This window comes from Pteronotus mesoamericanus, unplaced genomic scaffold (genome assembly GCF_021234165.1).
Source record: "Pteronotus mesoamericanus isolate MK-2021 breed Mesoamerican mustached bat unplaced genomic scaffold, CSHL_Meso_final contig_42, whole genome shotgun sequence".
In the NCBI taxonomy this organism is placed as follows: domain Eukaryota; kingdom Metazoa; phylum Chordata; class Mammalia; order Chiroptera; family Mormoopidae; genus Pteronotus; species Pteronotus mesoamericanus.
In genome coordinates this window covers 1,912,691-1,984,779 of record NW_026555157.1, presented here as the reverse complement: position 1 = coordinate 1,984,779, position 72,089 = coordinate 1,912,691, and the positions used below count along the sequence as shown (strand labels likewise).

The 72,089-nt window shown below is 38.9% G+C and overlaps 2 protein-coding genes and 1 pseudogene across 2 annotated transcripts; 2 read left to right on the top strand and 1 right to left on the bottom strand.

The window, feature by feature from the left end:
• Positions 1-14,413: 14,413 nt before the first annotated feature.
• Positions 14,414-14,686, top strand: LOC129073562 (non-histone chromosomal protein HMG-17-like; annotated as a pseudogene).
• Positions 14,687-25,068: 10,382 nt separating this feature from the next.
• On the top strand, positions 25,069-36,678 carry GTPBP8 (GTP binding protein 8 (putative)). Its single transcript, XM_054577306.1, has 6 exons — positions 25,069-25,415; positions 28,092-28,190; positions 29,767-29,897; positions 30,800-30,899; positions 32,456-32,574; positions 35,689-36,678. The coding sequence occupies exons 1-6, from the start codon at positions 25,080-25,082 to the stop codon at positions 35,759-35,761; spliced, it is 858 nt and encodes a 285-aa protein (XP_054433281.1). The 5' UTR covers positions 25,069-25,079; the 3' UTR covers positions 35,762-36,678.
• Positions 36,679-39,219: 2,541 nt separating this feature from the next.
• NEPRO (nucleolus and neural progenitor protein) lies at positions 39,220-54,350 on the bottom strand. The gene is made up of 9 exons (XM_054577305.1): positions 54,177-54,350; positions 50,390-50,544; positions 47,963-48,042; positions 47,471-47,602; positions 46,552-46,629; positions 44,891-45,252; positions 44,516-44,577; positions 42,182-42,441; positions 39,220-40,058 (listed from the first exon to the last, which is right to left on the bottom strand). Exons 1-9 carry the CDS (start codon positions 54,277-54,279, stop codon positions 39,602-39,604), a joined length of 1,689 nt encoding a protein of 562 aa, XP_054433280.1. The 5' UTR covers positions 54,280-54,350; the 3' UTR covers positions 39,220-39,601.
• Between the last annotated feature and the right edge of the window lie 17,739 nt (positions 54,351-72,089).

The following is a 72,089-nucleotide window of genomic DNA, read 5'->3' as shown; positions in this document are numbered from 1 at the left end:
TGGTTTGCTTGAGATAAGAGGATCAGAAAAACAGGGAAATTATTACTACTGTTAAAAGAATTAAATTCAGGAATAGGTCATCAGGTATTTAATTTAATATTTGTCTTAGGTCCATTTGGAAACAAATAACAACTCCTTGGCCCCTGAGTTATCAGTATTAATGAATAAGACTCAATGTGCAGATTGGAACTATTTTTTTTTTGTAAGTGACATAATGAAATACTTCCCAAGCATTTTTTTTGCTTTATTTACAGTCTTTTATTCCACTGTTATACTTCCAAAAGATTTCCCTTTATTCAAGTACAAACAATTATGCTTTATATACACCAATTTTTATCTCTATTAAATGGGATTATTCAAACAAATGACCTGAAAATCCCATCAGAATAACGCTTCTACAAGGAAAAGAGATGCATCATATACAATTTGCTTTCTATAAAACGAAATAAAAAATGACTGAGGACCCTGGCCAGGTAAGTAATTCAGTTGGTTAGGATATGCCAAGGTTGTGGGTTCCATCCCTGGTCAGGGCACATGCAAGAATCAACTGATGAATGCATAAGTAAGTGGAACAACAAACCAATATTTCTCTCTCCCCCTCTTTCTCTCCCCCCAACCCCTACTGCCCACCCCCTCCCTCTCCCTTCCTCTCACTCTCTCTAAAATCAATAAAAAATTTTTTAAATAACTGAGGGATCAAAATGTATTTGCAAACAATTATTATAAAAGTAATACCTTCTTGGCAAAAACAATTTAAGTGGTAGCACAAAATTATATTTTTAAATAGTGAAAATATTCTCTCAAGGGCTCTAATTTCCACCTGCCTTCCCATTCCTACACTCTGTTGTGTAGCCAGAATAATGTCCCTGCCAAAGATACACATCCTAGTCCTTAGAACAGTGAATACGATACTTTATATGGCAAAAGGGACTTGACAAATGTGATTAAGTCGATGAGTTTGAAATTGGATTATCTGAGTGGGCCCAATAAAATCATAAGTGTCCTTGTAAAGGAAGAAGGAAAGAGAAGTCAGAGTCAGAGTTGGAGAGAGAGAGCTGAAAGATGCTACACCTCTGGCTTTGACGATAAAAGAAGGAGCCAGGAACCAAGGAATTCAGGCTGCTCCTAGAAGCTGGAAAAGACCAAGAAGAAGTTTCTCCTCTAGAGCTCCCAGAAGGAACACAACCTTGCCAACACCTTAATTTTAGCCCAGTTAATGCTATTTTGAACTTATGACCTCCAGAACTGTAAGACACTAAATGTGTGTTGCTATAAAGCCACTAAGTTTGTGTTCTTTGTTACAACAGCAATGGGAAATTAATACACGATTTTATCATTGCTGTACTTGTAGATGTACATAGAAGACTTTGTAAATACTGTCTTCCACAATATGTACAAAGGCCTGCATGATATTCTTTTATGATTCTTCCACCTTTATCCCAATATTTGTGTGGCCCAGGTGGGAGTGCAGATGGAATATGTCTAAATATTTTAAAGTTAACAAAATAACCAACTGTAAAGTAAAATGTTCTATCCTCCTAACTTAACAAATATAACTTCAAAACAAAAAAATTAATGTAAATCTATGGTTTGTATAAGACCAAATGTTGGCAAAATATCAGATAGCCAAATTCAATTACTATTACATAAGTGTGGGTGTTCTCTGGATGGTCCATCTGTGTTTGGAAGAGTCATATATATAATTCATAAACCATTATATAATTATGGCATAAATCCTTTTCTTTTTTTCTACAGAATTCCATTTCCCCCTCAGTGAATTGACTACTCATATATTTTAACTAGCCTTTTTTCTTTAGAGTTTGCTATATTTTTTGGCAATATACTAAAGTTCCTTATATTCTGGATATTTTCCTCCTCATCTGCCTCTTGATTCCAATAAATAATTTATAAGAAGTTAAAAAGCTACATACTTTTATTTTAAACTTTGTCAGAAAGACAACAGAAAGAACTTTCTGATGGATTTGAACCTTTCCCCTTTGTTGTCTTACTTGGTTTTGTGGGGGTTTTTTTTACCAATATAAGAATCTTGTCATTTTATTCAATATGTGTTAGTTTAAACTATTTACACTTATTATACTGTTGTAATAGTAGGCCTTATTTCAGCTATCTTGTTTCTAGATACCTATTTTACCATACTTTTTAAGTTTTTTTACTTCTCCTTGTCTAATATTCCCATTAGAAGAATTCAGGAACTTCTGGCCAAGATGGAGGCATAGGTAGATGCAGTACTCACCACCTTCCACAACCATATCAAAATTACAACTAAACTACAGAACAATCATCATTCAGAACCACCTGAAACCTGGTTTAATGGAAGTCCTACAACTATGGAATTAAAGAAGAAGTCTTATGGAGACTGGCAGGAGGAGCAGAGATGCAGAACCAGCTGGTCCCACACCCACATGTGGTGGATAAAAATTGGGAGGAATATCTTGGCAGAAAAGTTCCCCCCTAAGGAGTGAGGGGTCTCAGTCTCAAACCAGGCACCCCAGCACAGGGTTCCAGTGCCAGAAAGAGAAGTCCACATAAATTCTGGCTGTGAAAACTAGTGGGGATTGAGGCTGAAGGAAACAGAGAGCTTCTGAAGTACCAGGCAGTTCCTCTTAAAAGGCCTGTGCACAAACTTACTCAAGTTCATACCCTCTGAGCACCAGGACTAAGGCAGCAGCTCAAAAGGTACCAGGGGCATATGGAGAGGAACTGAACTCTCTTGCATCCAGGTAAAAGTTTGAAGGTCAGCTTTATCCCAGGCAGAAGTGCTGGCAAAGGCCATTGTTCCTTTGATGATCTCCCCTCCCTTAACAGAGCCAGTGGGTGGGTAATAGATCTGAGACTCCATCAAGTTAGCTCACACTGTTTGCCCTGCTCTGGTGATTCCCTGAATCCCCCACCCCCCAACATAAGGCACCCTCCCCTCCACCCCCTGAGCTGTTTCTAGTGGTTTTTCTATACAAATGGCCTGTCTTGGCTCATACTTCAGATTCTCTTTAAATCTCTGAAACAAGCAGCATCTGATCTCAGTGTGCCCCATACCTCTCACTAAATGGCCCCAGGCCCAGAATTAACAACAGCTTGCCGTGGATCATAGCTTGGCCTTGTCTGGGCACCTCCAAGCTCAGCACAAGTAACAGCCACCTGCAGATTGCTTTGTAGCTCATGATGGGTGACCCCAGGCAGAACACAGGTGGTGGCTGACCTTAGCCTGCATCTCCCAGGAGGCCCCAGAGCCAGCACACCCAGTGGACAGCTTCAGACCATGTCAAAGCACTACCGCCCAACACCTTCACAAACGGCACACTCAAGGGACAGACTCAGCAGGCGCCAGAGCCTCTGCACAGCTGATCCTCCATAGTGATCAGAGGTTGGTGGTATCAGCCAATATTTGCAGCTAATCCCTCCCATTGACATGCCAACAGCAATCAAGACTAAACTACAAGAAGAGGCTGCCCATACAGGGGACGCATCTCAAGTGCCCAGCTTGGATGATCCAGGAGGCTGTGCCACTGGACCTTACAGAATACCTACTACATTAGGCCATGCCACCAAGGCTGGGAGATATAGCAGCTCTACCTAATACACAGAAACAAACACAGGGAGGCTGCCAAAATGAGGAGACAAAGAAACGTATCCCAAATAAAAGAACAGAACAAAACTCCAGAAAGAGAACTAAGCAAAATGGAGATGAGCAATCTACTAGATGTGGAGTTCAAAACACTGTTTATAAAGATACTTTATGAACTTAGTGAACTTCAACTGCATAAAAAAGGACCAGTCAGAAGTGAATAATACACTAACTGAAATGAAGAATAATTTACAAGGAATCAACAGTAGAGTAGATGAAGTTGAGAATCAAATCAGCAATTTGGAATATAAGGAAGCAAAAAACACCCAATCAGAACAGCAAAAAGAAAAACATCTAAAAAAATGAGGATAATGTAGGGAGCCTGTGAGACAATTTCAAGCATACCAACATACACATCATGAGTGTGCCGGAAGGAGAAGAGAAAAAGCAAGAAACTGAAAACATATTTTTTAAAAAATGATGGAAAATTTCCCTAACCTGGTGAAGAAAGTAGACATACATGTCCAGAAAGTGAAGAGAGTCCCAAACAAGATGAACCCAGCGAGGTCACACCAAGACACATCATAATCAAAATGCCAAAGGTTAAAGACGGAGACAATCTTAAAAACAGCAAGAGAAAAGTAATTAGGTAGGCAATTACCTGCAGGGGAGCTCCCATTAGACTGTCAGCTGATTTCTCAATAGAAACTTTGCAGACCAGAAGGAATTGGCAAGAAATATTCAAAGTGATGAAAAGCAAGAACCTACAACCAAGATTATTCTAGCAAGCAAAGCTATCATTTAGAATTAGAGGACAGATAAAGAGCTTCCCAGGCAAGAAAAAGCCAAAGGAGTTTATCACCACCAAACCAGAATTATGTGAAATGTTAAAGGGTTGGTCTTCTTTAAGAAGAAGAAAAAAAGATCAAAAATACAAACAATAAAATGGCAATAAATGCTTATCTTTCAACAGTTGAATCTAAAAAATACTCAAAGTAAATGAACAAGTAAAACAGAAAGAGACTCATAGACACAGAGAACATTTTGATGGTTGCCAGATTGGAGGAGGCTTTGGGGGATGGGTGAAAAATGTGAAGGGATTAAGAAATACAAATTGGTAGTTACAGAATAGTCATGAGGATATTAGGTATAGCATAGGGAATATAGTCAATAATACTCTAATAACTATCTATTTCATTGGTTTCAGAGAGGTAATAATGTCTAATCACTGTGGGGTAGACCTGAAATTAATATAATAATGTATGTCAACTGTAATGGAAAAATTAAAAAATGATTTAAAAATAAAAAATAAAAAAATTCTAGTTTTTTTCCTTTTGTACAATTTTTAAACAAGTAAAATGTCCAAATCTGAATAATTTTCTGCTTTCTGCCTATGTAATTGTCCTATATTTCAGCTGTAGAATTAAAATACAGCAAGAAGACTTTCCTTGAAAAATATTGGCAATGAGGTAATATAATTAAAGCTTAAAAAATATATTGGCAAATTCTCAGCTTATAATCAATGGATATTTTGATTGTATTTATCTCTATAAATACTGTACAAAAGTTTCTAGCAAATATTATAACCTTTTTTCTTCTCTTGGAAACTAGCTCTAAATATTATCAGTAAAGGCTTTTGCAAACTTTCTGCAAACTCTATCACTAGAACTTTTCAAAAATTTCATATAGTTTTCTTTCCTCCAGATCTATACAAGGTCCATTCCCTTGCCCTCCCCACCTCACCTACCCCATTCCTGGGTTTCTCTGTACAGAAATAATCCCTCCAAAAGAAGTCCAGGATCTGTCATAAAGTTTCCTTTTGGACATCTCAGCTTCTGTGTGAGTGTTTTGGAGGCAAGAATGGCACTAGGTGTTAAACTGGTGGGGTGAGACCAGACCTTAGTTCAGCAACATCTGGCTAAGAAAGAATTTAGAGCCAAGACTCAAACTAAAAGACAAAATTTATTTAGAAAGTTGCAGAGGTAGAAGAAGTGAATTGATAGAAGTGGGCTCAGGAAACAAGCTATAGGGGCAAAAGAAGAGCCCTTGGAGTTTAGGAGAGAGAAAGGTAAAGGAACCACTCCTGTGGGGGGAGAGAAGGGGAATGGGAGAGGTGAGGGCATGTTCCCAAAGGGAGACAGGGATGGGTCCTCCTTCCTAAGGGCTTTTAAGGGTGGGGATTTTAGGGGAGGTCTCAGGGAAGGATCTCAAAAGAATATTCATCAGCTTTCCAGGTCTATTCCCTCAGGGTTGTTGTTTCCACTGATTGATCACCCCAGTGCAGCTAGTCCTGAGGCAGCACTGGCATTCCCCTGTCTGGATTTGCTGCTTTTCTGAGCCTGGAACTAAAACACAACTGAGGTCTAGATATATTTGATTCAGGGCAGAACTTCATTTTCCTGGGGGCATAATGATTAACTGCTATTCTCCATCTCTTTGTTTGTTCCATCTAAAGGGGTCTAATCCTCATGACTAACAACATATCAGGGAAGTAAAGGTCAGGGGAGGGTTCCAACCACAAGACCAGTGATATGAAAGGTCAGGGGGTCTAAACCACATGACCAGCAACATGCTCGTGGAGAAAAGGTCACCCTGGGGGCTAAGTCCTTGTTTGCCCAATGTTGCCAATTGATACGAACCTGGGTTTTCTACCTTCTCTACCTGGCCTATTGTTCTTGCTCTGCTCATGTCTATTTAACTGTTTTCATTTGCAGACAGATGTCATTTGTTCTGGGTGATGAATTTATTGTTTGTTTTGGGTGTACCTGATTTTGCTCCATGCTGTTTCTTATTCTCCTCTCACTTCCTTCTGCTGTTCTTTGAAAATCTTCCCCTCCAGCTCACTTCCTGGCCCTCACATGTGCCAGAGGGACAATGTGCCATTAATGGCCTTTCAGGGCATCAGCTGCTCTAGTAGTGCTGGGACATGTGAAGTTGGCTGGGGGCTGCCAGTTCATGCACCTCCACCCTGGGGAAGTACATAACGATTCCACAGGAGGTCCCCAGCCTGGCAGTGCACCCTGGAGTGGGAGGAAGAGGTAACCACAGAGGAGCTGGAGCTGACCTCAGACTTGACCACCTAGCCCACAGAGCCAAGCGCCATGCCCAGGGTTCCCTGCTGCAAGTAGGATATATTCTACGTGGGTCAGCCTTTCATGTGGGTCTGTGAGCAGGTCATAGAGTTCTACTGCAGAGTTTTCAGGTGGTAGTGTAATGGGATAAAGAGCATGAGTCCCCTCAAAATAAGGAAACAACCCCCACAATCCTGCCTATTGGGAGAAGGGAAAAGGGAAGGTGGGACATTTAAGACATATTTTATAACAAAGGCAAATTAATAGCTATGCCTTCCTGAAGGGAAGAAGGCTGCTGCCCAGGGTGAATTGTGATTGTGACTGTAAGAACATGCAGTGACTTGTGACATAGGCAGTGGAGCAGATGCCCTCCCCAGATTCCCATGTGTTGCTGGGAACTCTTGCCCTAACTAAAGATGGCAGCCGAAAGAGAGTCAAAGACACTGGAGAACTAACAAAAATGATGGATACTAATGCACCATAGGAAGAGCTGGATATTAGATCACAGGAAGTCCTGAGCCAAGCATTTAAATTATAGCAGGCTGCCACGAGGTCAGAGAAGGTCAGGTGGGAGGTCTGCCTGTAGATCTGTTTGTGGGTCTGCATGTGAGTGAGTCAGCCACGAGGTCTGCAGAGAAGGCTGCCACAAGGTCAGGAGATCTACCTGAAGTCTGCCTGAGAAGATGGCGGCACAGCTGGAGGTGCTGCAGAGGACCGGCCTCAACACCCAGACTTGTGAGAGATGCTTGGAGCTGAACTGTGACCAGGAATGCTGAGTTGCAGACTTCTGCTTTTCTGAAAGACACTACCTTTGGGTGGCTATTCTGAAACTGGCCTGGTTTGGCAAAGGAAGGTAGGACTATTTGTTTTGGAGTGTTTTTAAAGGGAGCAGGACTTAAGAGCAGAAATCTGTTATTATTCCAAATCTGTAAAATCTTTAAATAAACAATCCCTTTCCTTTTTCACCAAACTCTTACCGTGGGAGTCACACTTCTTGGCCGTGTGGAGTCAAACCCCATGGCTGTTCCAGAACACAATTGGCTGGTTCTGCAACAGTAGAGGTGCGTGGGCTGACCAGCCTGAGCTGTGCACCTTGAGGCCCTAGTGCTGGATAGCTCCGCTGGTCCTGCACCCCGCTGTAGCTGCCATTGCTCCAGTCGTTGTTGTGTGCGGTTCCATGCGTTACTGCACCAGAGCCAAGGTCAGTGCCCAGCCCCACCCCGCTCACCCTGTTGTTGCCTGGGGGTTGGGGGAAGGGGCAGACAGCTCCCCTGGGCAGCGGGCACTCATTCTTCTTCATGAGGATCTTGGATTTCTGAGGGCGCTGGCATTTATAACCCGGGTGCCGCTTCGATACTGCACTCGCAGCCCCTTGAACAGCAGCGACTTGGTCTCTGGCAGAACTTTCCACCTGGAGCACAGGCGATTGCTGATCGCCCAGTTTTGTATCTCTTGAGATTTTCTTGGGGCATTTTGTGCTGCTGCCCTCAGAACCACATCGTGGAGGTGTTCATGGCCGCTGCCACCAAGGAGTTTGCTGCAGACCCTGGCAGGCACTGTGCGAAGCCTAGCCGTTCAAGGCGCCACCGACCTTGAGCACAAGGGTGTTCATCGGAAGGTGGGAGGCGGACTGGGGTGGGCGCTGTCACGAGCACAGAGCTCCGCAAGGAAAATCAGGCAGTAAATAATTTGAAGGAAGAAAAGAGAGACGTAATGAAATAAACAAAAAAAAAAAAAAAGAAAAGAAAAAGAAAGCACAACCCTCCACTTCTGGCCGATCCTTGACTGTGTACTATTTTTTTTTTTTTTTTTTGGAAAGGCTAAAGCATGGGGTTCAAACTTCTCCCCCTTTCTTCTCTCCTCTTCTCTCAGTCCTAGTCTTAAGAGGCAGCAAGCTACTGTCTCCCTTTGCAAGCACCCTCTTCTCTGCTTGAAAACTCCTGATACTTTTTTGAACAAGTTAATAGATAACCATTTCACTGTTATTCTTATACTTCAATGATTATTTGACCAGCTTTTGAATTCCAGGTTGGAATAATGTTCCCTGAACTTTCTGAAGAGATCACTCCATTACCTTCCTGTTTGCTGTTCTTCTTGAAAAGTTCAAGACCATTCTTTTTTTTTTTTTTTTTTTAATTAACAAGAGCAGACTTTATTTTACATGGGTTGTATTTTTTTTTTGTGTGTGTGAGACAGCAGCAAGTGTTCAGATGTAGGGAAAACATGCATACATAGTAACAATATTCATTGCCATTGAAAATGCTGTTTTGGAAGAAATCAAGATGGTGGAGTGTTGGGAAATGCCCCGCCTGGTTTCAGGAGCTGTAACCCTGCCGACAGGGTGGAGGGCTCCAAGGCTGGAAATAATCAGGAGGCCTTGGAGAGGTAGGCTCCAGAGGAGACTTGGCCTATCCCTCCTGCCTCTCTGCTTTGCCATGGAAGACTGGTGATCAATGATGGGTAAGTTACCTCGAGCTGAGGTAAATAACCTAGGACAGGTCCCAGTCAGTATTGGCAGCAGACAAGAAATGGAGGGACACAGAGAAGGGGCAAAAAGGCCCCTGAACCTCTCGGCTTGGCTTGGACATGACCAGAGTCCTCATTACAGCCAAGAATCAGTCTCCTTATCTCTTTGTGGTTCCCTCCCTCGGCCTGGCTCAGGCTTGAAGCGTACAGGAAACAGCCCTAAATCAGGTCTGGCAGATGCTGGGGAAATCAGGCCTAAAAGTAAGTTCTTTAAAGTACGCTTTGTTCTTTCCTCAAATCTCTGGTCAGCTCATGCTGCAAAGGACCTTTACTTTATTTACACCCCTTACCCTATATCTTTAAGGTGCCTTTAAGTCTACTTTCCCCTTATCTATAGTCTCTATTGTTGATTCTAGTCTCCTCTCGGACCCATGTAAATCAGTGTACGCCTGTCACTTGTCTTCTTAAAAGTACCATATATTCTCTGTGAAACTTATCATACTGATGTAATGAGATGACATATGCATTCCTGTTACATGGCCCACTGACAAGATTTTCAATAAAAGCCTTGGGACAAAGGGCAATGGGGCATTCTCCACTAGAGGGATGTGCCACAGCCTTCTCCAGTAAGAAGGAAGTGCCCCCGTCTGCTCTCTTGGCAAACAGAGAAGTGTTTGTGACATTTTGTGTTTATCCCCCTCATCCTTGACAACCCCGGAACGGGATCTGTGGGATTCATAGCCCTGCTCCCACCTCAGCTAGCCCTTGCTGGTTTCCCCCAGATTCAGCGAGCGCCACACTCTCTGTGGTGCTCCCCCACGGTGGCGCGCCCTGCCTAGCTGACGTGCAGTGCAACACTGGAGGAGTGAATGGAAGTCACAATGACCTCCTCCCAGGATCAAGCTGGAATTACAACTAAATTTTGGAGAAATAATCTGGAATAAACAACTGAAGAATAGTGAGAGAAGAGCCTTATAACCACAGACAGACAGAAGAATCAGCTTTAGCACAACCTAACTGGCAAGGAATATGACAGAGATTCGAGAAGGCGAGTGGGGCACCAACAGGCAGCAGCACCAGAAGGATATTGAGACAGCCAGTTGGATCTCTCTGAGAAGAGCAGGGTCTAAACTATAAGTGGGGATCCCCAGCCTACACCACCAGAGCCCAAAAAGTACACTGATAACAACCAGCTGCAAAAAGCGGTAGGGTAGCTGCCTGCCAGAGACAGGCGATTGGAGACACAACAGCCTTTTAAAGGACCAACACATAAATTTTTATTTGCAGCCACTTACCCTGGTCTCCTGCAAAGGCGGGGGTAGAGTAGCCTGGAGACACCTGAGGAGAGTTTGGGGAAGGAGGCTTTGGTGAGAAAACTGAGAGTACCAGCAGAATCCTGGTGCTGACTCATCCCCCATGTGGCAGCAGCCGTCTTGCTCAGGCAGACCACTCCCTTGAGCAGCAAGAGCGTGAGAGGACACAACAGCCCTGTCCCCAGAAGGGACTCTGCCCTGGCCCTGTGGTGCTAAAGCCTGACAGCTGAGTACAGAGTGGCAGCCACAGATAGTAGATCCCTGGCCAAAGAGGGCGCAGAGTGGTCTAGAGACACTTGAGGAGAGACTGGAGATGGAGGCTATGGGAAGAGAACAGAGAGAGTAGCCAGCAGGATCCTGGTGCTTACTCCTCCCCCATACAGCAGCAGCCATCTGGGTCAGGCAGACCACTCCCCTGAGTGGCAGCAGCATGCGAGGACCAATAACCCTGCCCCCAGGAGGGACTCTGTCCTGCCCTGTGGTCACTAAGCCTGACTGCTGAGTGCAGAGTGATTAGATTAACAACTGAAGGAGACAGGCACAGACAGTAGACTCCTAGAAGTCTCGAACAGACTGCCTAACGTCCGACAGGGTCAACATCTGACATCATCAGAGGCAGATCCAGAAAGTAAAAACAGTGGTCTCCTACCATAGAAGTTCACACCACAAAGTCAGGAGATCAAGACATATGAATTGAAGAAGAAGAAGCAAAAAAGAAGATTCTCACAAATAATGGGAAAACAAAGAAACACCCCCCAGTCAAAGGGAAAGGAGGAATCCCCACAAAGACAACTAAATGAAATAGAAGCAAGTAAACTAACAGATATTGAGTTCAAACAACAGTTCTAAGGAACCTCAATGATCTCAGTGAGCTCAGGGTGAATATCAAAAACTAGAGGGAAACTACGAGGAACTTACTGCAAACTATATCAGCATGAAAGAGGACATAGAAACTATCAATAAGAGACTAGAGAACATGAAGAATACAATTTCTGAATTGAGGAACACAGTAGAAGGAATCAAAAGCAGGCTAAATGAAGCAGAGGATCCAATCAGAGAGATGGAGGAAAAGGTAGAAAAAAGCTCCAAGAAAGAGCAAGAAAATGAAAAAAGACACAAAAAGAATGAAGAGGCATTTAGAGAAATGCAGGACAACCTGGAATGTAATCATATGTGTATAAGAGGGATACCAGAAGAAGAAGAGAAGGGATTGAGAACCTGTTTGAAAAAGTAATGATGGAAAACTTCCCTAATTGGAGGAGAGAAAAAGTTGCACAACTACAGGAAGCACAGAGGGTACCATTCAAGAGGAACCCAATGAGGCCCACTCCAAGACACATCATCATTAAAATGGCAAATATCAAAGACAAAGAGAGAACTTAAAGGCAGCAAGGAAGAAAGAAGTAGTAACATAGAAGGGAGCCCCAGTATGGCTAGCAAGTTACTTCTCAATAGAAACACTACAAGCCAGAAGCAAATGGCAAGAAATATTCCAAGTCATGAAAAGTAAAGGCCTGCAACCAAGACTGCTCTACCCAGCAAGGCTCTCAATTAAAATGGAATGTGAAATAAGGACTTTCCCTGACAAAAGAAGGCTAAAAGAATACACCTCTACCAAACCAGCATTGCAAAATATGCTAAAGGGACTGCTTTAAGAAGACAAAGAAAAAGAGTCTATGAATACTCAGTTCCTTTCACAGTCACCAATACTTGATATTACCAATATTTTTTAATACTTACTAATCTGATTGTGATGATGTGTTATTTTGTTACTTTATTATTTGTTGAAACTAAACATTTTTTGTACATTTCTTGCCCATTTCTATTATTTTTAAAAAGCTTTAAATGACTTTTTGGTATTCTTTATCCATTTTCTGTTAAATGTTTATAGAATTTTTTCCCTAAAAAAAACGAAAAACTATTAACCCTTTTTTAGATGTGTTGCAAATACTTTCTTATTTTATTACTTATCCTTTAACTTTTTTTATAGGTATATTACTATATAGTCTTAAATGTTTAATATAGTCATATTGTCAATATTTTACTTTATAGCTTCTGGGTTTGAATATTTTACTTAAGGGTAAGAAAATTATTATTTTGTATTTTCTCCTAAAACTCCTTAGATTTAACATATTGATTTTTAACTCACTTGAATATTTTTTGTATAATGTGTGAAATAGGGTTCTATATTTGTTTTATTTCAAGAAATAGTGCACTTCATTTGTTGATTAAGTCTCATTTTCCCAACTGATTTGAAATATCAATTGAATCATATATTACAATGTTAGACAGATATATACATTTGTTTCTAGAATGCTCATTTTATTTCACTGATTTACTTGATTATTTCTGTGCTGGTGTTATGTTGTTTTAATTTCTGAGACTTTATAATGCATTTAAATTTTTTAATAGTTTATAATGGATTTTGACATTTAAAAAATAAATAAATAAAATTAATCTGCATTTAAGAAAATAATAAAGAAAGAAAGAAAGAAGGACTCCTACCTTTTTCAACAACATGGATGGAATTGGAGAATATTATGCTATGTGAAATAAGCCAGTTGGTGAAAGACAAATACTATATGATCTCACCAATAAGTGAAATATATTCAACAAAATAAACTAACGAACAAAATAAACCACAGGCATGGAAACATGCAGCAGACTGAAAATGACCAGAGGGGATGGGGAAGAGGACAATGGTGGAACGAAGGAGAAGGGATTAGACAAAGAACATGTATGAATGACCCATGGACATGGACAACAGAGTGGGAATTGACTGTGGGAGTGGAGGAGGGATGGGTGGAGGAGGGCAAAGAGGGAAAAATTGAGACAACTGAAATAGAATAAACTTGCTTTAATTATAAAAACACTTAAAAATAAATAAAAGAAAATGCTGTTTTTTTGAGGGGTGGATTTTGTTAGGAAAAAACATTTTAATTGCTTTCTAAAAAGATTTACACAGCTTCAACAGAGATAAAGACACAGACTTTTAAAAAGACACATTCTGCAACAGGATTGTATAAATAAAATACAGTTAGGGGCTGCTATGCTTATGAATTTAGGCAGAATAAAACTTACACCTTAAAGTGCAGAATAAATTTCCTTAGCTTTTTTAATGCAAATGTAGCACTTCCATTAGTCTGGTTTTGAGATACCAAAATCGCAAGCATTAAAGCTCTTAAGTTTAGAATAGTATAGTAAATTCAGTAGTAACCATTTTTTTAGTTTCCATTAGCAAAAGAAAATCTTAGGAACTCAATCCTAGTCTTGGACACACAGAAAGCCATAAATTCTGCCTTTTTTATACCTTCTTCCAGTAAAAGTCAACCATTAAAAACAAACACACAGAAAAGACTGTCTTGTTGCCAGTAATTCCAGTTAGCAATAGCACTTTCTGCAAGGTTGCTTTGACCTGTCATAAGTGTAATTAATATTTTAAACAAAATGAATCTAATTCAAACATAATTTTGACATCCATCCTCACTATATTAATCACAATGTCCATACATGTATGTTTTAAACATAATTGCTCACAAAATCTGTGACACATAATGGACTTAGTAGTGATCAAAAACAGTAAATTTGTTTTTATCATCAGAAGGAAGAAATTGTTTAAAGATAAAAAATAACTTAAGACTAACAAATTGAATAACCACAGAAAAGCTCCTTTTCCTGAAACACACATGCCACCTATACTTTCTTTTACTGCAATGAAAATTTTTTTTAGAATTTCTAAAATTATATTTCCAATGAATTTATTCTATTTATCTCTGTACAGTTTTCCACAGAATAACCAAATAATTATGGGATAAATTTTTAGAAAACCATATTATGCATTCTATTGAGATCCATCAAAGTATCAGTCACCTGGAGCAGTGTTACGAAGAGGCAAGAATGACCCCAGGGTGACCAAAGCCCATGTGCCTTTGCATCCCTGCATCCAGCACCTATGTCCCACCAATGCTGCCTTCTTCATCATGCTCAAGAGAAAGGCTGAAGAGGGTGCTAAAGAAGATAAAGCCAAGGTGAAGGACAAACCATAGAGAAGATTGTCCAGGATATATGCTAAACCCGCTCCTCCAAAGCCAGTGTCCAAGCCTAAAAAGGCTCCTGCAAAGAAGGGAGAGAAGGTACCTAATGGGAAAAAAAGGGTAAAGCTGATGATGGCAAGGATAGGAATAACTGCAGAAAATGGAGATGCCAAAACAGACCAGGCACAGAAAGCTGGAGGTGCCGGAGATACCAAGTGAAGTGTGTGCACTTTTGATAACTGTGTACTTCTGGTGACTGTACAGTTTGAAATACCATTTTTTATCAAGTTTTATAAAAATGCAGAATTTCATTTTACTTTTTTAAGCTATGTTGTTAGCACACAGAACACTTTATTATTGTTTTTTGGGAGGAAGGACATATATTACTAATAGAATGTTTCCAAAGCTGGATTGGAATAAAACAAAACACCTTTCCCTTCTAGTTTTGAGGGACTTCCTCTTGGTTCTCTTGATGTTGACACACATTAACCACCTTGGCACAAACACCTGATGGTGTGAAAAAAAACTAAATTCATTTTTATGTTCTTTTTTCCCTTTCCGCTTTATAGATTTGACTTTGTTGGGACCTAACCCCCCAAACACTGGTTACCATGCAACCTGGACTTTCCATTGTCACCATTGAGATTGCAGACCTCAAAAGAGCAGTTCCTTTTTTAGATTATGGATCTACAGATTGATAATTCTGCCATTTTCATTTCTTTTCCTGAAATCAGGGTTGGCTTGTGAAAAGCTGTTAAACAACATGCTTAGTGTGAAATGTCAACCTTTTGACATTGAAGAAAGAAGTTGGAAAGTTGTACACTGTTAATGACTGTCTGCCCATGCCCTGCCTGAAATACCATAACTGTTTATGAAAAGCATGTTTAGTAAAGCTGAGGTGGTTCTAGGGCTTATGTTGGATCTGGGCATGAGGCTCCCTGAACAGGTTCTGCATCTGTCTCAAGATCCTATTTCACTTGCTGACATTTTGTTGGATTCCATTTGGGCAGTGACCAACCGGCTCTCTCTTTTGATTTTGTCCAGAATTCACAGGGGCTTCTCAGGTGCTGGTAAGTGTACATAGTAAAAGGTCTCCTGTCCCATCTCTGAAGGAAAACCCTTATTGTGGTCCTCTTACCACTCAGTCTGAACCACAGATACTTAACCTCTCCCGAGGGACTAGTATCAAAGCTGGACTCTCAAATAGCTTGAGTTTTGGAGCAAATGTTCCTCTGGCTTGGACTCACTTGCTCTGAGCTCTGGCACTGGGGCAACAGCTCAACAGGCCACAGAGACATATGGGGAGGAACTAAATTGTCAGGCATCAGGGTGAGAGCTGGAGGGGCAGCTTTCTCCCAGACAGAAACACTGGTAGAGGCCATTATTTCTTTTCTGAGCCCTCCCCCAACAGGGCCAGCAGGCAGGTGCCATACCTGAGTCTCCATCAACCTGGCTATCAAAGAATTCAATTTTATTATTCTATTTTAAAAGATCTACATTACTATTTTATTCTTATGATGGATAGCCCAACTTAATAAGATAAAAAAAATCTTATTTTTCATCATAAAGTTTTAAAGTTTATCAATATCTAAATCTTCTACCACAAAAATCAAAACAAATCCCTAAGTTCATGGCCATGTTCCTATGGTCTTGTGCACCTCCACCCCATGCCCATCCCACACTAATATAATCTACAGCAGTGCTACTCAAAATCTGACCCACAAATTAGTATCAGTTTGTGAAGGAGAGAGAGGAGGGGAGGGGAGAAGGGGGCGATGAAGCTTTGTCCTAGTATAAATCAACTGAATTAGTAGACATACAGTTTAGTTTAGCTGACTTTTATTTTTCTTTGCAAGATTTCCTCAGTAAAAGAAGCAGTGTATTGGTTTACATTCTTGGATAAGCTCTTTATCTCATCTAGATAGATAAACTATTCTTGGACTGGCACTTTGAGTAGCATTGGTCTAAAGTTTTAGTTCTAGATTGTTAGAATACGCTTTTGTGTGTCATTGCTTATTTAGTCAATAATAAAATTTACTAAGTGTAATGTTTCTTTTCTTCAACACTTTAAAAATGCTACTTTATTCTTTCCTTTCACCCAGTACTGCAACTCAGAAAACTTAATCTGACATTTATTGCTTGGCAGTTGACCTGCATTTATCCTCTGGAAACTTTTAGCATTTGCTTTTTGAATTTAGTGCTCTAAAATGTTAGTATGTCTAGATATAGTTTCTCTCATCTATTCTGTTGTACAAGTCGTATGAATCTTTTCAAACTAAGGTCTTATATTTTCCATTTAGAAAATTTTCAATAATTACTTTTTTGAAATCTAACTTTATTTTATGGTTGCTACAATAATATTGATACTAACATTCCCTCTTCTATCCCCCACAGCCCTTATTTTTTATCTTTTTACGTTTTCGTAATGCTTTCCTAGAATATTCTCCAGCCCAATTACCCAACTATTTTGTTATTTGGCTATATTAATTCTGCTATTTAATTATTAAACCCGTCCATTGAGATCTTTACTTCAACAATAATATACTGATATTTAATATCTCCAATTGTTTGAAGCTTCCTGTTTCATATTTCCCATATTCTCCCTTATGCTTCTGAGAATATTTACAGTTTTTATTTTAAATTTTTTGTCCACTACATCCATTAACTCTGATTACTTCTGTAATGATTTTTTGTGTGTTGTTTTTGTCTCCTTTTAATGCTTTTGGGTTCATAATGTGAGCTTGTGAAAAATCACTTAGTTACCATGGCAAATAATGGATACTGGGGGAGAAGAGGAGGAAGTTTAGACACAAGCTTGTGCTGGTTTAAGAAGCAGAAGGGTACATCACAGCATGAAGACCATCTGGCATTACAATTTGGACTCAACCCTTCTGTGCCCTGCACCAATGAAATCCTGCCTATCAGGTAAACTACTGAATACCTCTAACCTAGGCATTACGCCTTTGTAAAAGTAATCCCAAAGAAATTTCTTATAATTTCTTGTCCAGCTCATGGAGGAGGGTGAGTAAGGAGCCTGGTGGGAATGCTCCAGTACCTAGCTGCACTCAACTCCAGCTAAATATTCCAGGGCTCATCTATCAACCTAGGATCTGCTGTTCATACCAATTCAATCACTAACATTCACTGAATTGCCCTCTAGAGACCCCATACTTCATTCTAGGGAGCTGATTCAGCAACTTTGATTATAACCTTCTTCAGCAAGAACTGAAGTGTCCTTTGATAGGTGGTTTTACAAACAAGATGTGATACATTTATACAATGGAATACTACTCTGCCCTAAGAAAAGATGAAATACTGCCATTTGCAACAACATGGATGCATCTTGAGAATAACACGCTAAATGAAATAAATCAGATAGAAAAAGCAAAGAATCATATGATTTCATTCATATGTGGAATATAAACTGAAAGCAAAATGAACAAACAAAATTCATAGACACAGACAACACTATGGTGGTTAACAGAGGGAACGGGATAGTAAAGGGTAAAAGGGGTCAAATATGTGGTGACAGGAGATTTGACTTTGGGTGGTAAATACACAATGCAATATAGAGATCATGCATCACAGAATTGTACACTTGAAATCTATGTAATTTTATTAACCATCGTCCCTCCAATAAATTTAATTTAAAAAGAATTCTAGTTTTGTCATTTTCCACTAAAATGACTAAATCAGTTTTGTCCCACTTTTCTCAAAAATCTCCACAAAAATCATTTGTATTTAGAGCAGAACCTGGAATATAACTTTCCTGTAAGTATACAATCTCATACTAAATACAGATGAGAACTTTTCCGTTTAAAAAAAATTTTAGCCCTGGCCAGTGTGTCTCAGCTGGCTGGAGTGTAGTCCTATAAACCAAAAGTTTATGGGTTCAATTCCCAGTCAGGGAACATGCCTAGATTGTGGGTTCACCCAGTCATGATGATACAAGAGGCAACTAATTTGATATTTCTCGCATCGATGTTTCTCTCCCTTGCTCTCTCCCTCTCTTCCCCTCTCTCTGTAATCAATAAGCATGTCCTCGGGTGAGGATTTTTAAATAAATAAATAGTTAATATTTTATTTATATACAGTAAAGAGTTAACATAGCAGGTCTGCAACTGCTGTCTGTAGAAAGGCTTGCTTACAAGAGTGGCCCTTGGCTGTCACCTTAGAACTTGATTAGAAAATTTTCCCTAAATGATAACAGTGGCTCACTGTACCTATACTATTTGTACAAACAATGTGGTTTATGCTAAACAACTGTTTTCCTTCTGAGAGTACAGAGTTTCAGTGACTATAGTCAGTCACATGGCACTTTGTGCTTACCTGACCTGCCCACAATAAAAACTCTCTTTATAGAGTCCTAGGCTCAGGCTACTGTTCCTGGTAGACATTTCTCACATGTGGTATAGCTCATTGCTGAGAGAATTAAGTGCAGCCTCTGAAGCTCCCCTGGGAGAAGACTCATAAAAGCTTGTGACTGGTTTTCTCCAGATTTCATCTTGAGTGCCTTTCCCTTTACCAATTTTGCTTTGTATATATTCTTTCAGTGTGGTAAATGGCCATGATTATGACCATATACTGGGACCTGTGAGTTCTCCTAGTGAATTACCAAATTTGGGGAGTAGTCTTAGAGACCCCTGACACAATTTACTCATGGGAAAATTAAACAATCTGAATATATCTCAGCATCTTTGCCTCTGGAATGCCATCTCATCCATTCAGGGTGCCAGAAAGCACCCTTCCAGTAAGGCAATAAGTATATAAATTAGAGGCATACTACAAAGTAAACTTGCCCATCAAAATAAACTTGTCTAACGTGGAATATAAAATTAAAATGTTAAAAATGTTATCAGTGAGAACAGCGAAATCTATGCTTTATTCCTACCAAAAAAATACAATGAACAAAACAAAACAAAACAAAAACAATAAAAACACAAGTTGAAAAGCGTTCTAAAATATTTTAATAGAACTAGTATGGCAGTGACTAAATGCAAATGATAAAAATTGACTACATAAAACATTCATTTTTTTACCCTATTGAGGAAAACAACCTTGAGGGAAGTGAAGCACTACACTACTCCTCCAAACTCAAATCATTCTAAGAACTCACCTCCTACACAGGAGCACTGTCTCATATTTAATCTCCAGATCTCTTTAGAAAAATCTGTTGGTGCATCAGGCAAAACCTTGAAAGAAAGCTCAAAGAAAGCTTCTCTGAAAGGAAAAAAAAACAAAAAAACAAAAAACCCTCTCTGACGCTAGAGAATGTAATATAAAGTGAATCTAGATTATTTCATGAGCTCCCAAAGAAGAATATACTAGGAAATATATTCTGTTGTTCTTTGAATGATGATAAAATAATAACTTTTAAGAATAACAATTTATAATCAGAAATTACATGGACAAGTCATGCATCATGTTGCAGGGGTGTGCCATAAATTTGTGTCAACACGTTAGGTGATATCTAATATAAATCTTTTAAATGATCTGCTGAATAGAAAACTTAAGAAAACATAATTAAATATATTCTAAATTTAAAGCATTCATTCAGACAGTAGTTATTAAAATTCAAGCAATTCAAGTTACATGTGGAAAGTTCTCCCATGTTACTCTCATTCATATAATGCCTCTCCCTCTCTTTCTCCCAATATTTTCTTCCTAATACAAGAGTTTGCAGTCCCAATTAGATTATGATCATGATTTTCTCATGCTTTATTCCTGGCACCCAGATTAATTCTGGCATAGCAGGCACCCAATAAATGTTAATTACTGTTATTAAAAGAAGAGGAGAAACATGGTAGGAAAGGATCCTATGTAAATTACTGAGTTCTAATCCATTACCTTTCTGCATCTCGAAGAATCTTATTTCTGTCAGAGCATTCAAACCATTCCTAGCATAGGGTATTAGTTAATCTGTGTATGCTATGCTTACTGACTCTCTGATGTTCCTGACTCTGCCTACCTACCTAGACCTGCATTTGCTTTCATGTCTTAGATAGATTTCATAAACTTAATAATTATAGGACTTAGACATATAGAGAGATCATTCTGGACTCAGTGACCATTCGCTATAGAGACAGGCATTACTGCAGGAACAACTGAGATGGTCATGTCCTAATGGAAAGATTGTTGGGAAACACCCTGCCTGATTTCAGGAACTGCAACCCTGCCAACAGGCTGCAGGGCCCCAAAGCTGGAAATAATCAAGAGGCCTTGGAGAAACAGGCTCCTGAGGAGACATAGCTTGTCCCTCACTGGCAAGGGCATAGCTCCCGCCTCTCTGCTTTGCCTTGTGATGGTCCTTGTCAATGATGGGTAAGGCCCCTCAGGGGGAGGGGCGACCTAAGCCAGGCATCGACCGGTATATGCAGCAGACAAGAAATTGGGGGACAGCGAGAAGGGGCAAAAAGGCCCACACCTCTCAGCTTGGCTTGGACCTGGTTGAAGTCTAGCTGAAAGCAGTCTCCTTATCTCCTCATTCAGCTGAAAGCAGTCTCCTTATCTCCTGGTGGTTCCCTCCCCACAGCTGGCTCAGGCTTGAAGCAGTGCAGGAATCAGCCCTAAATCAGATCTGGCGGGTCCCAGGGTAATCAGGCCTAAAAGTAAATTCTTTGAAGTGTGTTTTGTTCTTCCCTCAGATCTCTGGCCAGCTCCTGCTGCGAAGGACATTTACATTATTTACTCCCATTACCCTATATCATTAGGCACTTGCCCTTATCTTTAGTCTCTTTTGTTTATACTAGTTTCCTCTCCAACCCATGTAAATCAGTGTATTTCTGTCACTTGTCTTCTTAAAAGCATCATATATTCTCTGTGAAACTTAACATACTAATGTAATAAGATAACGTATACATTCCTGTTACATAGCCCCACTGATAAGATTTTCAACAAACGCCTTGGAACAAAGGGCGACGGGGTCTTCCCTATTAGAGGGATGTGCCACACAGGCTGCTCCACTAAGAGGGAAGTGCCCCCGTCTGCTCTCCCAGCAAACAGAGAAGTATTTGGAATGATTTGTGTTTATTCTCCTCATCCATGACAACCCTGGGCCGGCCTCTGCAGGATTCCGAGCCCTGCTCCCTTCACAGCTGGCCTCCGCCAGTTTCCCTCAGATTCAAGGAGCGCCGCACTCCCTGTGGTGCCCTCCTCCGCCGCCCCCCACCGCAGGGAGGAGCGGTGACCCCAGCTGCACTCCCTTGCGGCACCGCGCCCCATCTAGCTACCTCACAGCACAACATAAGATCCCATCACTGTTCTACCTATGTTCCTCCTATCCTCATCAGATGAACATGACAGAGTATAACTATGCCATTTAGGTCAGACAGATTTTAGCATTAAAAGGTGATTTTGAAGAATGTGTATAAATCATCTTCCCAAATCATGTTAAATTTGACTACCAATTTAGCAAAGTACATCCTGACTTCAGTGCTGTGGAACTGGATGGAGGGTGGGTTTTCCGCAGTGCTCTGGGACAAGTGCTAAAATGCACCTAGGTCAATTCAAGCCCTATCTCATGTCCTTGTAATGTTTGTACAATCTGCATGACTAAATACTTACTTGGTTTCCTAATCCATACTCTTTTCCCACTAGGACTTAAATCCTATTCAGAATCTGAGCCCTAACACCCAGAAGGCAACATCCTAATTCCAATGCCTTATTTATATTGATTCTTTAAAAATAGAGTGAAGGAAGAAAAAGGGAAGACTAAATAAATTATGTGGTTTTACTTGTCATATTTATTTCTAGTGGATTATTTGACCCCTCAAACTTTGGATGGCTAGTTTGCAAAAACTGTCCTGTCAAGGGATTCTGGATTCAGACTATATAGAATTACAAAGTGAGTACTGTGATATTTACTAATCCCCGGCTAGGATAATACTTCACCCACACAGACCACCTGGGACCAAGATGCTGCCAACAATAAATCAGGATATTGCCAGAACGCAGAGAGTAATATTATAGCATCCCATTCACCAGACTAGAACCCTTCAATACTAATTTTCCTGGAGTTTGGCAACTTCCTGTGCACCTCATGATTTCTACTGCAGCTCAGCAACAGTCAGCTCACCTAAACTAATTTCTCTCATTTCTAGTTTTTTCCCTCTCGCTAATGGGCTTCATTGCTCTGCATGCCCCATATTGGACCTTCTGTCTGCACTGGAAATTATAGAAGAGTGATCACATTTACCCAGAGAAAGCATAATGTATTATTTACTCTAAACTTTACTCTAAATCTTCTTAAGTTTTGTATGCCTTATTTACATAGATAGTTAAAAAGAACAGAGTGGAGAAAAAAAAGATTAAAGGAATTAAGTGGTTTGCTTTGCCATATTTATTTCCGGTGGATTGTTTGTTTGATTCCTCAAACTTTGGATAACAAAAAAAAATTATTTTACAAAAACTGTCCTGTCAAATGATTCTTGAGTCAGGCTATGTAGGATTACAAAAATGAGTTCTGTAATGTCTACTGATCCCTGAACACCTCAAAAATCCCTCTAAGAATTGGCAAAAGTCCTTTATGCTCTGGTTTATTCCAAACTGGGAACCCTAAGGTTTAGAAATGAAATGGCACGTATGAAAGCACTTTTACAGTTCAGAGTTGTCTGGAAATATGCCCATATACACTTGGAAATTTGTTACAAGTAACATTATCAATCAGTGAAGAAAAGATAATTTAATAAATATTTATTTATTAATATTTATTAATTGGCTAACCACTTGGAAAAAATAAAGTTAAGTTCCTAGTGGACTCTTTTCATTAAATTCCAGATGTACTAAATATTTAACTATGAAAAAAAAATTGAAAGACTAGAAGAAAAGTTAATTTGTTTATAAGCTTAGAAGAATTTTCTAAACATAATTCAAAGCTTAGAATACATAAAAGACTGTTCAGTTTGGCTATTTACAAATTAAAAATCTGTACAGCCAAAAGTGCTATTAAAAAGTCAAAAGATAAACAAGTTGGGGAAAATAGTTGGAAAAGATGAGAGATAAGAGGTCAATGTTCTCAATTATTAAAGTTATTATAAATCATTTTAAAGGTGAATAACCTAATAGAAAATATATTGTTGACAAAAACAAAATTCAAATTGTCAAACAAAATGTCAAAATATGTTCATCGTCCCTAATCATTGAGAAAATATGAATTAAAACAAGAAATGATTCTTCATCTATTAGATTAGCAAGATTAAGCACCATGATAACATCTTAGTCTTAATAGTGTTCGTTTTGGTACTGTAATAATTTATTATTAGGGAGTAATTTGGTACAATTCCTTTAGAGAATAATTTTTCAATAGATATGAAAAATGTAAGTGTACATATCGTATGACCATCAAGTCCTCTTCAAGGAATTTATCCTACTCCCCTAAATATGCAAAGATACCTATTTATGAGTATTCACTGTAGCACTATTTGTAATAACAAAGCCTAATTAGTGATCAATAGAACTATGGGAAAATAAACAGAATAATATGCCATTAAAAACAATCATGTAAGTCAGGACATACTGATAATGGAAAGACTTCTAAATATACTATGTAGAACAGTATTTTGGGTTCACACACACACACACACACACACACACACACACACACAATGATGTATGTATACAAAATGTCTGGATGTTTACAATGAAGTGTTTTATCATGGGGGATACTAGGAGAGAAGGCTAATGCAAAGCTCACAATAAGGCAGCCAGCAGCACCGCAGGCTACTATAGCAGTCATTGGTCCTGTTCATTAATTTTTGCATGACATTAGTTCAAGAATCGCCCTGATTAGTCACTGAACAACCTGGGGAATCACTCAATAGGCTGTGCATTAAGTTTGCTCTTTTGTTTGGTGCTGATGTTTCTGAAGACCTACATAATCTTTAAAGCAGGAATCTTTTAGTTATTCATTTCATCATAATACCTGTTATCTCTCATTCTGGCGCTGACGAGTTTGAATTGCTTTGAGAATAAACTTTTGAAATAAAATGTCCTTATGTAATTTCCATGGAACAACTCTGGAACACCTGTGCAAAATTGGTTTTGCCTCTATTATGTAAGAAATTTCTAAAATTCAATGACATTTCCCGACACCTACCGAGAAGGCATTTATATAAACTGTCTCTTCTCTGTAAACCAAATGCCATTTCGACCACATTTCTCAGCAGCTTTTTTCTGCAGAGATGTTTTTCCTAATGATGCGTATGTCAATGTCAAAGATCCGTGAGACATCCGTAAACTGTTAAGAGCAAACGGACCTGAAACCCACCAGACCTTCACGTTTTCTCCTTCCCTTGAGACTTAAAAGCCATATAGCCAGGCGCGCATTTTGACCTCCTGAAATCACTAACAGCTTCCCCACAGCGACAAACAAGTCAGAGGCCGTCACCAAGGACAGACTGTGGAAGGAAGGTAGCGGCGGGCCCCCACCCTGTTCCCCACTCCTCGCCAGGTACCGCCAGCCTCCGGCTTTCAAGAGGCGAGGAGGACCTCAGGGCGGGGAACGGGTGACCAAAGGAGACTACAATTCCCAGTAGGCTTAGAGGGAGCGGGCTTACGCACGCGCAGCCCAGAGGCTGGGAATAAACTCATGCTGCGGGGCTTCTGGGAGAGAAAAATGGCAGTGCCCACGTTGCTGCCTGGAGTGGGCAGGCTCTTTGAGATGCCCGCAGCACTTATGCGCATGAGCCGAGCTTACAGCAAGCCCCAGACCTTCACGGAGGTTCTACAGCTGCCAAAACAGCAACTGACGAAGTTTGTGTTTCCATTGCAGGAACTCCAGCGGCATCTCATCTCCGAATCGACGTCCGACCTTCACCTGAAGACCTTCGACCCCAGCCTGGAGGATATCGCGAGGGCGGAGAGCATCTTTACGGCCACTGCCGGGAACCGCATCGAGTATCTCAGTTCCGCTGTGCGTCTCGACCACGCCCCGGACCTTCCCCGCCCTGAGGTGAGAGCGCCGCTGCCAGCTAGTGGTGAAGGCTTGGGCAGGGATTTTGCTGTCACCTGTTTCTTGTCACACATCGAGAGAGCTTTTCTAACTTTGTGTGGAAGCATGTAACTAATTTAACTAGATAAGCAAGTCTAATTTTAAGTATTTTGGTAGTGAATATAGTAGACATTACAGGGTTTTAAAACCCAAAGCGTTGAAAACGTTATGCTTTTAATTTTTTTCCTATTTAATTGAAGTAGGGAAAACAGAGTGAAGACTATGAAAAGTGTAATTTTCAAGAACGATGTGGTCTTTATCGATATGTAATTTTCACCCTATCTAAACTTCCTATTGTGAAAAAAAATGATACACAGATGACAGGAATGTAGATTTTTAAAAGAACTTTAGTGGTGTTCCATGATTGTACATTTTATGCATGTATTGCAGCTAATATTTTGTTCTAAGTCTGGTAAAAGAAACCTCAGCTCTCTTTACATACGGTGAGTTCTCAAATATAGTTTCTTGGAAACTGAGACTTAAAGCAATATAACATAACCGAAGCCAATTCTACCGAAGGCTAATTGATGCCAACAAGTTAAGTTCCTATGGCATATTTCTGGTCCCAAAAACATCACGTAACATCTAAATAAAGACCCCCAAAATTTATATTAAACATTGAAATGAATGTGAGGTATACTTACATTTAAGAACGATTAATAAACACAAGTAAGGTAATTATTTCCCAACCTGTTTATTCCAGTTTAGGGTAACAGGGCCAGAGCCTCCCCTGGCAGCTCAGGGCAGAAGGCAGGAACCAGCCCTGCACCGGACGCCATGCAGGGCTCGCTCACTCACACCCACGCTCACTCAGAGTGGGACAGGTGAAGCTTGCAGGGTCACCTAACTTGCACAGCTGTGGGATGTGGAAGTACCCGGAGAAGACCCACACACGTGGGGAAAACGTGCAAACCCCACACAGACGGTAGTCCTGGCTGTGAATTGATTTTTATTTTCCTCTCATCAAGGTTATAACAAAACGATGTTAAACAAAAGGATGTTATTCAAGGACCTGCTGTATTATCGTAGCTGCACCACTGCACTGAAAATTTTCTCCTTTTATATTTAGAACTGCTAGAATTCAAGAACATATATATCATTTAATGATTGTGAGGTAGCATCATTTTTTGATTTAAGCTTTTAAATTACTGGACATTTTATGTAATTCGTTTTTTAAAATTCAGTTTTATTTATAGATTTTCACTGGGTTTAATCTGGGAGAGCATTTGAAATTTATGCAGGATTCAGATCAATTCATTCTGAAGGACTGACCCCAGTTTTACACAATATATAGCATTCCTGGCCCCTGCCTACTAGATGCTACCTGATCATATTGGTAACCAAAAATTTCCTTACAAATTTCCAAAACACACCCCAGGGAGCAGTACTGCCCTCATTTACAACCACTGATTGGTATTGTACCCACTCCAATACCATGTTAAAAAGCAGAGCCATGTGTATTAATGGTCACTATCAAGAATATTTTGTTGCTTTCTACACTATAGAGCAGCAATTTTCAACCGCGGTAACCACAAGATGCACACCAGTGTGCCACAAGAATTTTAAAACATGCAATACCTGACTATTTAGTCAGGGGCACTGACCTGTTTTCTCTTAAATTGTCAAACAAAAAAGTTACGACAGCCAACACAAGAGACATCTGGTGTAAATGAATTATACCTATTTTTGTGTCAGAGCAACAAAAAAATATATTTTGTGGTGTGCCACAGAATTTTAGTAATTAGTCTGTGTGTGCCATGAGATGAAAAAGGTTGAAAATCACTACTTTAGAGACTAAAAGAGAAAAGCTCAATTGGAAGACACGAGTTCAAGAAAAAGAAATAGCCTCTCAGAGTGTACTCTGCAAGTTTGTGGGGAAATGTTCAAACTTCAAAAAGCAAGTGTAAAGAATGCTTAATAAATGTTGCAGATACTCTTGAGTAGCATAGTGTAATTAAAAGCACAGGTTCTGAATATAGATGTCTTGAGTTCAGATTTCAACTCCTTCACTTTCTAGCTGTTATTTACCCTCTTTCCACCTTGTTTTATCATCTGTAAAGTGGGGATAATAATATTACCTATCTCATAGGGATGTTGTAAAAAGTAAATAGGAAAATATACGTTAAATGCTTAGAACAGCACTTGGCACATTGAAATGATTCAGTAGATAGTAGCTATATGTTAGAATTTGAGGTTTGACTAAGCATAAGCCACTTTTTATGGCTAGGCAAGACCAAATAGTTTCACAGGTTTTTGCAGCTAGTACTTCACACACACACAGACACAAACACACACACACACTCTCTCTCTCTCTCTCTCTCTCTCTCTCTCTCATACCCAATTATATTTTTTTTAATTTTTATTGCATTTATTGGGGTGACATTGGTTAATAAAAGTATATAGGGTTCAGGTGTGCAATTCTATAACACATCATCTGTATATTGTGTAGTATGTTTACCACTGAAAGTTATCTCCTTCCATCACCACTTATCCCTTTTACCCTCTTCTAATTCCCCTCATCCTCCTTTCCCTCTGGTAATCACCATAATGTTGTCTATGTCTACGAGCTTGTTTTTTGTTTTTTGCTTAATCCCTTCACCTTTTTCACCCAGTCCACCTTCTTCTTTCTTTTATAAGGTGTGTTTTATAGGCAGAAGCAATGTTGGAAAATCCTCTCTAATAAAGGCTTTATTTTCACTGGCTCCAGAGGTTGAAGTCAGAGTCTCCAAAAAACCGGTATGTTGAAATACAAAATGTGTCTGAACTATCTCTGAATTGACTAAGATGAATAATAAGTGTTGGGAAGTACAAGAAATCATAATTGCCAAATTCTTAGAAAAGTGATTTCTTTCAAACAAGTAGTAAAGTAAGACATCTCATTAGTGCCTGTGGATTTCTTTGAAGAAGAGGAAATACATTTAGATTTATTTTAGTAGTCTTGACAGTATCTTGAGGAAATCTTCCTTGGCCTAAATTTTTTCCATGGAGTTGTTCTGTTGTCATTCTGTAATTGCTTCTAAGAATGATCATCTTAGTTTTCATCGATTTCAGAGGTAACAGTTTTAAAGTGTTTTTTCCCTCCTATAATCTTTTACACCTTGCTCACTCATACATATATACCACTCTACCCTGGGCCAAATTACGTGCTTATTATCCCAACCAGTCTCCTGTAGTAGCTTTCTGTCATTTTCTAATTTCCTGTACTTCCTTCTCAATAATGCAGACTCCACCAGTATCTAAGATACCTTCTCTTCAAAACTTGCCTTCAGTTCCCCTCATCTTGTTATCTATTCATGGCAAAACATTCCCACCAACCCAGTGCTCACTGTCCCCTTTCCTTGCACTGGAACTCTTCCAGGGGGCTTCCCTAGTCCTTTCTGGCTGTCCACTTCTTCATATAGTTGATTCCCTGGCTCTTTCACTGATAACTGTTGTCATTCATTAATCCTTGCCATTACTTCTGCCCTGCCTCACCAAATAACCCAGCTAAATTCTCACTTCTAGGTAGAGTGGTTCCCTTCCTGCTATGAGAGGACAATGCAAGAAATGTGTTTTTGACATTCCTAATTCTAAAATCATTTTCCTATAGGTAGACATATAGCTGACTAGGAACCTAAGCACCATTTATAAAATCTTTCCTCTGAAAAGACTTAAAATTATTTATTTTAATCTTTCTTTTTCTGATTAATGTCCATAGACACAAAATCATGAACAAACCACTTATCGTCTGTACATCAATTTTAGTTACACAGATAATTCATAATGTTGTACATACTTTTTAAAAATGGTTTTCAAAACCCATCTAATGAAACATGCAAAACATGTTCATTTTAGGGAAGCAGTAATTTAGGCATAATAAACTCTCAGGCTTTGCATCTAGTTTTTATGACTGTATGACTAACAGTAAGCATTTAGTTTAACTTACCTGTGCCATCATTCATTTCTTCTTAGAAGTGTATTACTCATAAGAGAATATTAATTAGTACAGTCACACTAGAACAGGTTAACATTTTCACTGAGAGCTAATGAACTAGGAAAGACTCCAAATTTTGCCTACATATTTCTAATATGGAATCTAAAGTTCTTAAGTCATATTTCTCTAAAACTTATGAATTGGAGAGAAGTAGTATCACTTAAGCCTATCTTCAGCCACTTTTATCTTCTTTTCCTATATCATCATCAGCATAGCTGGGATTATATACTGAATACTTATACATATTAGTAAGTATGATTGAACAAAAATATTTTGAGTTATGAAATACATAAAGAACATATTTTCAGGAAGCTTTCATTTTTTCATTTACTTTATCAGGGGCACACAAAGAAAATGAATTTTTTTAAAGTTGGAAAATATTTCACATTGGTGGACATGCCAGGTTATGGCTATAGAGCACCTGAAGATTTTGTTGATATGGTAGAGACCTATCTAAAAGAACGAAAGAAGTAAGAAAAAAAATTTTTTATACTAGTTATACACTTAACCCAAAAGTATATTTTTTATTATTCTCATAATGTTTTGCAACATAATATTTAGGACCAAGGTATTTATTGCTTGCTTTGTTTTTCCCTGTTGGCTTTATCTTAAATTCAAGTGTTTTTCTAAATTGAGCCTACAAATAGTACTTCAGCAGTGTTTACTAATTTTTTTATACCAAACTGTTAGATGGCTAACTTTGATAATGAGACCTGTTGGTTAATGTGGCATTCACCAAATTTAAATAAACTGCAAATTCTAATCTTTCTTAAAGTACTTCTGATATCACATCCTCTGTAAATGTTATATTTTTTTATCTTCCTAGGTAGTCAAATGTTAGATGTATGTTTCAAGCTTTGTACATATACAGAGAAATTTATGTTAAACTTTTGAAATATAAAAAAGTGTTAACAAGTATCTTCCTTATTGTGGCTTTACATAGGAATTAAGATGAAATATTTACACGAGAAAATACAAAATATAATGTGTCTGGTTTGTGTTATCTGTTAGCCTTAAAATGACATTTGAAAATTTAGACATTTTTATGATAATAGTTAATTGAGTTCATGTCTTTTTCTCCCACTAGAGTTCAAGCTCTTTGAGGAAGGGGCTCACTCACCTTTGTATCCAGTCCGAAGCATAGTGTCATATTCAATATATGCTACTGAAATAAATTAATATTCGGTGAACTTAGTTAACTGTTGGACTGTAGGATGGACTTCCTGTTGAACTGAGAATTCCTTTTGCCTAATGAAATTTTTAAATTTTGGATTGAAAATTAGTCAAAGGAAAATTTATTAGATCGTGAGGGTCAGGGGAGAAATAAGTGAATTTTATATTGCCATTAATCTTTATTTCTGCATTCTTATAGTTTGATGAGAACATTTTTGTTAGTGGATAGTGTTGTCGGAATTCAAAAAGCAGACAGTATTGCCATAGAAATGTGTGAAGAGCTTGCATTACCTTATGTGGTAAGTACTGCTTTTGAATTATGGTTGCAATTAGAAATACCAGTTTTGTGTGTGTGTATCTGTCTTTTTAACAAATAAGTAGGTCTTGCCTCTTGATATAAAGGAATACCTTTTGAATAATCTTTTCAATTGTTTAGCCATTAATAAAATAAGTTCTGTGCTACTTTTATTTTCTTTTCATTTCCTCATCTTTAAGTTTTCAAAATTATAGTCCAAGTTTTTTAAGCTGTTTATTTAGTGTTCCTAGGTGCTTTTTATGATTTTTTTTTTAATGGCAATATAAACATTTGTCTAAAATGTGTTAGTAGCTCTTTAACAGCAACTTGGCAGATAGTATTTATCAGTATGTAAATAAAACTGCAACTGAAAATTTGCTAAGCTAATTTGGAATTTCAGAACCATTATAAGAACGTAGCAGGCTCCAGCACATACAAGTAGGATTTTTATACTGTTTTCTTAAAGAAAACAAAATTTCTTCTGGGAATATCTCAGCAATGTTTTTTCTGTTATTTGCTCTAAAATATAATATAGAATAGTAGGTTAGTACCCACATTTATTTGCTTTGCGAGTTTCCCAAATAAAATAGCACTCTTAAGGAAAAGTGAAGGACTCATTGACTATAATTTGGTTTTTAAAAAATGTCAGAAAACCACTAAAATGTAACAGTGGAGTTTAATGCAAATCAAACCATGTTACTAGTCAGCAACGTTTTTGTATTCTTGTAGTTACGGAGTTCTTGGGGTTTTCAAAGCCCTGTGAAGCATTAGTGATAACCTACAGTTATGGGGAGCCACAGGACTGATAAACATCGTCTACATAGTACAAATGCAATGAGTTAGGAAGTTTAATTTCATAGAAATTCCCCAGGAAAATCTGAAAGATCAAGGTTTTACTTTTTAATGGATTTTTGCAATCAAGCCACGCCTTGACCTTCATCTAGTATGTAATTATCTTTGAATAGGTAAGTTTATTCAAAGTAATTATTTACTAGTAAGTCTAGAAAATTTGAGGCTTAACTTGGAATATAACTATGTATTACTTGGAATAGTGGATACAACCTACAAACAGCCTGATTTCTAATTTTTCCTTTAGATTATTACATGTAAGATGGAACCATTTTATAGGTCAAAGATAATTATAAGTAGGCAATTTTATATGAATCAACCTAATAATGCTCACTTATAAATTGAATATCTTCAACCACAAGACATAGTGATCATATGAAACATTTGGTTTATCGTAAGTTGCAAATATGGCTCCAGGGTTCTTTTCACTGGTTTTGAATTCAAGGTAGTCTAGTCCTGTGTAGTTCAAGCACCATTAAACAGCAAACACATAATGCATGCTTTATACATTTATATATATTAACTCATTTAATCTTCATAGTGACTCATTTGGCACACTTTGCTTTTACTTTATAAATGAAGAAACAAGTACAAAGAGATTAAGAAACTTGAACAGGTCACCTATTTATTCAGAATTTGTAGCTAAAATGCGTAAAACTGTAAATTAAAAAATACTTTATTTCTAATGCTTCACTATTTGTTTTCTTGCAGATGGTATTAACAAAAATTGACAAATCTTCAGTGGGACATCTTTTAAAACAAGTGCTTCAGGTCCAGAAATTTGTTAACACTAAAACACAAGGATGTTTTCCTCAGTTGTTTCCTGTAAGGTAAGAGTTGAATTGTTTTTATAGCTTCATGTACTAACAGCCTTTTGTACTATATCAGTATTTCTTATCACTAATCGCCCTTTGGCTAAAATCAAGTGCAAATCAGCATTTCTTAAATTGAGGTATCACTTAAATTAGGGAAGTTTGGAAGACTGTGCACTTAGTCATGATTTATTCGTACAACCCATCAGTAGTTTTATTTTTCTCTTCCCTCTATTGTCTCCTTCTGCAGATTCTTCTGTACCTTCATTCTCTTTCCTCCTTAGCCTAGTTCAGCCCTAAACCACAGCAGAAATGAAAACTTTGTATGTTTTAGAATCAGCTAAATAACAACCACAATAAAGGTACTGCCATACCTTTCTCAGCTTCATAGAAAAACAATTTATGTTTATGGTAGAAAACTCATTCAGGCTGTGAGGGATAAAAAGAACCATATGTAAATAAGAAATACTTCATGCAAATTAAAATTAAGCATTGGTAGCAGGTGGAATGGTTATTTCCTGAGCTGGCAGTTTTTGAGATATTAGATATGGTTTAGCAATGAAACATGAGTTTTTACTTCAGTATACACCTTGGACACAGTAAGCAACCTGTATTGTTGTAGAGATACAGTGCCACTCCGCTAGGATTTTCTTACTCTAACTTTGTGAAAGGCACTATGGGAGTTGCTATGAAAAATAATGAAACCAAGTTCAGTTATATATGAAACTGTTCATTCTACATCCTACCAATGCAAATCACATTTAAATTCTTTGTAATTATGAACATACCTGTCAAAATCCCTCTTCATTCCTACAAAATGCTTTTCTCCTTTTACTTACTTTTGACAATGTATCCTGTTCATTTGTTCATTTGTTTGCTTCCTATATATATGAAACTCCTAGGGGCAGGAACAAAACCATAATTCTTCTTAGGACCCTGAGCATTGTCATAGAAAAATAGATGTTTCTTTTAACTATTTAATAAGGAAGTGATACTTCAGCTAAAAGGCAACACAAGCGTGAGGTGTGCAAATTATGCTTTTAATAGCAGCATTTATTGAAAAACATGTTTTAGTTCACTGGAAGCTGAGTTTGAATTAACAGTATAATAGGGCTAGGGGAAAACTGTCAGTGTTTTCTTGAGCTACAATTAATAAAATTATAGTGTTTAAAACAAGGAAAGGAGCAAACAGTAGTCACACACTGCTCTGCACTCTATGCCACCAGACTACTCAAGTAAGATTGTGGCTCGACATTAAGAGCAGCTAGAGCTATCTGATAACTGATGGTCTTGGGGGAGGTTATGTCACTAGATCATTCAAAACACTTAATTGATTCTCACAGTAAACATCACTGTTTCACGGTTAGAAATGACAGAAGTAAAGTGAGTTCAGAGAGGTATTGGCTGTAATAGAAGTGAGCAGTAGAGTCAGGCCATGGTTTTGCATAGTTCCTCTACTTCTTATAGTTTTTAAAGCAACTCATTTCATTTTCTGAGTCTTTTCTCATTAGTAAAAATGTGATTGTTAGAAGGACTAAATAAAATGTATTGTAACTGATGTACCTACAATATAATAAATGTTAGTTTCCTTCTTTGACAAAGGTCAGTAAATGGCAGGGTCAGGCCAACAACCCAGAACATCAGGTTCCTAGTACAGTTTAGAGGCATTCCCTTCTTTAAATATGCCAGCATTCTCTGCTGCATAACGAGCCACTGCTGTCATGTACTACTCACCATATGTGACCATGCACTGTAGAAACCGCACAGCACTTGAAGGCGTAGAGCTGAGGCACAGGAGCCTGATGACCTTTAACAACATCAGTGTTCACTATACCACAGTAACCACGTTCAGGAAATCAGCAGGCTGTATTCTGTAGTTTTCAAAATCCAATTCAGAAAGCAGAGTTCTATATAATCCTTGCTTTTACTATCATCATCAAATCCCAGTCCATCCCTCCAGTGGAGTTTGGTCTATTCACAGAATAATTATAATAAAGTAAGTTAGATTCTATTTCTTTCTCTTCCTGTATGATTGATAGAAGAAAGGTGGAAACGTGAATAGATATGTAGTCCAGAGAAATTTGGCCTTTAAGCCTATAGGCAAAAGTTAAGTACTAACCTTCATGTCTGAACTCTACTCCAGCTGGGTGAAATATAAACGGTGAAAGGCTCCTAAAGATTGATGCTGGGATCAGTTTGTTGTTATAAATTGTATGGAATAAATATGTACATAGGCACAGTATATATAATTGCTTCTGTGGTTTTCTATGGAGTGAAATTCCAAGCAAATGAGAACTGATTGTAATGACAAAGAAAATTGTATGAGTTGACAGAAATGTTGCAAATGAGCTCAAGGTGTCATAGTGTGTAAACTAACTGGTATCTCTCCTTTAAACTATATATGCATAACTTCATTTATTATCCAAGAATCATTATGGGCTATTCTCAAGCAGTCAGTTTTGGTCAAAAGTCCAAAATGCTGTCCTTTATCAAGGGAATTAGCAATGCTGTCATTAGTAATACTGTACTATATTTGCAAGTTACTAAGAGAGTAGATCTTAAAAGTCATCACAAGAAAAAAGTTTATGACTATGTATAGTGATGGATGTTAACTACTTCCTGGAATCATTTTGCAGTATATACAAACATTGAATCATTATGTTGTACACCTGAAACTACTATGTTATATGTCAATTATTCCTCCATAAGAAAGAAACAACTTTTAGTCTCACAAAAAACAAAATAGTAGATATGGTGAAATTTTTAGAATATGAAGGAAAGAGATCAGATAGTGTAGAATACTAGATTTAGAATACCACAAGAGGCTGAGGAAGGAGAGGAAAGATAGGAGAAATTAAGATGTTTCATACAAGGAACTCAGTTTATAAAACTTTATTTTTTTAACATATAATCTTTGTTTCTTCCCATTACTCTTTAGTCCCCTTATACGCCCCTCCCCCCAGCAGTCACCACACTGTTGTCCATGTCCACGAGTCCTTTCTCCATTTTGCTCAATCCCTCCACCCCCTAACCTCTGCCTTGTAAACAATTTTTTTTAATTAGATGACTTCATATCTGCTATTGCCTCTGAAGTAAGGAAGAACATGACATGTTTTTCTTTTCTTTTCACAGTGCTGTGACCTGTTCTGGAATTCATCTGTTGAGATGCTTTATAGCAAGTATAACAGGAAATCTTAAGACTTAGCTGAAGACTCAAAATTTTTTATGCCAGCTGGACCTAAACACCTAGAATTTCAACATTGTTTTAAATGTTGCATGACTATAATCTGCAGAGGATAAGTTCAGCTTTAAACCTACCTCTTCCCAAAGCAAGAATGATTTTTTCGCCTGACTGGGGGGCAGGTTTATAAATTATTGAATTATGCTATTCATTAGAACAGATGCTAGCAGTTTTCCCTGTTTTAACAAGCTGACAAACAAGAGTGGCATACAGAAGTCCATAAGGTGAAAACCTGTTCACTACTGTGTAGAGAAGAGTTTGCCATGTTGTTTATTGGGCTCTGTCTTTTAAAAAAATGTCTATTATGTATATTTTTAAATATTAAAATAGAAGAGGGGAAAAAGGAGTAACGTTTCTGTTAAGGACTGATAGGTGGGTTGAAGATAAATGTTCCTCAGCTTCTAAGAATCTAAGACTTACGGTCCAGTCTTGATTCTTCTTTTACTTCCACATGACCCCGCTGAGCTAGTGAGTTTCCCTGTATAGTATATGTATGCCTATACTGTATCTTTTTTCTGAGTCCTTATTTGATTTTTTTTTTTATTATTCTTAATAAAACTAGTCAGTGCATGCTGGAAATACCAGTAAATTCAGTCTAGGATCAGTCACCTTCAGCCAAATATGGGATTCAGAATCAGAAGACCAGAATTTAAGTTCCAGTTTTATTATTTTTTTTATATGTTGGACCCTTATTTCTTGAGTTTCATTTGTAACTCTAACCTCACAAGCTATGAGATTAGAGTGGTATATGCAAAAAGGACATCTGCATTTTCTGCATACTTATAAAGGGAAACCAACTCAATATAGCAAAATGCACAGGTAGATTTATCACAAAAAATATCATGTCATGAAGGAAGTAACATTTTCTTTAATGAAAGAAACACTATTTTTAACTGAGAAAACTGATTTGCAAAGGGTGAGAACTAAGTCAATGGGACTATTTAGAATCAGTACACTAAGATTCAGAATGGAAAGATAAAGCCTTACTTTGAACTAGTTAATGGAAAAGATTTTTATGAAGATGCTACTGGCCTTTTCATGTAAGTAGCTTAGGTTTTCAAAATGAGGCTGAATATTACAAGGTTATAGCAGTAGCACTGGATAAGAAAAATTAAGGCTGTATATTTTGTGGCTTTTTTAGAAAATTCAATTCTGAATATATTTTCAGTTTTATAATTGATAGCATTGGTGTGTTCTAACCAGCAGTGTTTTGAGCTTTAAAAAGAAAAAAAATTTTATATGGTCATTTGCAAAGTAAAATATATGGTGATATAGAATTACCTCTCTTAGAAGTCACCTTCCTGTCTGCCAGTGTTGCTTTACCACTTGTCTTAGGCTTGGTTCTCCTAAAAGCATAGCCCAGGGCTTGGCGTACAGTAGTTTATTTAAGATGTAATCCCAGGGAACAGGGATGTGGAGAAATTAAAGCGAAGGAAGGAAAGCTAATCAAGGATTCATTGAGTTCAATACCCCATAACCACTAGTGCTGGATCTTGAGGGAACTTCTGAGGAACTTTAGGAAATGTGCCTCTGAATGGTCTTTGAAGGGGGAGAGGGTGAGCCCACACCTCTTCCCAGTCATAGGTGCCCAAGTGCCAAGCAGTTTCTGCAGCTTGTCAAAAGCCAGGAGGCAGGAAGCGAGGAGTCCCTGAAGCAGGAGGCAAGGTACAGTTGTCCATTTCTATTCCAAATTGGTTGCCATGGCAGCGGCTAAAGAAAGAAGGTCAAGGATTTAAAGACACATGGAAAGTCTCACCACCCTTCTCTTGTAAATGACTTAAGTGTTCTAATGCCACCAGATGTGATTAAATTGGTATTCACTATGACGACACTAACAGTAGTTTCTAATCTACCTTACCAGGTAAGTTATGGTTTTGTTTATTTTGCCTTTCACTTTTAAAAATTTAAAACGTTTGAATTTAAATTGTTTGGGAAAATAACTGATATAGACTACTACATTCCTTATAAATATATATAATCATTTTGTAGACACATCATATGAAGCTTTTTAACATTTTTCCCAGAATTGTAAGGAGCACAAGATGAGAAAAGGAGAGGAAAAAACTTACTCCAAGGGAACATTAATGAAATAGAAAAAAGTGCTAGCCTTTAGTCCAGTCAGGGCTTTATAATTTTACCTCCTTAGATAACTCACTAAACCACTCTGGTTTTTCCAATGAGGGATCATTTAAAACTGTAAAGGTTTTACTTTTGAACAATAATGCCACTTCAGATGAAGGAACCTAAGCCCAGGGAAACTCACTAGCTCAGCGGAGTCATGTGGAAGTAAAAGAATCAAGACTGGACCGTAAGTCTTAGATTCTTAGAAGCTGATGGCTATTTCTAGACTTGTCAGGAATGAGATCTCTTTGGTATTGTCCATGTTTGAAGGCATTTAGTAGCAACTACCACTTGGTAGGAAGCTAGGAGAAATGTAAACAATAAAAAGTCATTCAAGATTAAGAACTCAAATCAAGGTGTTCAGTCTTGGGGAAAGGAAGCTAAAGCAGTGTTTATCCAACTACACTTCAGGCTACTTAATGTACATCAAAATCACATGGGCACCTTATTAAACTTGCAAACTTCTGGCTCCATTCACTTCAGAAGGGACAGGGAGTCTGCACTTTTAAACAGCCCACATGGTGATTCTCAGTCTAATGTTTGAGTACCACTGGAATAGATTATGAGAGAAATGTGCAGAAAACAGGGAAAGAACAAGGCCAGATAAAGGAGGGAAATAAAATAGAAGAAAATGATAGGATGGCTGAGGAGAAAGATGCAGTACATACCAATGCATTATTTTATGTTTTCATGTCTGTAGGTAACATAAAACTTAAGGCTACAACCTACTTAACAAAGAGAAGCTTATTAACCTTTCTAGTAAGCTGGAACATTTGAAAAACTGAAACTTCACATTGAAAATATGTAAGATTTACCCTCTCAAAACAACAGACACGTGAATATCAGATGATAGCATCGGTCCCAAATTATAAATTTATGTTTAGCCTCATTCCTCGGACTATTCTGTGTCTCCTAGTTTTATTTTTTTAACTTTCTTACATACTTCTACTTTGTTATCCTATTGTAGCTCATGTATAACCATGAGTCACATTATATCCTCTTTAGAATCAGTCAGTTGTACCCTATTAAGCAAAAAAATCCCACAAACTTTTGAAAAATTCCAAAAGCATATTAACATGCTCTTCTATGAATTAAGGTGAACAAATAAAGTGAAATAATAGTTATGACCAGTCCCTGGTAATACAGTTAGTGCCAAACTTTTGAGTTCCTTAGATGTTCAATTCTAATGTATCAAGACAGCACTACCATTAGAAGCTACAGACCTGTTGTCCAGGACTTACCTGTATCAGAGCCAATAAGGTCAGAGTGGCCTCTTAGGCACTTCCTTGCTACTCCCGTTACTTATCTTAAGGCTTAAGGTAGGTTTTTGTAAACCTAATTATTCAGGTCTTAATTCCCTGGTAAGTCATAAAATTATTCAGTTCTCTAGTCAGGAAAGGAAATTACACCTGCTTTTGAAGGGCAGGATATGGTAGATTTTTCATTAACACCTGCCATTAAGTCCAAGTCAGATATGACTATTTAGTAGTAGTTAAATGATTAAATGACACAAAGCTACTATAAATGTTTATTGAATTGAAATGATCTATACAACATTGCACTAAATCACTTCTTCTCTGAGTCCATGTGGTGCATTCAGATCTGTGCAGGTCTCAAGAGTTTCACTTAAAATAGAACACTGGGCTAGTTTGCTGATCATTTAAAAGTCTCACATATCAGTATCTAAAGTCCCACTAAAGCAAAAATATCATCAATATCATCTGTCTCCTTAATGATTCCTGGTATATTTTCATTTATTTGTATCATTGTCCGTGGGTCAGTTTCATTTTCATTGCTCCATTTTAGATTTTCATGATTTTGTTTCTCCTTAGTTTGTAACACAGGATTTGAAGCACTGCTACTCAAGAGTTGCTTACTGTTAGGGTAGAGATTACTCCTATGATCTGTACAGTGTGAGAGTCTCCGTTTGCTGGGATCTGTAAAAGTCTGAGTCCCTTGGGAGGACTGCTGAACTTCCTTTAGAAGAATTGACTGCAACTTTCTCTGTGGTTTTCTCTGTCTCTGTAAAAATTTATTCTGTGATTTTATCAGTCTCAGATGATGCTTTGAAGTTTTGCTACTTGAGCCACGAAGGCAGTTGCAAATAGATGTTTTTATGCACTCTAGTTTCTTGGGCAAACTTTAAAGGACAGAGAGAAAGGAAAAATGTGAAATTGTTAAAATGCAGAGAAAACATTCCCAGAAACTTTTATCTTCTTTTTACCAACTTCCAACAGAAAATACACAATTTATGTAAGTCTCATGCCTGTGTACAACCCCAGAATCATGGTGAAAAATAAAGAAATAGGAGCTTCAACCCAAATCTGTTTTCAGAGCACTTCTCTCACTCAAGTTGCATGCAAATGTGTCTCCATTAATCCCAAAGTAGCTCCTATAATTACTAAGCAGGGTAGCTGAATGGTGAGATACCTCCATACTTTAGAGCGGGAGTTTTTTCCTGATAATTGCTCATTTGTTCATAATGTAATTAATAGGAATGGAACTAGAGAAAGGATGTGTCTCATAGAAAAAATCCGTGAGGGTGCTTTAGTCCGTTTCTGGATAAGGAACTTTGTGTTGTAGCATGAAATGAACAAGGACATAAGAATAAAAAGTGAAGAGGGAGTTTATATAAGAATGAGAAGACAGGTCTTCTGGCCCAAACTGACAGCAATTGAAATACCCAGTTTGTTTTATCTATGATCTTCAAGTTTGGGAATTCAGAACTCAAATAGCTGATTATTTTAGGTATTTCACTTCAGAATAGAGTGCACTGCCACAAAGTACACTGGTACCTTGCCAACCGCCTCGTTGTTTGTGACAGATTTCAAAAAGATTAGCATGGGTCTGTACTTCCTACTCCAACACCTTCTCCTTTTCCTTTTTAAACAGACAGAACTTTGTGGAAGCCCATTACAATGTTAGTAATTCATGATCTCTTATTTCCAAACTCCTTCCTTGTCTTAGTACAAGTGGTAATTTTTACGTGGGGAGAGGAGTATATTTCCCAATTGAAATGAAAATAGAAAGAATGAAAACAGAAGAATCAGAGGATCTGAATTGACTGCTAGGTCTCCAACACCCTAAGCAAAATCTTTCATTTCCTCATCTATAAAATGGGAATAAGACTGCCTACCCCACAGTTCTGTGGACATGTAGGTAGATTTAAAATGTAGTACAAATACATTATTGAAACAGCGAAAACAGGACAGTATGAAACAGCATTCATTACATTTTTGTGAGGAACAAAATAATGGTTTAACCTAATAAACACCAGTTTGTTATCTTTCTCATTAACTTTTAATGTTTATCATCTCTGCCTCATTTACGCCTGACTTTGAACCCAGTTTTGAACAGAACAAATCTCTCCATCTCAGGCCAAGTTTCCACTCTGAAAGAGATCCCTTTCAGAGGGCTCCAGCGTAAATGCCCATCCAGCAGCCCTGGCAGGGGTGGCTCTGTTGGCTGAGCATCATCCCACAAACCAAAAGGTCGGGTTCAATTCCCAATCAGGGCACATGCCTGAGTTGCCGGTTTGGTCCCTGCTCAGAACATGTGTATTTCTTGAAGGGTACATTAAAAACTGTTCAGAATGACTGCGTGGAATAAGGATCTTCATAGCCACTTGTGGCTGATATTGTTACCATGGGCAGCTATTATTTTTTCAGTAAGAATAAAACTCTAAACTGTCTAACTTCACGTATTATTTCAGGAATACTGGCTCACAATCAAATATGACCATCCTTAAGCAGTTCTATGAATGTAAGAAATCACAGGAAGGGAAGAAAATCAAAACATGGAGAGTCTAGCTCCAGTGAACAAATATCACCTAATCCTGACCTCAGAGTCTGGTGTGTGCCCGTGTAGAAGTCAGGCACCTTTTGCTTCTGCTCTTACACGCTCACCCTGCTGCACAGAAGCTGTGGGCAGACTGGCTGTCTTTCCTAATAAAACTAGAGCACTGTGAGGATTCTGTTTTACACATAATTGTATCCCCAGACCCTTCTAATACTTCGGAGTGAACAGATGGAAGAGTGAAGGGTATAAATGAGTAAGTCCAATTAACCAAGTTTATTCCTCCCAGTGATACTACACTGTCCAACAAAAGCAGCAGACAAAATTGCAGTTTGCATAGACCCCCTTTTTGCTACCCTTGGGCTATTACACATCCCATTCTACAGAAAGCGGACTTGACTATATATGCTTTTCCTCTTCTAAATGTCAACCAAAAAAAAAGGAATATAAGTTTTGTAATATACCTACCTATAACCTTGAGCTTCCACATGTTTAAGGCGGTTACTTTTAAGAAGTTTGTTGCCCAGAAAGGAAGCCTGGGCCTTGAGTTTTTTGCTCCTGCACCATAAAATCGCCATTTGGATTTCTTCAGAAAGTTGTAGGAAAGTCTCAGCCTCTTGGAATCTTTGCACAAAACTTTTGGCACAAGGAGTTCCTATCACTTTCTCAGAAGAATGTTCGGTTGCCTTTAGGTGGGATTGAGGACATTTAAGCTCAGAGCTGGCCTCCTGAAATATGGAAAGGTAAGAAATATGATTTGTTTCCGAATTATAAATATATGACAATAGAGAAAAATTGACTTACAGAGTATCCAAATTAGAAAATTTGTCTTTAAAGAAAAATGCTTTTAGTTCACTGTACTTTCCTTTTTGTCTTAAAAAACTTAAATTTTTATCCATTGCTCCTAACACAAGATTATTTTCCCCTGCTGTGGTACAACAGATCCCATCCATAGCTGAATTCAGTTGTACACAGGAAACAATATAAATATCCTAACACGTATCTCTTCTATCTACACATAAGAATAAAACTCCACATGATTAAATATTGGTCAAAGCCTATCTGGTGGGGAAAAAGAAATCACTGAGGAGTACTTTTCCTCTATATTAGTGGACTACCACAACTTGTTTTTCTCTCATTTCTGTACTGCGTCACCATCCTGAATGATGGGTTATAAATGTTACTGAAACGCATGAAGACAGGGATGACTGCCCAACATATGTTAAAAATGCTTAAATCTGTACCATTTTCAATTCTAATTCAGCCATCTTTTGATGTGGCACCTTTGTCTCTTCAATTCATCTCTGTGTCAAGTTTCAATTTTACCAACCTTTACTGTTTATGAAACTATGCCATCTACTAGGTATGCTTCCATCCTTCAGTCAAAGCTTACCTCCTTCCAAATTTCTTACCCTCGAGAATATGAAAGAGCAGTAGAGAATATAAAAGTAGGGACCTATCAGTACTTTGTGCTGTTGATTAGTAAAAGAAGTCTTCCCTAAAAGCAGACCAAGTATATCAATGCTAATTGCTAAAAATGCTGCAGTAATAGTCATGAACAAGAAGGACGCTGACCAACCAGCTTTAAAACCTAGGAATAGGTGGATGGACTATAGAAGTTTCAAGGGTCACAGAGACATAGTTCTTAAAACAGTTGGCAAAACTACTTTGGGGACTAATACCAAAGGTAATAAACAGATTACGAACCAATCTGCCTGCATCCAATCCCAGCTCTGCCCCCTATTTGCTGTGTAACCTGAGCAAGTTTCTTCTCCTTTCTATGCCTCAATTTTCTCACCTGACATATGGAAACAAAAACAGCACCTATCTCACAGGGCTTTTGTGAGGATTACGTAAGTTAAAATGTTTTGAACAATACCTAGCAAAGAGTAAATACTCTAGGTATGATACGTCAGTACATATTAGTATTATTATTGTTATTATTATTACTATTTCTCCCTCTGCAGCTCATGAATTGGACATAATGTAAATGCAAGCTGGAAGCCTTGTAAATGTACAAGAAAGTACTCTGACTTATGAGAAATTATTAAGAATTATTAAATTGAATGGAAGAAATAACCCATGAAGCAAATCAGAAAAATATATGTAAAGACAAAGGGTAATGTAAGTCAGGTAGTTACCAGATGAAGGAGGGTAACACTAACATACTTATCTGTTGTGGGGTCCAGAACAAACAGAATTTATAGACACTAAAAAGGGCAATCATGTTAAAACTTGAACCCTGATAGGAAAAAAGAAATAGAAGCTTCATGACAAAGGATGAGGATGATGATGATACTGAAAGTAGATAACATCTAACACCGCTTGAGTGCCTATTATACTCCTGACTCTGTACTGAACACTTTACATGCATTAAAACTGGCACAGCCCTATGAGGTATTTACTATCAGAAAACAGAGGTATGGGTAGGTCCAAAGGCTTACATAAGATCACACAATTAGTACAGACCAAATCCAGGACTCAAAGCATTTCTATCTGACTGCAAAGCCCATACTCTTAAGGTACAGTACAATCTACACCTACGATGGATCCTAGGGTCACTTTAAAATTCTAGCAAAACTCTTTATAAAATATTTTTGAAGGATTCTATTAACTGAATTAACTGGATGCACCAAAATCCCTTGGAGTGCCTCCATTCAAAAGCACAGACTGAGAACTAAGACGATACTAAGCTTAGGGCTAGGGATAAAAACAAAGGTAAGGTTCAGTCTCTATCCTTGGAAAGTGGCACCTACTCTGTAAATTAGCAGAAACCATAAGCTATATTAAAATAAGCCAAACCTGAATAGCTTTGTGTTTCAGCTGTTTGCAGAAGGCCCTCACATCAAATCCTGATGACTTTTCTGTGGAAATGGAAAGAACAAATACAGAAACTTAGGCATACTATTTTCAAATCAACAAATTCTGAAGTGCATGATGATATTTCTTGCCAAATTACTACAAAAGTAGTAAAGGAAGCAAGCAAAGAACTATGAAACAACAGAAACAACTTTAAATGCTCAAGCTTAGAAATCCACACAGGTATTACCATACCTCTCTAAAGATAATCAATATGAGTTAAAATTAAAAGGTATGGGATTTCTTCCTACACGATCCCTGATTATACTGTAATTTCAAGTTGTTTTTTTTAGTATGTGCCATATCAAAGCATATTACCTTTGAAGATTTTCTTATTCTTTACTGGCTCTCCAAGATCTACAATGTTCTGTAGATTGATCTTCATTTGTGTTGCTCTTTTGGAAATTCTAAGTAAAGTTTCTTCACTGCACCTTAGCGACTGCTCTTTTGTTAAGAACAGTTTATTCAGCAATTTAGTTACTCCTTTAGCTGCAAAAGCTGCAGGCATTTTTTTCTTAAAGACCTCAAAATAGGGCTGTCCTAAAAATTCAACAATATCAGAAGGAAAGGTAAAATCTTTGAAGTAAGGCAATGGTTGAATCCTAGAGACCTCTTGAAGCAATCCAAACAATGGCTCATATAAATAAATCAGCCTTTTTAAAACACCTTTATAGAAAACCCTAGAGAAAAAAATAGGAGCTCATGAATTAACCATTAAGTACAATTTGCAGATTATATAATAACAATTCAAAGCTGAAAATAAATGCCTATCAATCTGCCATTACATATTAAATTTAAAAAAACCCTATAGCACATATTTGTAAATAGCCAGATAATGTTAGCCTTAACAGAAAAAGTCAAGTGCAAAAGTATTACTTAAAACTAAAGTACTAAATAGAACACTGTCTCAGATGATGTGCATCAAATCTTAAGTATAGTTTTATCTAGAAATGGTGAGATTTAAGGTAAATTTCAGGTTTTTCACCTATTTTTTCTACTTTTTAAAATTTCTTAAACTAAGCATGTATCATCATTATAATCAGCAAAACTTGTTATTTTCATTATAGAAAATAAAAATGAGTGTTTGACATTGAAAATAATGACTAATTTTAATATTGTTACCTCTAAGAATAAGCAGAATAAAAAACAGGATGATTCGTAATAGTGCTTAAGATATACAGGTTAAGATAGCAAAGCAAGATTTTTAATCTCCAAAGACAGAATTTTGTTTTAGTTTTAATTCAAATTAGAGCTAAACATCCCAATTATCTAAAATGGCCCAAAAGAGGTACATTTACAAATATGGGAAGATTCTGAGTCCAATTATATATACTGAGAGATGCAAGAGAACGTCTCTTTGGTTTGCTGCCAGTACCAGTGTTCTTTACATCAACTAACTACACTCAAAAAGCAGTGGTGTGTCTTCCCAGACCCATGCATTCTAGTCCTGGAGCAGAAAAGGGCTCTGCATTACTCATAGTTCTTGTTTGCAGAGCACAGAAATGGCTCTAGTTAATTAAGTAATAAAAGTGTTTAGTAAAAAGGAAACAAAAAGCAGTGGTATTTCAGGTGAAAAAATAAAAATCTGGAGCACATAAGGTCACTGCCATTAAAAATTAGAAATGTAGAGGCAAAAAAAGTGATTGTGTACCCAGGAATACCTTCATTTTAAATGGGCCAGTAGCTGTATGATTATGGCAACCATTTTTTTATTATTCCAGTTGCTAATCCTAGTGATTTTATTTGCTTGTTTAGTGTTGAAGTGATCGCTTGGCTTCAGATTTAAAGCCTCATCTTTTGACATAATCATCTACAAATTTAGCTTCCAAATCCACTCCACATAAACTCTGATCAAATGAAACAGGGCTCCGGCAACTTCAGCATCCCATGGGAAAACATATGCAAACCAATGAGAAACCTCGGCTGAGTTAAAGAGATGAAAAAGAAATGAAGGATTTCAAAGGTGTGTACATACATACCACAATCTGCTCACCAACCCAACCATCACAAGGTTTAAAATAATGAATTCTTGCAAACCTAGGTGTTTCACAGTCAGGCTGCAGGATCAAGTTAAAGTTGGAAAACAAAACCAAAGCAATTTGTATTTTTAAGTTACATTTATGAAAAAACTAAATTGGAAATAGAATGTTCTTGAGGAATTAATGCCTTAAAAAATGTTCTATTTAACTCATGGAAATTTAAAAATAAAGTAATATACACTCTGCTAGAGGTCTCATTATTAAATTTAATTTCTAAGGTTTAGTTTCTTTTTGTGTTTTCTTTAATTTTCACCTCTTTCTTCTTCTTTGTTTTGTTTGTTGCTAAGGTTTAGTTTCCCAAATTAAGAATTTCTAACTGTCCAACGACCCTTAGGATAATAAATACTAGAGCAAGAAAAGCAATCTCTGGCAATGGTTGCATCAGGTAATTCCAGGGAAAAGGTCAAGAAGCAAAATTTTGGGAGGGAGTACAGGGGGACTAAAACATAATGTAAAAAAATACAATAAAGATTAAATACAAAAAAAAAAATTTTAGAATTCCCATAGGGCCTTGGCCAGGTGGCTGAGTTGGTTGGAACATCATCCCATACATCAAGAAGGTGGCGGTTCGATTCCTGGTCAGGGCACATGCCTAAGTTGCGGGTGTACACAGGAAGCAACCAGCTGATGTGAGGCATCGATGTCTCTCTCTTCCTCTCTCCCATTCTCTCCCCTACCCTTCCTCTCTCTAAAATCAATAAAACTTATCCTCAGGTAAGGATTAAAAAAAAAAAAAAAATTCCCTATTGGTTGTAACACCTACAGATTCCCCTGCCAAGCTTTCAAACAGAAATAGTACTACACTTATCCAAACAATTCCAGTTAAGAAGGTACAGTATTTCAATTAATTCAAGGATACAGAAAAGTCTTGCAGCAACAGTCCAACAAGCGAAGTAACAGTTTACAGGCTCCCAAAATCTTCATCAGCACCAATTCCACCACTGGTTGGCTGGGGATAACACACACTTTGGTAGTTAAAGGCTGATTTCCACTTGAAAAAAAAAAAGAGAAAAGTATATTACTTTCATTATTACATATAAAAGCACTTATTACAGCAGTTTTCAACTGCAGAGCTGCTTTAAGCTCAATTTGAGTTCTGCTATTACTGAAGTTTATAGACACTGATGTTTCAATATAATCTAACCATGTTCCAGATTTAAAGTCACACCAGGCCCACCCAGAAGCCAACAACGGGAGATTACAATACCACGTGTCCCTTATTGAAACAAAATTTGTTGAGCTGAGGTATAATTGGTTGTATTCCAACACCAAGCAGAAAAAAATCCAAAGGGAGATCACAGAGACAGAGTTCCCACCACAAAGCCCATCACAGAGCAATTGGACCACTTACCTGGAAGAAAATAACTCAGACAGATCTTGAATTGAACCCTCCAAATTCATGTTTTTCAAACGTTTTAAACATTGTTCAACCTGAAAGGGAAAGAGCCACTCACATTCATGTATATATAATACAAACAAAGCCAAAGATGTGACCAGCAAAGCTGTACGTTCCATGAGAACAATGCATCTGGTCCATTTTATCTACAACTGCAACTCAGTACTGTGTACTGAGTAGGCATTTAATAGCATTTTTTATCCAAAAAAAAAAAAAAGAAAAAAGAAAAAAAAAGGTGAGAACCATTCATTAAACAAAATGTAGTAAGAACTCTGTAGTCCTCACACAATACCACATAAAGGGTATGCATGGGACTGCATCCAGGCTGAAGGATGGATGGTCACGATACTGGCAGAGATAACATCTTACTAGAGCTGCATATATGCTACTAAAAATTCAATCCAAGTTACAGATACTCTCTTAACAGGATGGTTTTCAGAACAATGGACACAACAATACCTAAGTTCTCTGGGGTTAGCTCTTGATCATTTTTTAATTCTGAACACTATCCTTTGAGAGAAGTATTGACAAACCACGACAGTAAAGCACCTGGGAAACATAGTAAGTGACCTGTGGTTCAAAAGAGTAGGAGGCAGATTTTTGAGAAGTTTAGCAAGGAAGAGAGCACATGGAGGAACATAAGAACAGTCTTTATATACTCCTAAGTATTGTTACACAGAAGAGGAATCAAGAATATTTTCTATGCTCCATTGGGGGAACATTAAGTGGAGCTAATTGTGTTATCTAGCTTTTGAAGGTAGAAAAAAGAAATCTTAAAATAGATGAAAGTTGTTTGTGATATGTTAAGAAGATATAAGGCAGTAGCAGTAATAGTAACAGTAGTTGCAGCAGCAGCATTAGACATGTTCCCTGTTCTAAGGGATTGAAGGGAACATACACATGTACACAGGTACCTGTAGTGCAACACAGACTGCGCTAAATGCCATAAGAGAAGAACAAATGGAGGCCAAGAATCACAAAAGAGAAGGACTTCAACTTCACTAATCAGAAGAATACAACTTAAAATGAGATTACCATAATATACACTCATGTTCCCCTTTGGGAAGAAGTTATTACTGCTGGGAAGGCTTGAAATGGGACTTACAAGAGGAGAAAGCCTTTAACAGACAGGGATGGAAGGACTAGGCATTCCAAACATACAGGACCAGGTAAGCAAAGGCTCAGGTGAGGGAACAAACATGGAGAGGACTCATGAAGAATTCAGGTTCCCTGGAGTGTAAAGCAGCAGAAAGCAATAGAGAACTAGGAAAACTGCAGCCCATGGAGATCTCATAAGCCAACCTAAGACGTTTGGTTTTTATTCAGGAGGCAATGGAGAACCACTAAAAACCAAAGCTGTGTTTTAGGATGATTAATCTGATTTTGCTTTATAGAATATACTAGAGTGGAGGAAAGATCAGTTAGAATAGCAAGGCAACTGAAGGTTCACAAGGTTAAAAAAAGATGCAGCCAGAACTAAAAGAACAAACTAGATCCCAAGAGACTTTTGAGTGATCAATTGACTAGATGGCAGACCTACATAAAAGGAAGGAGCAGAGAAAAAGGAACACCAAATTTTTCTGACTACATAATTACTCACGACTTGGAATCCAGGAGGAGAAATGTGTTTAATCTGGGATTAAAGACTCAGAAAGGTAAAAGCTGTCCAAATACAAAACTTAGGGAAAGACCTTGATCCCAAGTTTTTCTTTGATGAAGAAATCATCTTTTTTACCTTAAGTAATGGGAACAGAAAATTAACCAGAGAATATGAATCTGTAAATTTAGAGACTGTGTCTTTATCACCCCTGTATACCAAGTACCAAGCACAGTACTTTCTGACACACAGAAAGTTACAAAAAATACTTGCAGAATAGAAAGAATCAATGAATGAGAATATAAAGAACCTAGATTAGGAGGCTCTACTCTTTGGTGTAGTCCCTAAACTGGAGGGCCCGATTTTGTCTTAAACTCTAAAATTACATGAAACTACTTTATACAACTTGTATACACCCATTTACTCTAATATATTACCAATTAGATTATGCACCCCACAATAAATAAACTACAACTTGGCTCTTTTTATGATTTTAGGATACTGACTATGCCCAGGAAATTTTCTTAATTTAATACTTTGTCTTGATCAAATCACTGCATCTTTGAACTAGGCAAAGGCACTGTAACTTATTATAGATTGTGTATAATGGAAAAAACTTTTAGTAAAAATTACACACTAGAAACAAGGCTGGGAAAGAATTAAATTTCTTATAAGTCACAAGTAATTTACTCAGTTTCCATAAATAACAAAATATTGAGTAGTAGTGTGATCTCCACCTTCATCAAGTAAACATGTTCTGTCTCAAGCACAGGCTTCTTCCTTACCTGTTTCAGGGCCAAATGAGGTTTGTGGCGGCCCATTCTGTTGTGATTGCTGTAAAGGACTGCACATAACACATCTGTTTCTGCATCTAAGGTTTGGCTCTTCAGTGACAGTGTGACAAGAGAGCATTCTTTAATTACAGCTGCAATACAAAGGGCTAAAGCAGAGAACTTTAATAAGACTTAGTATGTATTTCTACATTAAGTATATTATTTAAAAAATACACTGAAAGAAGTATCTTTCCTTTTTCGTTTTAAAGCAGTAATTTTTTTGTTTTACAGCATCTCATGGCACACATAAACTAATTACTAAAATTCTGCAGCACACCAAAAAATACTTTTTCCTGATCTGACAAAAAAATAGATTCCATTTTGATTCATTCACACTGGACAGCTATTGTGTTGGCTTTTTTTTTTTTTTTTTTTTTTGACAAGCTAAGGCAAAAGAGGTCAGTGCCCCTGACTGGTCAGGTATTGAATGTTTTAGAAATTCTTGCAGCACACAAGTGTGCCTGCCATAGCACACTCATTGAAAATTGCTATTTTAAAGGAATGAAGAAGAAATAAATAATCAGCCTTAACTGTAAAGATATAATTAATGATTCTAAGTATGTGAGAAGTTGGAAAATAGTGACAGATGATATAAAGTCCAGAAATCGAGAGAATGTCTGTTAAACAAGTATGCATATCTTTACATCACATTTTTATGATTTTAATCTTTAATCTTTCTGAATGCTTTTCATTTGGTGCACTCTTAACATCCTAAGTACCTTGAATGTGGGGCACATGTTGTATACTTCTCTGAATCCCCCATTTTGTTATGCACAAAAGCAAGACAGAGTGTATTAATTCATGTTCTTACCAGTGAAAGATACCATACTTCAGTACCACTTTAAGGTAAGAATATATTATGAGAAACTAGCATGGCAACTGGAAATTACTTGATGAATGCCTGACTGAATGAGGGCTCAGCAGAAAGAGATAAGCACTTCCAAATCAGAAAAGCTGTATTCTGGTCCTGGCCAGGTAGCTCAGTTGATTGGAGCACCATCCCATACACCAAAAGGTCACAGGTTCAATTCCCAGTCAGGGTACATACCTCAGATTTGTATTCAATCCCACACACAGCAGAGGCAACCATCAATGTTTCTCTCTCTGCACCCCGCCCCCACCCTTCCTCTCTAAAATCAGAAAACATGTCCCAGAGTGAGGATTAAAAAACAAACAAAAAAGTGCTAAAAAAGAAAATCTGTGTGTTCTGTATGGCTCTAAGGACAGCACTGCCATCCTGGATGGAAGTAACACAAAAAAAGCAGATTTCTACACACTTGCTTTTGCTCCAGCTACATGAAGCCAGAATTGATTGTGTTGGGGATGGGGAGTGAGTTGATGAATTTCCACACCTGGCAGGAATCCCATTAAGGAATTTCTGAATAGAGGAAGAAGGAAGATAATCTGTAAACTGCATAGGATGTGTGAACGAGGATGTGATAATTAGATGGGTTAAAAGCCACTGATGTTATTATCAACTATCATTTAAGTGTTTATTTACCATATCGGGCACTGTTCCAAATGCTTTACCTGTAAAATTAACTCTTTTATTCCTCAAAATAGCCCAGAGGCAAGTACTATTTTTATCCCCGTTTGAAAATGAGTTGAGGCACAGCAATTTTCAACTTGTGTGTCAGAAAAATTTTTTTAGTTGTATTTTATTGTTTATGCTAATACAGCTGTCCCCACTTTTTCCCCCTTTGCCCACCTCCACCCAGCCCCCTCTCCCTCAGGCCATCCCCACACCATTGTCCATGTCTATGGGTTATGCATACATGTTTTTTAGCTAATCAATTCCTTCACCTTCTTTCATGCAGTCTCCCCATATGCCCTCCAAAGGTTGTCAGTCTGTTCCACATAACTATACTCTGGTTTCTATTCTGTTTATTAGTTTGTTAGTTTACTTTGTTTAGTAGAATCCACATATAAGTGAGATCCTATGGTATGTGTCTTTCACTGACTGGCTTATTTCAATTGGCATAAGTCTCCAGGTCTATACACGCTGTCACAAAAGGTTAAAAGGTCCTTTTTTACTGCTCTGTAGTATTCCATTGTATAAATGTATTACAGCTTTTTTAATCCATTCATCTCCTGATGGGTACACGGGCTGTTTCCAGATCTTGGCTATTGTAAATAATACTGCTATGAACAAAGCAGTGCCTATATTCTTTTGTATTGGTGTTTCAGGATCCTTAGGATATAATCCCAGCAGAGGAATCGCCAGATCAATAGGCAGTTCCATTTTTAGTTTTTTGAGGAAATTCCATACTGTTTTCTGCAGTGGCTCCACTAGTCTGTATTCCCACCAACAGTACACTAGGGTTCCCTCTTCTCCATATCCTTGGCGCAAGAATTTTTAAAACATGCAATACCTGACAGTTTAGTCTGGGGCACTGACCTCTTTTCCATTAGATTGTTAAGTTAAAAAAATAACAAAACACAATAGCTGTCCGGTGTGAATCAATCAAAACTATAACTGTTTTTTGTCAGATCAGCAAAAAATATATATTTTTGGTGCGCCACAGAATTTCAGTAATTAGTATATGTGTGCCAAAAGATGAAAAAGGTTGAAAATCGCTGGGTTAGACAATGACAATTCCCAGCAACGGGAAAAGTCAGAATTCAAACTTACGCAATCTGGCTGCACGCCCTACTGCCGAAAAATGGCAATACCATGATACATTGGTAACACATTTTAGTTTCAGAGCACTCTCCCCTGTACTAGACTTATGGGGTGACCACTTTGTAAGTTACATATTTAATCACTTATGGTATACCTGAAACTATGTAATACGTCAACTGTAATTGAAAGTTCAAAAGAATGTTAAACTAATCTGCTATCACTCTGCCAACTTCTTTTTCCAAGTTCGTTTTTAACTATAAATATTGCTGTTTGATATATTAAATTTTAAACTTCTCTGTGGTCAAAAAAAATGCTTGTTTATGTCCATTCTAAACATAGTCAGTGACTATATTTTTAAAATCAATAGCTGGGCACACTGTCTGCCAAACAGGATTATGCAATTATTCATTTTGTATGGATTGCTTGAGTGCCTACTGTATACCAGGTACTGTACTAGTTTCTGGGTATACAATGATGAACTAGAGTCGCACAGGGTGATCAAAGGGCAGAACATTTAAAATTGAAACTACTTGAGAAAATCTAGATTTACCGTTGTAATTATACATCGTAACTTGTTGGATATGACCAATAAAAATAAAACATAAAGAAGAGCATCATTAGAGGCTCCCAACAACAGCTGATGGGTAGGGAAGACTAACCCCATTTTACAAATGAGGAACCAAAGGCCCAGAAAGACTGCGGTTTAAGTCCGGAGTCCCTAAGTGACCCCCTCCGGCTGCTCCCAGGCAGAGGTCCGAAACTGACGGAAGGTAAAGCAGGCTCAGGATGGCCTGAGTGAGCACAGGGTTCCCACGCAGCACTCTTCGTGACTCTGGCCGCGTCTGCCTCCGTCGGCCGCCTCGACACGGGGCTGGGCCGTGCGCCTGGGCCTTGAGCTCGCTCCAGCGCTGCAGGCACAGCAGGTCAAGGGGGGGCTGCGAAACCACAAGCCCTCCAAAACTCCAAGGGAAACTCCGAGCCAAGAATACCCTCCCCCAAACCGAACTCCTTCCCAGCGCCCCGCGGACTGCGGAAGTCCCGCCCCCCGCGCACGTGCGTCGGCAGGGCCGGACACCACCTCCGAAATGCCTGTCCGCTCACGGTCGCCTCACTCACCAAGGGCCTTGCCGGGGTCCTGCACTGTCACTGTGCTGTGGCTCCCCGCCTTGGGGATTCTCACGCGGTTCCAAGGCTCCGGGCCCTGCAGCACCACAGCCATCTGCGAGGCGGGGAGGGGCCGGGAAGGCGGAGCTGAGCGACACCCCTGCAGCCACCGAAGGTGGGGAGAGGAAACGAGACGAAGTCTGTGGAGGAGGGAAGAAGAGGGAAAGGGGTGGAGCTGGGGCGGGGCCAGAGGCGGAGCGCGGAGAGTGGGCGGGTCCCTCAAGGAATCCTGGACCAAACCCAGTGATGTAGAAAGGACCCAGGTAGTCTCCGAAACCTGGACGCGTCATTTGGGAGAGCTTTGAGGGGAAAGCCCTATCCTGAAACTACTCAATCAGAATCTCGGAGATGGGGAGAGGAATTTGCATTTTTTATGCTTACCCGCAGGGGGTTTTAAAGCACAACCAAGTTGGAACTCCGGTAGTTGAAAGCATTTTACACATTTGGAAACTGAGGCCGAGAGTTGGGTTGGTGCAGGCACCCCCAACTCTGCCTCAGACCTTAGGGGAACAAGCAGAAATGAAGAGGATTATGAGAAGTGTAGAATTCGTTAACACAGGAGTGATATAGTTTGAGATAGTCAGGTCTCCTCTATCTTGAGCAATAGCAAAACCGCAATCACATTAAAGAAACTTGGAAGTTGGCTGACTATCAATTCCATCCTCAATATCCAAGACTAGACAGTATTTCAAGCTCTGCCGAATCTCACCTCATTATTATCTTTTAAGTACTTCATTTATCTTCAATCACACTGATGCCACCTTACTTAAGTGGTTAAAACTCCTACAGTAATGTATTAGAGAGGCAGTTTGTGGGTTCTGAAGACAAACTGCCAAGGTCCTAATTAAAGTTCTGCCTGTTTACTGGCTCTGTGATCTCAGGAAAGTTACTTAACTCCTCCAAACCTTAGTATCCCTATAGTAAAATGAGAAGAAGTATAATAGTCTCTACCTCACAGACTTGTAAATTCATTAGAACAGTGCCTGGCATAGATATATTTGCCAGAATTAATATTGTTGATATTATTTCTAATGTTTAATACAATTAGCATTGTCTTATTGAAATACTTCCCATGCTCCGTGTGTGCCTTGCACTCACTAACTTCTCTACCTGGATCATCCTTCTGAAACACAATCTCCCTTCATCAGCTCTGGTGTCATCACCTCTGGGTAACTTTTCCTGAACATTCCTCACCCATTCCACATCTTGATATAGAGACCCCTTTATGTACTACAGTGTCTTATGTTGGCATCTGTTAGCTTCCTACTGCTGCTATACCAAATTACTACAAACATAGTCACAATAACAATATAATCATTACATTTCTGAAGGTCAGAAGTCCAAAATCAATCTTACTGACTAAAGAGAGACTGATAAATGAGACTATAGCAGGGCTAGTTCCTTCTGGGGGCGCTAGTGAAGAATTCACTTCCTTGCTTTTTCTAGCTTCTAGAGGCCACCTGCATTTTCTGGTTCATGTCTCCATCCTCTATTTTCTAACTGTAGCGTAGTCTCTTCCAGTCTCCTTCCACCCTCTGTCTCATCCTCTTACCTGCCTCCCTCTTAAAAGGACCCTGATGATTACATTGAGTCCACCAAAATAATGGGGTAATCTCCCCATCTCAGAAAACTTAATTTCATCAAATCTGTTTTGCAATGTAAACTAATATATTCACGGATTCTGGGGATTACGATGCGGACATTATTGGGGGAGACATTATTCAGCCTCCCACAGACTCACAAAATTTGCCTCATTTTATTGTATTAATTGTGTGTCTCCTTCTCCGATGGCATGCGAGTTTACTGAAGGCAGTACTATCGGTATAGGTTACTGATCTCTAGATCTTAATGCTTTGCTCAGAGCCTGGCAAAACTCAAATATAGTAGGACTTCAGTAAATTTAAGAGCTTTATTGAGGTGTAATTGATACGCAAAGAACCACACATATTTAATGTGTTTAGCCATACAATTTCACAATTTTATCAATATTCACTGGCTGAATAAGAGACTAGATGATGCTTGAATAGAGTTTTTGAAGGTTGAATAGGATTTTCCCAGGCAGATAAGGAAAGAAGAACATTCCTAGCAGAGAGGCATTAATCAGCACGGGTTGGAAGACACTCTGGTGCTGGGTCAGTATTGCCAGAGCATGGTATGGGCTGAGGAATGAAACTGGGAGTAGTGGTGTCAGATCATGGGCAGAATTTGGATTTTACCCTGAAGACTGGTGGTTCCCAGACCTGGCTGATCAGAATTTCCTGGATCGATTTTAAAAATAGAGTTTTTCAGGCCCCACTTTGGGAATTCTTATTCATTAGGTCTGAGTAGTGCTCTAAATGTGTTTTTTAAAAGCTTCTTGTGATGGTGGTCTGATTGGGGAGCCCTTGCTGTAGGTGATGAAGGAGTTACTGAGTCTTAGGCAGGGCAATTTTCAGCCACCTTGCACCAGGGGGAGAGCACGCTGAAGGGCAGATTGTAAAAAGATGAGGCTATCCCTGGCTGGTATGGCTCAGTGGATTGAGCACCAGACTGTAGACTGAAAGGTTGCTGGTTTGCTTCTCAGTCAGGGCACATGCCTGGGTTGTGGGCCAGCAATGTTTCTCTCCCTCCTTCTCCTTCCCTTCCCCTCTCTCTAAAAATAAGTAAATAAAATCTTTTAAAAATAAAATAAGACGATGAGGCTGGAGGTAAGGTAGTCTGAAGCAAGACTTCATGAGGACCTCAATTTAAACATTGGCACTGAAGATGGACAACATGACCTATATAGAAATCTAGTATTCAAATATTTAGGTATGTGGTATGACTTCCAAAGTTTTACCTTAAGTTTGAGAGAGGGCATTCAAAAGAACCGATTTAGGAGGGATAATGAGATAACTTTTGATATACTGAGTTTGAGATTGCTCATGGGCTGTCTATAAGAATATGTCCGATTCACTAGATAAATAAATGAGACTATAGCTCAGAGGGTGATTACAAAGAGAGGAAGTAGAGATGTGAATACAGGATGTTTTAAAAGCTTAGGTGAGAAAGGGAGACAGTTTGTATGGTAACAGTGAGATGCAGGATCAAGCAGGGTATGGAGGGTATTGTTTTGTTCTAATTTTAAGGATAGCATATCAGTCAGGATTCCAGCAGTCAAACATAACCAGTAGGAGAGATAGATAGATAACAGATAGATGATTCTAAGGGATTTAATGAAAGAAATTGGCTTACAGGATTGTGGGGGTTGGAGGATAGTCAAGTCTCAGACCTATAGGACAGGCCATTAGGAAGCAGGCTGGAAACTCCCAGGCAGGAACTGAAGCTGCTGTAGGCGGTGGGACTTCTCCCTCCTTCCGGTCTTCAGGGAAACCTCGGTTCTGTTCTTCAGGCTTTTTAAACTGATTAGATCAGGCTCACCCAAATTACCCCAGATAATCTCTTTTACAGTGAGTCAACTGATTGTAGCTGATAATCACATCTACAGAATACCTTTACAGCAACACCTAGACCACAATTCAATTGAGTAACTGAGTACTAGAGCCTAGCCAAACTGACACATAAAACTGACCATCAGGAGCAGGAGATTATTTGATCACACATATAGGCTAAGGGAAAAGAGCCAAAACAGTGAGAGAAGATGAGCATACTAAAGATTTAAAGGGGAGGGAATTGATGGAGAAGAACCCATCAAATATTTATTCAATAAGCTATTTGAGCATGAGCTGTTCACCAGGCACCATAATGGGTCCAGAAGAGATAAGCAGGAATGGGATCAAGTGCTTAGGTGGAGGGGCTAACTTCAATATTGAAAAGCCTTTCTCTCTCTGAGCCAGAATATTAAAGATAACATTAGATGTGGATGTTTGGGTTGGGGTAATGGTTAGATGAGGGAACCCCTAAAAAGAGCTTCTGTTTTGTCAGTGGAGGAGGATTTGCAATCATTACCAAGAGTAGAAGGCAGGGAGATGGGGTTTCTGGTGAGCAGTGGATATTTGAAATCAGAGCTTTCTTGAACTGAGGAAATGTGGGAGAGGCATGGGCTATATACATGAGAGAGAAAGTAAGATTTTAAGGCCATGCTTTAAAATTTTCTGGTCTGCAAAGAAAGACTGCCAAAGACACAAATGACCATTAAATATATTAAACCTTGTCTATCTCATCAGTAATCCAAGAAATATAGATTAATTTTGAGGTACTGTCAAATATACAAAGAATAGAAAGCATGTTGTCCCATGTTACAAGGATTTAGATACAATTTTAGATAAGAAGTGATCCTTTGTTGTTATCATCATGAAAAGAGAAAATGATATTATATTCACATGGTAAATCAGTTGTTTTCTAATATTTTGGCAGTAGAATTCTTTTTCCCCACAAAATCTTACATAGAAGTAAAAAACATAAAAAACAAAACAGAAAACAAGTAAAAGCAGAATTTGCAGTGGATAAGGGTGTATGTAGAACATAAGGCCCTCCCATTGAGGCCTCCTACCCAAACTCCTAGAGGTGGCTCATAAAACACTTCCTAAGAATAGTTTAGAACCCACTGTTGTGAATAAGTAAATATGAATTGATATGAGCAATTTTTGGTGATACAGTAAAGCATTTTTAAAAGCAGTTTAGAAAACTGTATGGGTAATGTGATTCCATGAAAAAAATACATATCTACACATTGAGAAAAAAGTCTGGAAGTATCTAAATGAAAGTGTTAACAATGATTATCTTTCCAGCAGTAGGATGGATCTTTTTTCTTCTATGAGTTTATTTATATTTTCTATTTAAAGAAATGAATGAGAAAAAAATTATTTTTAATGCCAAAATAGTGTGTACCAAAGTCTTAGGATTGTGTGTATGTATGCGCACGCCAAAATATTCAGAGACAAATACTTTTGGCCCATCCAGCTATGGAATCTGAGCTTCAATCCCACCCTCCTATATTTTTGTGATTTTGTGACTGGAACTGTGCAAAACCACATAGCCTTTGCCAGCTGGTAGTTATACCAATATAGACCACTAGAGGGTAGCTGGAAGGCGGGAGAGGAGAGAAAGCACTTCGTCCTTGTTTCCTCTCTTATTCCGAGAGTCTAACAGGCAACAGCTCTTCATCTCAGGTAATGGCAGCTGGCTCTAGTCCCTAACTCTTTTTGGAACACTCACAGAGCTATTTTATCCCTCAGATGTACTAGCAGCAACTGGATGGTGTTCTGCCCTCAAAAAGCTGGGTCCTGATTCTGCAGATCCCTTCCTCCAGTCTAAATTCTGATAACCCCAAACTCTGTTCCTTGTTTCCCCAGTTCCAGGGCTTATAGGTAACTGTTTCCAGCAGTTATCTCTGTGTTACCTCAGTGCTACATGTGTGCTTTTCAGTTCTTAAGCATCTATTTAACCAATTCCTTATGTTACCTTTTCTCTGATAAGATATTTAGTATGATTCTGCTATACTAATGGGCTCTGACTGATACAATACTTGGAGTGAGAAGTAGTCCTAGGAAACGGCCCCTCAGAATGAGATTCTAAGGTTGGTTTGGCCATGTCCTGAGCTTTGAACACAGTGATCTACTTTCCAAGGGGAAATGGGATATGAGAAATCACACTATGCTGGGACATAGTGCCTAATCGCCTGAGGCTGATGGTGATGAAATTCTTTCTGAAGCCCTAGTAAGACCAGATGTCTACTATGCTACCACAAGTAGCAATGATGCTCCTGAGTGCACCTGGAGTGCCTACGAATAATGACAAGCTCAGATCTTTAACTCTTAGCTCAAGTCACAGAGAACCAGAGAGTTTCTATGGTGGCCCTAAAAGAATTACTTATTTCTTATAGCTGCAGGGATGACCTTGACCCAAAATTTAATTTTGTGAGTTGCAGAATTCTAACCTAAATTGAATCCATAAATTGCAAGTCTTACATATGAAAGTCAGGGCATTGATTAGTAAGAAGAAATCAGAAACTTGGAATAGGAATTAATCTAGCTTGACTTTAGAAAAATTGAAAATCTTGAAGCAGCCTGCCTACTTGTACCTGAGCAGACTTGTGTGAAGGCCCCGTAATAACCTCAAGACCCATCCGAGCCACCTTTCATCACCTCTACAGCTGTAACACAAGTCAGATCTCAGTTTGCTCCATTGGGACAAGTACAATGACAGGAAGATAGTTTATACTCTAAAATGTTGTTAATTTTTATTGACAGAAACTGAAGTAATCATGGATTAAGGTTATTAGACTAAAGATGACAGAATATTTAAAAAATGGATTAGACCAAATCTATTGATATGGGTCATCATATGAGTTACTGGAGACTTTTGCAGTTAGAAGTGTGTCTAACAGTGTTCTTTGTTGATTGACACTTGAACTCTATAGCCTATATTCAATGAAGGTAAGATACCAGCATTTTCCTGGCATAATATAGAAGAACCCAAAGGCTAAGAGAGGCTGGAATTATGGAGTGAATATATAACCTACCATCTGCACACCTATCCACCTGCCCACCCCTCACTATGTCCTCTGAGAGGTCTCTCCCTCCACTGAGGCACTGAGAAATACATTAATGAGGGGTCCACCTGTATCCTCACTAAGTTCTGTGACACTGTCTTCTGTAGGCTAAGGTGATGATAGCAGATACCAACTATTGAAACTGTTTCACTGATTTCAGTGGAGATGATGGGATTCCAGAATGACAAAGACAAGTGACAGCAAATAACTATGAGAGACAAGATTGATGAATTTACTATAATAAGCAGTAGGGATAAAATGGTAACCAATTGTTTTGGCTAACATGGATATTTAGCAGTGGCTAACTGATCACAGTATCTGTAGAACTTGAGTAGATTGCAGACCATTAAAATATTACTTCATCTTTATAGCAGGGGCCAGAAACCTAATTTGAGCACCAAAATGGATAGATATGACTTCTTACTTAATTTCTAGACTTAAACAACATAGATTCCTTTAACAGGCAAGATAGATGCTCATCACTGTCATGTACAGTAACAGAATTTTGGGAACATATATTATCTATGTATCAGCTATCTATTGCTTATTAACCATCAACATCTTGGTGACTTAAAATAATCATTTCATTGCTTACAGGTGTCAGGGTTAGAATTTAAGCAGGGATCTGCAGGGATGACTTGTTTCCCCTCCACACAATGTTGGCTGGGCGCTTGACTGGATCTAGAGGACCCAAGATGGCCTCGCTCACAAGTCTTGCATTCCATCCTGCCCTGGGAGGACTCCAATGGTTGAGGGTGAGCTGGGATGGCCAGATCTCTCTCTTATGGCATTAGCTGAGCTCACACTTGTCTGGGGCCTTGGTTCTCCTTTATATGGCTTCTCTCTCCATGTGGTATATCTTCCTCTAGGACTTGTCACCCCATATAGACACACTCATCAATAGAATAACCTCAACTTCTTTACATGGCAGCTGGGATCCCACCCTGAGCAAAAGCAGACGCTGCAAGGCCTCTTAGAGTCTGGGCCCCAAAGTCCCTGAATGCCGCTTCCATCACATTCTGTTGGCCCAAACAAATCATAAGGGTAGGCCAGATTCAGGAATGGGGAAACAGACTCTAGATCTTGGTGGAGAAAGCAGTGAAGATACATTGTGAAGAGGCACGGGCACAGGAAGACATGTTTTATTCATTGGGGCCATTTCCAGCAACTTACTATGGTCTAATAAATGTTTCTCTAAAAAATTATGGTACATCCATGGGATGAAAAACATGGTAGAGAAAACTACGCTAGAAAGCAGACCCAAAAATATATAATGATTCAAACACAATAGATGTTTATTCTCACCCGAACTTTGTTCAATATATGATTATTGAAAATTTTAGGGTCCTTCCATTCTGTGACTTTGAATTTCCGTAGGCCCTTGTTATCACCTGCATCTTGCTAGGAGAAGGGGAAATAGAAAACATAAAGGAAACACATGCCTCTTAAAAGCAGTGGCTCAAGAATAACATGTATCACATTCACTCATATTTCATTGGCTACACCCAACTGTAAGGGAAGCCTGGAAACATAGTTTAGTGCATGCCCAGGAAGGAGCAAATGGATTTTGGTGAATAGCTAGAAGATTCTGCACAGTCATATTTTAAAGATATGTAATAGTACAGGGAAAAGCTCACATTATAGTGAGTGAATAAAAAGAAATTATAGGACATTACATACAGCATGATTCCAAGTTGGGGAAAGGCAAAGAAAGATGTCTATCTGAAGTGAAAATGATGCCAAGATATTAATAATGATTATTTCTGGTTGGTAAGAATAGAGAAGAATTTTATTTTCTATTTTCATTTTCAGAATTGTGTTCAATGAACACAAATTACCTCTATAACATGACGAATGATATTTTTAATATTTTTTTATTTTTTCAATTAAATTCTACATCCCATATTATTTTGTATTAATTTCAGATGTACAGCATACATTTCAGGTGGACAGTCATACATTTCACCAAGTGTTTCCCCTGATATTTCCAGCACCTAACTGGCACCATATTGATACATAGTTATTACAATATTATGGAGTATATTCTTTAAGCTGTACTTTACATCCCATGAGTATTCTCTGTCAATCTGTATTTAACAATCCTTTCACTTTTTCTACCCAGTCTCCCAACCCTCCTCCCCTCTGGCAACCAGATAAATGATATTTTTAACTGTTAAAATTATATCTAATATGTAAACTATAAACCCCTCTTTAAGCAGCATCATTGCTGATAATCAATCTTCTATTTCAACTTCTAGAACCTCACAGAAATGAAAAATGCCCATTGATAGCTTTATTTTTGCTACTCTCTTTTCCGAGGTGTTTAGAAGCCAGCACACGATTTTAATACAGACAATCCCTAATTTAGAAAAGCATTTCTAAGGCCACTGTTTGAAGTTGGATTCTCCCATAAAATTATTGTAGAGAAGGATGATTAAAATCCAGAACCAGCCCACCAAACTACTTTACTGCAACCATAGCTGACATTCCTACCATTGGTTCTATAGAGGCCAACTGTGGACCCAAGGATGGTGACAAAAAAATGTTCTTTCCATGATCAAGATTAAAATAGCAGGAGCACATCTTTCCTCAACCCATGTTGCCTTTCCCCCGAACAAGCCCTGGCGGCCAAACTAGCAGTTTATACCCTGCCATGTCCCCAGAACCAGCTTTCCACCACGTGGAAAGTGGGAGCTGGGACTCAGCAATGAGCCCCTGACATGGTGGGAGAGAGGAGGAGGAGGGGAGAGCTGAATTCTAGGCCTGGGGTTCCCATATGGCATCACATGAGACCTAGGATTCTGAGAGGGACATAGTGGTGGGATAGTAGATTAGGATAATGAGGATAATGCTGGGGACTCCTAGAACGGAGTAGAGATGCTTTCCCCATTCACTTTCCCCTTCATTGAAGTCCTGATCTTGAATACTTCCATTCCTCTCCATCCCAAGTCCTCCATCATCACAGCTGCTTCATTGATAGTAACCTTCTCATCCACTTAAGTCATGCACTCTTGAGCCGTATCCCAAACTTTGTTGTCATCCAAAATTCTTCCATCTCTGAAACCATAAATTCAGACATTTCCCTTCCTGAAAAATAGCTTCCTATCTTTTCAACTTTCTTATTAAAATTATTCCTTATAAATATGATCTTAAGCCTCACTGAATCACAAGCCTTTAACCCGCAATTTTTCCCCCATCAGTACTCCTCCACCTTCACCCTTATTTCTATGTAGCTTAAATTCTCCCAGTCCACCTTGCTAACATTCACAATTTCCTCACCTCGCTGTACTTCCATCAAGGTTTGCCTGGCAAATACCCACCCCTATATTAATTCTACTCTCTCAATTTTCTGTGATTACGGAAAAATACAGAAGTCCTCAGACAAGAACTGTCTCAACTTCCTAATGCCACACCTGTACATTTACTTGTCCCCCTACCCATCCTGTCTCCCATTTCTCCAGTTACAATGGATAAGGTGACCCACTTTTCCATAGGACACCCCTCCATCTGTGTTCTGTGTCCCAAATTCTTCTGCCTTCTCCCACACCTCAGACAATAAGTGAAAATTAACAATATATCCTTCTCTATTGCCCTTTTCCATCAGCATTAAACATAAACAAGTCTCTTCCATCTTGGACAGAACCAACTCCTCACTCCCCTTTAGGGTTTCTCCACTGGTTGTCCTATCTCTCTCCTTTCCCTTCCCCAACGGGAAAGGAGTGAGAGATTAATTCCATCGCCAAACTCCTTGAAAGTCTAACTCCTTCCCCACCTACTCAATTTTCAGCCCACCACAATCTGGTTTCTAACTTACTATTAAAACCATTTTATCAATCAGCTTGCCAGCAGGAAGCAGAATCCATCCAACACAGTTCAAAAGAAGAGATTACTTACGGTGATGTAGGCAACAAACATGCAATGGTGATGCTTTCAAAGAGCTGTAGCAGTGGGAATCCATTATCATTGCTGGGACTAAAGAGACAGAGAAGGAACTAGAATAGTGAGAACTGGGACCAGGGAGAAGAGGGCCCCTGGTGGGAACCGAAGTCGCAGTGGAAAGCACCTGCTTCCCAAGACCAGACACCACAGCATGCAGGGAATGGGGAAAATATCTTGTCCTGCCTTCTGACCTGCTATTGCCTCCCATGGCCAAGCTCATTTGGAAGGTAGAGGGCAGGGGCGCCTGGGTGATAATGTCTGCAGGGCTCAGCCTCCAGGGACAGAAAGGCAAGAAAACAGTAAATAAACGAAGTTACTAGCACATTCACCCACAATCTTTTTTTTGTAAAATCCAGTGTCTTGCTTTGACACTGTTGACTGCTGCCTCCTTAAAATAATCACCTCTTTCCGTGGCATCTGTGACACCACATTCTGCTGCCTGGTATTAATAATCTATTTCTTAATTCAAAAGACATGTTGGCTCTGGAAGTCACTGGGACACAGTTGAAAGGTCAGTCATTTTTACATGCATAATGTGTTAATAATCCAAATTTCTTCTTTGATATCAAAAATTATTCAGTCATAGATTTTAATTAAAAATATATGCTTCTACGTGACAATACTTCTTGAGAATTTTGACTTTTTTTTAAAAAGCACATTTTCTCTTAAAATGTAATTTTCATGCAAAAGTCTTAGCCTCTCACTTCCATTAAGAGACTTTCAGAAGACATAAAACTAACACATATTTTGGTATGGATTTTGATCTGAATGTGTAGGTATAAATCCTAGTTTAAGATCTGGGGTACATAAAAATCAAAATTTTCCTGGGTCAAATGCTGGTTTTCACTTTTTAGAAATACTTAGCCCTAGCTGGTGTGACTCAGTAGATTGAGCACCAGCCTGTGAACCAAAGGATCACTGGTTGGATTCCCAGTGTAGGACACATGCCTAGGTAGCAGGCCAGGTCCCCAGCAGGGGGTGCAGGAAATGCAGCCACACATTGATGTTTGTCTTCCTCTCATCCCCTTTCTAAAAATAAATAAAATCTTTAAAAGAGAGAGAGAGAAAGAAAGAAATACTTAGAGACAACCCCTTGAAAGAATCTTATAATTATCTCAAGATACATAAAATTATGGTTAAAGAAAAGGAAGAATTTAGAGTGAAAAATGAGACACAATTCCCAGCAAACAAATAAAAAGGGAGTGGAATTAAAGCTGCTCATTAGAAGTCAGGTTCTCACACAGGAATATTTCACAATTTACTTGTTTAATATATCTTTCTAGTATAATATTTAGATTCACATTTTAGTGTAACTTAACAGCTCTAAGAGTAATTATTCCCCGTGGACCTTTTCACCTGCAGACACCTCAACAGCATTTGATCCGGAAAAGCCCTGTAATGGTTTGTTCAATACCCACTTTTTCCAGCAGAGGGCGGCAAGAGGCTGTACCCAGATTACTCTCTAAATTGCTTTTTCTGGCTCCAGTTACAAACCGAGCAGAGGAACCTAATCTGCATTCCAACCCGCCAAAGGAATCCCAGCTCCACAACCTCAGACAGAATGGAGACAATGTACTTATCCCAGGCAGAAGAGATTCAGATAAACAAATGTCTCACAGGCAAAGTAGATGCACATGATTTCAAGGTTTGGCCCCTGAAGTGGAAGCAGGTCACAGGACCCAAAGGCCTAGCTTTGGCCAGGAATGGTATAAACCGAGTTTACCTTTGAGAGGCAGAGTCACCTGGCCCTGGGGAATATCTAGGCTTTAAAAAAATTGTTGGTAATCAGATAATCGGATGTATTTTTTCTGCACTGAAGACTAAATGTCAAGAACTGGCCTTGGAGAAAATGGAATCATTATTTCTACTCTTTGACAGCCTTGAGGCGAAATTTCCAAGTCAAATTTATAAGGTGTATAGGGATTTGGTTGCTTGTTTTGCTTGCTTGCTTTTCTTTTGCCAGTTACCTCCTGAGAGCTGGGCAAGGATCAGTAAGATCCCTCTACCTTGGCCGCCAGCAAGTCTGTGCCTGATTTGGCGAGTTTCTGAAAGGGTACCAAGGCCTCTAGTGGAACATAACACCCTAGTGCTATGCCAAGGGATAGAGCCAAGCTGCACGTCAGTGTCTGCTGTCGAAACAAGCTCCAAGCAGCGGCCATCTTTTTGGCTCAAAAAGTTGTTCCTGGGCTCTTTCAAGTGTTTGCTTTTACAACTAAACTGATCAGGAAAAACAAATTTCTTAATTAGGAGATGGTCTCTGTCCACCCAACATTTCCAAGAGACCCGTCATCTGTGCCCCTAGATCCACTCACAAAAACATGCATGCACACACGCCCAAAAACCAAAGTTCTCCTGAGCATCAGGCTCCTAGAAGCCTTCTCTTCTTACACCCGTATATATTGCTGCCTGTTCCCGTAAAATCTGCTATGGGAGGTGCTGGCATAGAAAGAATTTTGCCTCAGGAGTATATAGGAAAACAAGACCGGGACAATAAACAGATGTATTCAAATAGTTGCAAAGTACTCAAGTGTAGTAAAGCCAACACATGGAGTCATATCTAACCCAGGTCAATTCTAGGATAAAAATTAAGGATATTGAAATTAGCCATAGCATCTAGGTGCCACGGGAAAAGGAATGTCTAGTTCCTTGTCCTATCAAGAAACTATTTTGTTACTCATTCTGTCCTAGGTGTCTAGAACAATTCAGATGCTCAATTAGTATTTATCAAATGAAGAAAATACTCAAACCCTGGCCAGTGTGGCTCAGTTGGTTGTAGCGTCCTCACATAGCCAAAGGGTTGTGGGTCAATCCCCTGTCCAGGCGCGTACAGTTCCAGGTCCAGGCTTGTGCGGGAGGCAATCAATTGATGTTTCTCTCTCTTTCTTCCTCTCTCCAATCCTCTCTCTCCCTTTTTCTCTCTCTAAAAGCAATTTAAAAAATATCGTCCATGAGGATTAAAAAAAAGAAATACTTAAGAAATGTACCACATCAGAGACCAATATCCCTTAGTAACTCGACTTCAATTCCCCCAACTCCCTTCCAGCACTAAAGCAGATCATGATTTCTTCAGTCGAGTGCTAGCTGAAGCTGTTGTTTTGGACCAAGGGGCCATGTTATATGCCTCTTTAACAATAGTCATATCCAGAGAGGCAAGCTGCTCACCCCAGAGAAGCACGAGGGCAGCTACTGACTGAATACATGGAAGATTCCCATTTCATGCCCTTTCAGGGTAGGCCTGCCAGGTTTAGCAAATAAAAATATAGGGTGCTTGGTTAAATGTGAATTTCAAATAAATGCATTTAGCATAGGGCACACTTTTACTTTAAAAAACTCATTATTTATCTGAAATTCGAAATGAACCAGACATCCTGTTTTGTTTTTTAAATTTAATCCTCACCTGAGGATATGATTATTGATTTTAGAGGGAGTGGAATGATTGAGGAAGGGGAGAAAACTATCAATGCGAAAGAGAAACATTGATCAGTTGCCTCCCCTATGTGCCCCAGCAGGGAATCCAACCTGCAACCCAGGTATGTGCCCTGACCAGGATTTGAACCCATGACTTTTTGGTGTATGGGTTGATGCTCCAACCAACTCAGCAACATGCAGAGCAGAGCATCCTGTATTTTATCTGGCAACCCTAAACTTTTTGGCATAAATTTTTCTCAGTAAAAGGCTGGGGAAATTGTCCAGCTTAAATTGTGACCTTTCCCTTTTGACACATTGGTTATATCTCTTAACGCAATGTTTGAATATCACCACGGTATAGTGATGAATCCCACTTAATCCCTTAAATTGTATTATAAAAAGTTCCAGTATTTAGAAGTGTACCCTGAACTCAAAGTTTTGAAAACCACTAACAGATAATTGGTCTTTGGTAATCAGTCTTCTTTGATCAGAATGAAGGGTGTGCCCTATAGTCTTCTTCATCCCCTATGCTCTGGAAAATGACTTCTGGGCAGATACCTTTGTTTCAAAGGTTGAAAGTAGGCTTAGGAGGTCCTGTATCTCTAAGTAATTTCCAGCCAATTATCTCCCTCCTAATCATCAAGCAGATCTTATGCCCGGTTCTGGGGATGGGGCAGGGATTCATAATGCAAGAGTGTGGGGGGTGGGGGAAGTACAAAACTAAGTGATGAGACCATGAATTCAGTGTTTCCGACATGAATACAGCTTAGAAAAAGCGACTCCAGACTTCTGTTCACAAACATCCACTTTTTGTCCTAGACGAGAACCCATTCCTAGCTGTAATCCTGAACAAGTGATCAGTTCCTGGGTACAGTCCCAGAGGGACCAGTCTGCCTTCACCCAGAACTCAGCCCTTGTACTTCCTGGGTCAGTTCAGCCCGAAGGCACAGTGGATAACCCTGGAGGCATCGGGTGAGGGCGGGGCGGGGCAGAGAGCAGAGGAACCTAGCTAGTAATCAGGGAGGGGATACAAATGGATACTTTTCCAAAAGAAAATCTTCGTTTAAATGACCTCGAATCTTCAGTTATAGAATTTTTCGAGAAAATACTCCTTTGTCAATTATAAGCATTATCGCTTTTTAGTGAACTATAATACAAATGAGTACCATTGAGTAAAACAAAACCAATTAAATAGGTAAAAATAAAACCCATACCTTTCTAAAAAGATCCATTATATTATATATCATTTGAGACCTTAACAAATTAACACCAATCAAGCTTTCCAGCCTCACCCCTGCCACTCCTTTCTAGGACTGCCATACTCTCCCCCAGAATTTTTCAACCTCAGCACTGCTAACATTTTCAGTGAGGTAATTCTTTGTTGTAAGGGTCTGTCTTCTATAGTAGAGTTAGCAGCGTCCCTGGCTTCTTACCCAATAGATGCCAGTAGCACCTCCCCAAGGTCATGACAATCAAAAAATGTCTACAGACATTATCAAACGCCCCCCTGGGAGACAAAATTGCCCCAGTAAGGACCACCAGGGTACAGCCCCCTCAGCTGACAACCACTGCTCTGGCCCATCAGACCACTCGCCTCTCTGAACACGTTTTCACTCACTCTCCCCAAGCACACACACGCCTTTCTTCCTGTTTCCTTTACTTGAAACACCCACTTTCTCCCATTCTCATTGGCAAACTCATACTTATTCTTGAAAGCCTAAATCAAATGCTACCTATTCATTTACTTTTCCTTCCAATCCACGCCAACTTCATTTCCTTTCCCTCCCCTGGCTGCCAGAAGCACTGCGCACATCTTACACTAATCGTGTTCACCACACGACGGTGCAATCATTCCCCACTCCTGAGAGACAGCGGGAGCCTCAAGAGCAAGGTCTGTGCATCCACACTGCCCTGCCAAGCATGGTCTCGTGTGTGTGTGTGTGTGTGTGTGTGTGTGTGTGTGTCCCAACAAATATACACAGCACTCAAATAGATAGATTTTTTTATTGAAACATAAGCCCAAATCCTAAGTTATATCACTAACTTTATATGTCTTAAAGGAATATGTGGATTTTCATACTTACCAAATAGATTAAATTAGACCAGGCCCCACTAGATTTCTGTGCTTCAGCAAATCTGGAATACCCACCATTTTCCAAATGCGCATAGTATTTTCCCATCTCTAAACTGTTTTTGAAATTGTCTTCATAGGAAAAGTTCTATTCTCATTTCTCCTTGTCAAAATCCTTTGCAAACACCACCTCTATTTTCACAACCTTAGACACACATGGGCACTGTGATCTCTTCCTTCTGTAAGCACCACTGCTTTTTTCTTCTACATTTTCTACATTCTAGCTCTCCTCATCATCTATCTTATCCAATGGTCTTCTCTTAAAGTTGGATTCCACTCCTTAAAGGCAAATACTCTATATTCCTCTTTTTACTTCAGCAGCTCCTCATCAAGTGACTGACACATATTAGACTTCAACCAAGAGTTTGTTAAACAGAAAAATTAGAGGTTGTTTTAAAAACACTCAGTTACTATCCAGAGGCAAATATGAGTAAACTCAGGAAGGAAGGGGATTCTGACACCATCAGAGTGAAGCTTTCAAAAGATTAATTTATCCAGGTTGGAAAAGAATGGAGTTGCATTATCAGGCAACCACAATAGCACAAGGGCAAGGTAAAACCATTGCTTTGATAACAGCAAAGATGACAAGAATCTTTTCACAATGACACCAAACAGTATTTGGTACCTAAATGGCGACGGGAAAGAGAGAGAGAAGAGTAGGAATAAATCATATCATTCAGATCATGATTCTGGGTACTGGGATGATGACAGTATCATTCACCAAACTGTCAAGATTTGGGGAAGAAGGTAATGAGCTCAGCAGTTGAAGTGTCCGTGAACCACACCAATAAAATTATCATGGAGCCCATTGGAAAGACGTGAACAAGGCTCAGAGAAGCAGAAGAACCCAAAGATAGGTTTGGGAGTCAGTTACATAGTTAAGGCCAGGGGGACATGTGGGATGACTGAGGGGTGGGATCTGGGATGAGGGAAGAGAAGAGAGGCTGGTTGGGGAGGCAAGGAGGCAAACAGGGGAGAGGGAAAGGTGGGAAGTACAATGCCAAGAGAGACTAACATTCAAGGACTTTAAAGATGCCCAAGTGGAAGAGAATGGGGGCTGGAGATGGGCCTGGGGGTTCCTTGACTCGGAAACCTGTTGACTCTTAAACGCTAAGGTTAATGTGTGTGTGGGCGGGGGTGGGGGGCGGATACTGAAAGACAGACTGTAAGGTAAGGAGTGAAGGCGCAGGGAGAATGTCGTGCCTGAAAACCAGTTTCCTCGACAAGCGTGTTAGTAAACTGGAAGACACGCAGTGCCGCCCGAGCTTGAGGGCATGGCAGGTTCACAAAGGTTTTGTTTGTTTTTTGGCCGAACTGGTTTGTTGACAGAGGGAAAGGAGCTACGCACACGCAGGGAACAACTGCCCATGTGGCTACACATGGAATTTTGAAGCTATGAGAGAAAAAACTTTATAAGCAAGTCTTAGAGGAGGAAAGATGGCTTTGGAAGGAAAAAGGACCTGTTCCTCTGAAAGAGAAGAAAAGAAAGGGGGAGGAGTAAAGAATCACATCTCTTAGGTGAAGAGGACAGTGGGGGGACCTCGCCTCCAGACACTCTCATTCTCTTGAAAAAGAGGATAGATCATGTACCAAGGCCTGCCCAGTTTGTGAAGCTGGAGACACATGGGGACAGTCCTGAGACATGTTTCAGGGAAGTGAAGAGACAGTTTAAAGGAGGGCAAAATAGCAGTGAGGTTCCAGGATTTCTTTCAGATGGACATATCTTTTCCTGAAAACTCCTACTCACCCTTCGAGACCCAGGTCAGATGTCCTGTTCTCTGACTCACCCAGCTAGAAACTGAACTCCTAGGAGTCATTTGCCCCCCACCGCCTTACCCCCCAATTCTTAGAAAAAATATTTACCTTATTGTACTTTAAGTTTTATTATCATTCATTTGTCTCTCTCACTTGTTCT

Bases quoted from the DNA above. Each gene is read 5' to 3' on its own strand.
- NEPRO (XM_054577305.1), bottom strand. From the start codon at position 54,279: ATGGCTGTGGTGCTGCAGGGCCCGGAGCCTTGGAACCGCGTGAGAATC. The intron at 44,578-44,890 runs GTAATATGCTTT...CCATTTCCACAG, and splicing joins GAATAAGAAAATCTTCAAAG to AAAAGTCATCAGGATTTGAT. The intron at 40,059-42,181 runs GTAGGTATATTA...TGTCCTTTAAAG, and splicing joins GTGGAAGCTCAAGGTTATAG to TTTGCCCAAGAAACTAGAGT.
- GTPBP8 (XM_054577306.1), top strand. From the start codon at position 25,080: ATGGCAGTGCCCACGTTGCTGCCTGGAGTGGGCAGGCTCTTTGAGATG. The intron at 28,191-29,766 runs GTATGTTGAAAT...TTACTTTATCAG, and splicing joins TCAGAGTCTCCAAAAAACCG to GGGCACACAAAGAAAATGAA. The intron at 30,900-32,455 runs GTAAGTACTGCT...GTTTTCTTGCAG, and splicing joins AGCTTGCATTACCTTATGTG to ATGGTATTAACAAAAATTGA.